A 72,089-nucleotide genomic window follows, 5' to 3' on the forward strand; every position below is an offset into this window, starting at 1 on the left:
TAACTATTGACTAGGAGTCAATGAATATTGACTAGGAGTCAATGAATATTGACTAGGAGTCAATGACTATTGACTAGGAGTCAATGACTATTGACTAGGAGTCAATGACTATTGACTAGGAGTCAATGACTATTGACTAGGAGTCAATGACTATTGACTAGGAGTCAATGACTATTGACTAGGAGTCAATGACTATTGACTAGGAGTCAATGACTATTGACTAGGTGTTAATGACTATTGACTGGGAGTTAATTACTATGTACTAGGAGTCTGACTGATTGTCAATTCGAATAGACTGGAAATCAATGACTATGTTTTGAATTACAATAACTATTTACCAAGAGTCAATTAGTCAATAGCCTGGCTAGTATTCGTAGTCATTGATCTGAAGTCAATGGCAATTTTTTTAGTCAATAGCATATAAGTGACTATTAAGTAGGACTTAGCCCTCGCCAGTCTTTCCGTCCGCCTATTGGACTCACAATAACGATCTCAATATTTTAGATAGAGCATTGAAATTTTCTACAGACTTTGCTACAACTTCTATGATCATTGAATCATTTATGTCCCGCCCTATTTTGGAATCATCGACATTGGTGTAGTTTGGGATTCAGAGAGAGAGGGAGAGAAACATTCGATATAGTTCCATGTATGACATAGACCACATATAAAAAAACTCGCCAGAATTATTGGTATTTTGAAGGGTTTAGCCGCATTTTCCCAACGAAGTGGCCCCAAAATGGCACTCCGGGCTCATTGAGGTTGAAAAACAGAACATTTTCCATATATCGACATAGTCCCACAGAAAGATCCGCCACTATTTCTGTATTTTGAAGGCTTAGCCGCATTTTCCAACCCAAGTGTCTGTAGTTCGATATTCAGGAGCCCTGAACGAGGGAGAAAAACATGTTTGCAGACAATTTTTAATATATGTAGATCCATGTTTGACAAATCCCCCAAAAAAAATTCCGCCTCTAATCGACATTTTTATCGTCTTAGCCGCCTTATTCCAACGAAGTGGCTGTAGTTTGGCTTTCAGAGTTCCAGTAGGGAGGAAAACATCTTTGTAGAAAATTTAACAGATTTGTCCCGTCCAATTTTTCCACTGATGTGGCTGTACTTTGCAACTAAGGACTCGTGGAGGGAGAAAAACATATATGCAGGACATTTTCGATACAGGTCCATTTTGGAGGCTATTGAAACCATACAAAGGGTCTGACCCATTTTTGGAGTTTTTAAAGTTTTAGCCGAATATCAACACCAAAGTGGTTGTATTTTAGCATTCCAGGTTTATGGAGAGCGAATTAAGTCCTTTGCCGAACATTTTCGATGAATGTCCACGTTTTGACATAATCTCCTTATAATGGATCCAACTCCATTCCATTCGATCTTTTGAAGGTTTGAAACGCCTTTGAATGTACACATCATAGCGGAAGGTATTGAAGTTCGGTCAGATCGAACTTAACGTTTAAATTGCCTATTTTTGGGATTCAGGGTTCGTGGAAAGATATAGGTCCATTATTTGACATAGACCTTGCCTTTTGTATTATCCGTCTGTCCGATCCTAATTACATTTTCCCTTTCTTTAATTTCCTTTTCATTCCACTGTCCCCAAACATAAAATGGCTCAATGCCCTCCTGGATAGTTAATTCTGCCAACAAAAAAAAAATAGGAAAACAAATTAACGTTTTGTTTATGAATGGAATTGAAATTGAAATCGGAATTATGCAAGAGGATGCCGCGATGCCTAGCCGCCACCATCACCAGTCAACCGACAACATTGATTGTCGGAGACAAAGAAAAGAAAATCTATTCCGCAAAAAATAAAACTCTCTTAAGCATTTTGTCTCTCGGACGGCTGCCCGATAGGCCGGTCGGTCCGTCTGTCTTGTTTCTTGGCGTAATTGCTGGTACTTCATCTAAATGTCAGGCCGTAATTCACAACTAATTTGATACCAACAAATGGCAATGTGAAATCCCATGGACCAACAAAAAAAACAGAAAATCCCTCCTCTGGCAATGGCTTGCTTAGCTAACAACAAATTTAGTTAAATCTTCGGCGATCTCTTCCCTTCACTTCGTTTTCACATCTTCGTGGTTGCTTTAAATGCGTCGTCACAGTGTGTAATTTGAATCTTAATGCGATGATAGGCATGCGCAGACTCCATTTCATTTGGATAATGGCCAGTTAGTTGGGGTATTTGAAGACGAGGGATGCTGTTCGCTTTTTCAAATAAAATGAAGAGGATCTGGAACTCTTTTAGATCATTTTTAGATTGGTGGTGTCTATTAGGACCATATTTTTGGGCGTAAGTTCCAATAGAGATTCCTAAAAAGTACAAAGTTCTGATATCTGCAAACCCAATCCTCTTTTCCCTTTTAAAAAATGAACCCAGTATCTATATCTTCCCCTAATCTAATATAGGTTCTATCGATTCGTGTTAGCCTCCTATTTAACCTTACAAGTCATTACAACAAAAACCATCCTGCAATACATTTCCAACAACAAGAGTTTTTGCATGTCCAATACTTAGTGTCATGTCGCTCAACACAGCACACATGGACAGGCGATTTTTTCATCTTCTTCACATCTTTCTCTAGCACAGCTCACACGCAGTCTAAAGACTTTAAATTTCATCGCTTCTTCTTCCACTTCCTCCTCCTTCTCATCATCGATGGCACTGAAACTTGTTAACTGTTGTGGTCAGTCTGTCCAGTCCTGTCTGGCGGTTTCGCTTGGCTTTCTTCGCTTAATAGCATATGAAGTGATTATGCCACGTCCCATCCCATTCCAAGCTGGATAATTTGTTTCAGAATTTATGCCTCTCTTAAAGATTGATGACATTCGAATGATTCGGTTTTTTTTCTTGTAGAACAAGATCATGGGTAATTGGTCCGAAACATATTATGTAACACATATGGGTAATTTTTTTGTTTGTAAATGATGGGAAAATAAATAGAACATTTTAAAGAATTATTCAAATAATGAGAGAAATATTTTTCAGAAATTATTTAAAAGCTATTCAGCAAGGCTGAATAGAAGTATTGATATAGAAAAATCTATTTAGCCAGGCTGCATTGAAGTTTTCCTACAGAATATTCTATTCAGCCAGGCTGAAATGAAGTTTTCCTATAGAAAACTCTATTCAGCCAGGCTGAATTTTCCAATAGAAAACACCTATTCAGCCAGGCTGAATTGAAGTTTTCCTATAGAAAACACCTATCCAGCCCGGCTGAATTGAAGTTTTCCTATAGAAAACACCTATTCAGCCAGGCTGAATTGAAGTTTTCCTATAGAAAACACCTATTCAGCCAGGCTGAATTGAAGTTTTCCTATAGAAAACACCTATTCAGCCAGGCTGAATTGAAGTTTTCCTATAGAAAACACCTATTCAGCCAGGCTGAATTGAAGTTTTCCTATAGAAAACACCTATTCAGCCAGGCTGAATTGAAGTTTTCCTATAGAAAACACCTATTCTGCCACCTGAATTGAAGTTTTCCTATAGAAAACACCTATTCAGCCAGGCTGAATTGAAGTTTTCCTATAGTAAACTCTGTTCAGTTTTCCTATAGGAAACTCTATTCAGCCAGGCTGAATAACAGTTTTCCTATAGGAAACTCTATTCAGCCAGGCTGAATAACAGTTTTCCTATAGGAAACTCTATTCAGCCAGGCTGAATAACAGTTTTCCTATAGGAAACTCTATTCAGCCAGGCTGAATTGAAATTTTCCTATAGAAAACTCTATTCAGCCAGGCTGAATTGAAGTTTTCCTATAGAAAACTCTGTTCAGCCAGGCTGAATTGAAGTTTTCCTATAGAAAACTCTATTCAGCCAGGCTGAATTGAAGTTTTCCTATAGAAAACTCTATTCAGCCAGGCTGAATTGAGAAACCTTATTCAGCAGCGCCTGCTGAATTTATTTTGGTTTCCCCTTGAACTCCATTACATAAATTTTGATTCTCAGGCGATCGACAACAATAGACTGACACACGAAGACACTGGAGACATAACGACGGACATTTCGAATATTATTGTCAACAAAATGTATTTTGTTGTTGTTGTTGTGATAAAATGTAAAATCGAATTGTTTTACGTCTCTTTTGTTGTTGTTGCTATTACAGCATTCATATCCAGTTTCTGCTGCATATTCATAAACAAAAACAATAATAAGAAAAACATCGGTAAAAGGATAACAATGCTTCCTCTCACAGCCACAATTGGTTGGGGGTGTACCACCATGGAGGACCTCTTCATCAGGAGCGGAGGCGGGGAGGTGGATGGTAACAACAAAACATTTTGATTTCATATTTGCTCTGATTTATTTGGCGTCAATTGTTAGGCATTACGACGACGACTGTTCGGCTTGTCATCTTTCCATTGTTCCCCAAGCAATGCGGAGCTGCACCGCAGAACTGCATTGAATCTCAAAACCGAGATTAAAGCCACAGGGAAATGTTTCGCTTTTTGCGGTTACAACAATTCCTGGCCTCCACCAATAGGCCGCCAGCAGACATTCGAATTTCTAGACAATAATGCCTGTCGCGAAAAAAGAATTGAAACCAAAAAAAGCAACCACAACAAAAATCAGCTCACTGTAATGTGTGGTTGCTGAGGATTCCAAGGCAGCCAGAAAGTCAACTCCAACAACAACAGAAAAGTAAGCGAACGAGTGCATTAATAGGCATCATTATTATTTTCATTGCACAAATCGTGCACAGAATTCCCACGGACTGTAGGCCGCGAGAGAGAATCCCTTAGCCAAAAAATCTGAGGCAGCCTCTTTCCGCCGCTGCCTTCTTAGGTCTATTCCTGCTATCATATCTTTGAAAGATTCATTGTTACATTTATAGACGAAAGGAAGAAGTCTGTCTGGTTGGATGTGTAATGGATTTTGGGGGAAGAAAGCGATTCAAAATCAATCATTAGGCAAGGCCCATTCATAGGTGGGCCCGAGGAATATTTTTTATAGGCAACATATTCCTTTAAAAACCTCTGTTTTCTATAGGAAAACTTCAATTCAGCCTGGCTGAATAGGTGTTTTCTACAGGAAAACTTCAATTCAGCCTGGCTGAATAGGTGTTTTCTATAGGAAAACTTCAATTCAGCCTGGCTGAATAGGTGTCAGCCTGCCTGAATAGGTGTTTTCTGTAGGAAAACTTCAATTCAGCCTGGCTGAATAGGTGTTTTCTACAGGAAAACTTTAATTCAGCCTGTCTAAATAAAGTTTTCTATAGGAAAACTTCAATTCAGCCAAGCTGAATAGAGTTTTCCATATGAAAACTTCAATTCAGCCTGGCTGAATAGGTGTTTTCTATAGGAAAACTTCAATTCAACCTGGCTGAATAGGTGTTTTCTATAGGAAAACTTCAATTCAACCTGGCTGAATAGGTGTTTTCTATAGGAAAACTTCTATTCAGCCTGGCTGAATAGGTGTTTTCTATAGGAAAACTTCTATTCAGCCTGGCTGAATAGGTGTTTTCTATAGAAAAACTTCAATTCAGCCTGGCTGAATGTGTTTTCTATAGGAAAACTTCAATTCAGCCTGGCTGAACAGTGTTATCTGTAAGAAAACTTCAATTTAGCCTGGCTGAGTAGTGTTTTCTATAGGAAAACTTCAATTCAGCCTGGCTGAACAGAGTTTTCTATAGGAAAACTTCAATTCAGCCTGGCTGAATAGGTGTTTTCTATAGGAAAACTTCAATTCAGCCTGGCTGAATAGGTGTTTTCTATAGGAAAACTTCAATTCAGCCTGGCTGAATAGGTGTTTTCTATAGGAAAACTTCAATTCAGCCTGGCTGACTAGGTGTTTTCTATAGGAAAACTTCAATTCAGCCTAGCTGAATAGAGATTTTAATTGAAAAATGTCCATGACAGAGGCCCCTAACTTGTCTGGCCATGATTTCTGACCACCCTTGTAAATATTTTAAATACAAAAGTAACTTATTTTTTGGCAAGTCTTCTCGTATTCCATTTTGGTCTTGGTGCCACTAAGAATCCAATGAAAATATTTCGAGGACAATTCCAAAATTGTTTATGGCATTTTATGTGAATTTTTTTGTTTGCATCTTCCTGCCTTCCTTGGGTTCGCCATGGTGAGGGTTGTGGCACATTTGACTGCCTTTTGGGTTGACCAATTGTAATTAATTGCCCGGGCCAGAATCTAGAACAAATGTAGTACAATAGCATCTTATTAAGCAGAATGCAGTTCCCCAACCCCTCTCCCGCATCCCCACCTCCGCACACACATTGTCTTCCTTTGTATGGACAATGGCATTAAATCATTCCACTGATGCTGCCGATCGATGGATGCATTGGCAATGCGAATGGTTACGAGTTCCACCTTTCGCGCCAAAAAAAAAAGTGCATTCTTTCGGCATAGAGGTACGCCCCTCTTTAGAATAAAATAACAACGCCTACAAACCATAAATTGAACTGTTAATCAGCTTAAATATAATTTAAAGTATTTTTCGTCTGATTTCGGATTTTTTTTCTTGTTCACACAAATCCGCCACAAGATCAATAATAACATTAAGAAGAAGATGAAGAACAACAAGGCTGTAAAGAATTATTATTATTATTTGGCAATAGGTGTGTGTGTGGGAGAAGGTGTTTGCCACATTTTCTGCAGTTCTACAGTTGTGATGGGCTCAAAAAGGTAAAAGTGTTAAACGAAAGACATTCACCGCTTATGACCAATGCTGCCGCTGCTGATGATGGCAATGCCGATGATGGCCAATTGTTAAGCCCAAAAAACACCTTAAGGGGAGAGAGAGGCTGAGGCAAAGGAATATCGATACAATTGTTGATAATAGCCCGGACAATGGTGTTGTCTGGCTGGCAGGCAGGCTGGACGCCCAGCCGGCTGTTTGGTTTAAATGCAAGGCAACAAGTGGCGTGTTAATCACTTCACGCAGAAACAAAACACCCAACTGCAGTGCCATGCCATCAATGCTCCTGCTGTTGTGTTAATGATATTTTTACCAGCAATTCCTCTTTTTTTACGACCGAGCCTCTAACGAAACTGTGCAGCAATTCCCTTCATGGAGTCTTCAAACTGAACAAATTTCGCTACAAATCATTGATGATTTGTCTATGATAATTTTTTGGCAATAAATTCTCATTTAAATCATAACAGCAACAACAACAAGACAAACCATAAAAAAATGCAACATCTGGCAGGGTATTTAAGGGAATAATTTCAAGATTTTTTGTATAAGAAATATTTTGTATTTTAGGTCCAGAATTGATTTATAAGCTCACTCTTATTGGTCATTAGGTTACATTAAAAATCTGCTAAAAAATCCAAGTCTATTTCGTAAATCGCCTTTAATAAATCACCATAGCCATTTAAAATCGGCTTAAATAATCCAGACTTATTGGTCATCAAGTTCTTCTAGAAATCTGTTTTTAAAACTCCACGCTTATTGGTCATGAAGTTCTTCTAAAAATTTGCTTTTAAAAATCCACGCGCGCGCGCGCGCGCGCGCGCGCGCGCGCGCGCGCGCGCGCGCGCGCGCGCGCGCGCGCGCGCGCGCGCGCGCGCGCGCGCGCGCGCGCGCGCGCGCGCGCGCGCGCGCGCGCGCGCGCGCGCGCGCGCGCGCGCGCGCGCGCGCGCGCGCGCGCGCGCTTATTGGTCATGAAGTTCTTCTAAAAATCTGCTTTTAAAAATCCACGCTTATTGGTCATGAAGTTCTTCTAAAAATCTGCTTTTAAAAATCCACGCTTATTGATCATCAAGTTCTTCTAAAAATCTGCTTTTAAAAATACACGCTTATTGGTCATGAAGTTCTTCTAAAAATCCGCTTTTAAAAATCCACGCTTATTGGTCATCAAGTTCTTCTAAAAATCTGCTTTTAAAAATCCACGTTTATTGGTATCATGGTCCATGAAAAAAATCTGCTTTAAAAATCCAAGTAGGGCGAATATGAGATAGCGTTAAAAATCGTATCAAATTAAATATCGCTGCTGTGTTGTAGTACCATAAACACAAACCATGTATGAAGAAGTACAGCTATTACCCTGTGTGTGTGATCGCAAACACAGGGCGACTCTCTCATATTCTCTCTACTCACTCTTATTGTTCTGCTGGTGCTTGAAAAGATCTGCTTTTAAAATACACGCTTATTGTTCTGCTGTAAATTTAAAACAAATCTGCTTTTAAAATCCACGCTAGTAGGGAAAATATGAGAGAGCGTTAAAAATCGTATCATTGCGTTTCAGGCAATTACCAACAGTTGGCGCTGCTGTGTAGTAGCATAGACACAAACCATGTATGGTGAAGTACAGATGTCATCCTGTGTGTGTTATTGCAGACACAGGGTGACTCTCTCATATTCTCCCTACTCACGCTTATTGTTCTGCTGATCCTTAAAAAAAGACTTTAAAAATTTAGACTTATTTAGACTTATATCTTAAAAATCCGCATTAAAACTCCCTCTTGAGAAAACCTTCCACTCTGTTAAAAAATCCACGATTATTGTTCCACTGGCCCTTAAAAACTAGCTTAAAAAATTCAAACTTATTGGTCAATATCTTAAAAATCCGCATTAAATCTCCCTCTTGAGAAAACCTTCCACTCATATTATCCGGTTGGTCCTTGAAAAAATCTGTTTTAAAAATCCGCGATTATTGTTCGAATTGTCCTTAAAAATCTGCTTGAAAAATCCACGCTTATCCACATTACATAACCCATCATTCGCACTTTCTCAGCACATACACTAATAAAATCTCCCACAACGCATTTCTCATGTATCATTTTGGACAAAATTAAATATCTTCTGATGTTAGGGAATGACCGAACATATCAGTCTCTATTATTTACTGGTAAAATAAATTAAAACTAAAAATTGCATTCCATCATTGGGGACAAGTCAACCCCGGCCAACAAATCACCAACATGATCCGAGTATCCAATAATCAAACATGCGAAGCAACAACAACACACATATCATCAGGAGCAGCCGCCGCGGAAGCTGAGACAAACAAGCGGACCGAGAAGACAATGTGTGTAAGTAATGAACAGTGACATCAGCAGCATTTCGCAAATAAACAGACTTGACGACAGACAGGCAGGCAGGCCGGATGACTGGTAGGTTGGCTAGTTGGTAGACATTGAGGCAGGCGTTTTGTGAAACGCAACGCTGAAGGAGAAATCAACAACTGAACTCGCTGGACAGATGGACAAAGAGCGTACAACTAAAAGTGGATACTCACCATAAAGTACCACTTAACATCAATCAGGCAAATGAACACCAAAACTACAGGACAGTTGACATGTGAGTAAACACAGTCAGTTAACCAGGCAGCCAACCAAGCAGGCGATTTCAACTTGGTGGTGGGGAATCGCCTTCGATATGTTCGCATGCTATTCGCAATTGTCTGTCTGTCTTCAATGACGACGAGTTGTTTCAGATGACCTGCCGCCGCTCCTTTTGGCCATAAAAGAATATTTGCCGCCGTTTGTTGGCTGTTATTTTTTGATATTCTGCGCATCGTCACATTTGCTGAAACGTCGTCATCAAACTCATAGCTATCGTCATCATCATCATTCCATGGAGATGGATCAGTCAATGGCAGACAATAACGCGCCAAAGGAAAATTGCGAACAAGGGGAGGCAAGGATTTGTTTGTTTTGCGTTATAGTGGGTATATGGGAAATAGGGATTACGGTCTAAAATAGGCAATATTATTTTTCAGCACCAGGAAAGACCCATTTTATTAGATTTTAATGCGATTTTTTAAAGGGCAAACTTCTGTGGATGGATGCACGGATTATTGAATTGGATTTTTCAAGGACCAGCAGAAAAATAAGCATGAACTTTAAAAGCAGATTTTTTAAGAACTGCATGACCAATAAACCTGGTTTATGAAAGCGGATTTTTTCAGGGACATGATGTCCAGTATTAGTGGATTTTCGAAGCTGATTTTGTTTAAGGACCAGCAGAACAATAAATTAGGATTTTAATACTTATTTTTCAAAGTTCCAGCAAAACAATTATTGTGGATTTTTAAAGCAGATTTATTCAAAGACCAGTAGAACACCCTGTGTCCCTGATATAACACACACAGGGTAACATCTGTACTTCGCCATACACGGTTTGTGTCTATGCTACTACAAGCAATGCCATCTATTGGCAATTGCCTCAAAACGCTATGTAATTTGACCTGCTTTTTAACACTCTCTCATATTCTCCCTACTAGTGTGGATTTTAAAAGGAGATTTTTTTAATGGACCATGTAAGAAATAAACTTCGAATTTTAAAGCAGATTTTTTTAAGGACCAGCAAAACAATAAACGTCGAATTTTTACAGTAGATTTTTCATGGACCAGCAAAGCAACAAGCGTGGATTTTCAGCAGATTTCTTCAAGGACAATGTTACCAATTTTTAAAGGAGATGTTTTCAAATGCCATGTTACCAATACACGTGGATTTTTAAAGCAGATTTTTTCAATGGCCATCAGAACAATAAGCGTAGATTTTAAAAACAGTTTTTTTAAGCACCAGTAGAACAATAAGCGTGGATATTTAAAGGAGATTTTTTCAAGGGCTTTGGGACTAAAAAGCATGGATTTATTCAAGGATTCTATGACCCATAAGTGTGGATTTTAAAGCAGATTTTTTAAAGAACTTGATGGCGAATAATCGTATAAATTTTTTAAGCAAATTTTTTGAAGAACTTTATCATCAACAAGATTTGATTTTTCCAGGTACTACTTGGTCAATAAGCATGGATTTTCAAGGAAAGCTTATTTTCAAGGACTAGCAAAAACAAATAAGCGTGAATTTTAAAGCAGATTAGTTGAAGGACTTGATGACCAATAAACGTAGATTTTATAAGCAGCAGTTTTTCAAGGACCAGTAGAAAAATAAGCGTGTATTTTTAAAGAAGATGTTTTCAAGGAATTGATGATCAATTAGCGTGATTTTTAAATCATATTATTTTAAGAACAATAAGCTGGGATTTTCAAAGCAGATTTATTCAAGGAATTGATGACCAATTAGCGTGGATTTTTAAAGCAGATTTATTCAAGGACCTGAAGAAAAATAATCGTGGATTTTTAAAGCAGATTTATTCAAGGACTTGATGACCAAGAAGCCTGGATTTCTAAGGCAGATTTTTTCAAGGACCAGTAGAACAATAAACGTGGATTTTAAAAGCCGATTTTTTCAAGGACTAGATTTGCAATAAGCGAGGATTTTTAAAGCCGATTTTTTCAAGGACTTCATGACCAAAAGCCTGGATTTTTTAAACAGATTTTTTCAAGAACCAGTAGAGCGTGGATTTTTAAAGAAGATGTTTTGAAGGACTTGATGACCAATAAGCGAGAATTTTTAAAGAAGATGTTTTCAAGGACTTGATGACCAATAAGCGAGGATTTTTAAAGAAGATGTTTTCAAGGACTTGATGACCAATAAGCGAGGATTTTTAAAGCAGATTTTTTCAAGGATTTCATAACCAATAAACGTAGTTTTTTAAAGGCAGATTTTTTCAAGGTCTTCATGACCAATAAGCCTGGATTTTGAAGGCAGATTTATTCAAGGACTTGATGACCAAGAAGCCCGGATTTTTCGGGGACCAGTAGAACAATAATCATGGATTGTTAAAACAGATCTTTTCAAGGACTTGATGAGCAATAAGCTTGGATTTTTTAAACAGATTTTTTCAAGGACATCATGACCAATAAGTGTGGATTTTTTAAACAGATTTTTTCAAGGACTTCATGACCAATAAGTGTGGATGTTTAAGGCAGATTTTTTCAAGATCAAACAAAAAGCTTTGATTTTTAAAGCAGATTTTTCTAAGGGCCTGATGACCAATAAGCATGGTTTTTTAAAACAGATTTTTTCAAAGATTTCATAACCAATAAGCGTGTTTTTTTAAGGCAAATTTATTCAAGGACTTGATGACCAAAAACCTGAATTTTTAAGGCAGATTTTTTCAAGGGCGTTATGACCATTAAGCACAGATTTTTAAGGCAGATTTTTTCAAGGGCGTTATGACCATTAAACACAGATTTTTAAGGCAGATTTTTTCAAGGGCGATTTTTAAGGTACATTTTTTCAAAGACCAATAGAACAATAAGTTGGAATTTTTAAACCAGAGAAGAATAAAAATCCAATAAGTGTGGATTTTTTTCAAAATATTCCAGCAGAATTCACGCCTTTTAAGTCTGAATTTTTAACCCAGAGAATAATAAAAAATTCAGAATTTTTGACCTGAAGACATTATTCAAAAATTTTTTTAAAATTCACGTCTTTTGAACTGAATATATTCTTCAAAATATTCTCAAAACCCTTCAAAATATTCTCTAAAAAATCCAGAATTTTTGAGCTGAGACTGGCATTCAAAAAAATTTTTTTTTTTAAATTTACGTCTTTTGAACTGAAGATATTCTTCAAAATATTTTTTAAAACCCACGCCTTTTTATCTGAAGATTTTCTTTAAAATATTCTTTAACATAACAAAATTCTCCCCAAAAATGCTACGATTTTTTTTAAGAAATCCCAAATCTTCATTGAAATCCCTAAATTGTGAAGTGTATTTACCATTGTCAAGACCTACATACTATATATGATTGTGCGGTAGTGTCACTTAAATGTTTAACAATTATTTGTAATACATCTGGACGACAATTTGTGGAAGGAAGGCATTAACAAAACAAAAAAAACCTAAAGATAACAACAACAACTTATTATTGAAATTAAATATTTGATAGGCAAATTAGGATTTGAATTTTAAAAAGTATTCGACCGGAATAAACCGAGGCCTATAAAAATAATATTTTTTGAAAATTTTTTTTTATACTAAAATTTATGAATTCAACTGGATATTCCAACAATTTTGAAAAAAAAAATAATTTTCAAACCTAATTCTAGCATTTAAATAATTTTGAAATAATAATGTAAGACTAAAAGGAAACCCCCACTCCTTTCTGTTTTACAAATGCCCTTTAATTCTTTACCTCTCACCTTGGCAATGGTATTTCGTATGCTTGCAATTCAGCAACAACCAAAAACAAAAAAAAAACAGCAATCCGAACATTACATTATATGGACAACATTATGTTAATGTAAAACACTCTCTCCCGCTAATAGACCAATGTTATATTTCTAAGAATAATGTTGGCTAAAAGAATGGCTGGAAGGCTGACTTGGCTGGCTGGCTGGCTAGATGGCCCACAAACAAAAACATGAACAACAAAATCAAGAACAAAACAGAAAACTTGGAACAACAACTACAAGCCAACAAAAACAAAAAACTTTTGGAAAAAAGTCATTCTTCTTTTGTTTTCTAGGAATTGTCTTTATCACGTCTTAAAAGTGCTGTGAATATTTGTATCCTGAGAACAAACAAAAAAGTGGATGGTAAACAAGAGCAGACGGAAGGTTACAAAAATTGGGGAAATTTTGTAGTGTCAAAATCCAAGCCTTGAAAAAATTTCTTTTTAAATACTCACATCCTCTTGACCTTTGAAAAAATTCTTTAAAAATCCACTCTTTTGGTAGGCCTTGAAAAATATTCTTTAAAAATGCAAGCCTTTGGAAGGCTCTGGACAAATATTCTTTAAAAAATCAACGCCATAAATAGGCCTTGGCCCCGAGAAAAATATTAAAAAAATCTCCAACGTATGATAGGCCTATTTTAAATATCCACCTCATGGAGTGGATTCGACCGAATTTTATGATATTTTTACTTACCATTAAAGAATCCATCTACCGAATTTCTATACCCCTCCCCGTTATTCCAATTCGAAAACAAAAATGCTACTGCATTTGTTTTCTTTTTGAAATAACTTTTTTCTCCTGGGCTTGTTGGGCTTCTGAAAAGGGCACAATAGGCGATGATGATACTGGATTGATACTAGAATTCAAGTAGCCGAAAAAACAACAAACAATCAGACATACATACATCCATACACAAGAACAACATTTGCCAAAATCCCAGCCAGACCAATTGTACAACTTTGTCACATGTTTCTATTATATGTAAGTATGTAATATTGTGTGTAAATATACATCTGGACAAACAAACAATGTATTTTATTAAGAAGAAGAGCTTGGAATATTTTATTAAGCAACCTTCCAGCTTAAAAACAAAAATATACTCCAAGTTCTTCTCCCTGTAAATTTTGAATGCCCTTAATGTCATACTACAGCCTCATTGGTAATAAAAAAATATTAAAATAAAACTTTCTAAATACTAGTAATGGGTGGGATCTTTATATAGGGGTTAAGTCAGCACATGAATCTACATTGAAAATTGTCTCCAGGGATGTTTTTCACCCTCCAAGAAACTGGAAACACAAAATAAAGCCATGAATCTAAAATGAATTTTGAATTGAAAAAGCTCTGATAATATTTTTTAAAACTCCACGCCTTTTCAATTGAAAATAGTCTTCAAAATATTCTTTAAAAATCCACGCCTTTTCAATTGAAGATAGCTCTGAAAATATTCTTTAAAAATCCACGCCTTTTCAATTGAAGATAGTCTTCAAAATATTCTTTAAAAATCCACGCCTTTTCAATTGAAGATAGTCTTCAAAATATTCTTTAAAAATCCACGCCTTTTCAATTGAAGATAGTCTTCAAAATATTCTTTAAAAATCCACGCCTTTTGAGCTGAACCGAGACTTCAAAATATTCTTTTAAAATCGCCTTTTAATCCACGCCTATCCTTGAAATGCTCTCTAAAATTCCACGCCTTTTTTTGGAAAGACGGGCCTTCACAATTTTCTTTTTTATCAAACTTTCACTCTCCTCCTCTATGACATTTCCATAATTACACATTTTATTTCAATTTTTTTATAAAATTATAATTTCTTTTACATCCATTTCAAATTTCAAAATGGATGTGCGATTTTTATCGCATTCTTTATCGCTGCTAGTATTTCCAAAAGTTTTTTAAAGTTATTCCTCTTCTTCATTTTCCTAAGAAATGTGTGCTATCTATGCACCCTCCACCCCCTTCTTTATAAATTGTTGTTGCATTTATATTTCCTTTCGCATTTTTTTTATGGATAACATTTTTGTCTGCAGAGAAGTGAATGTGAATTTGAATATATTCTAGACTAAAGAAAACCCCCAAAAACAATTCCAGACAAGCTAACAGGCCAGGGAGGCAGTCATCCAACCAGGCAGCCAAACAACAAACCAACCAACCAGGCTAACATCATAAAACGTGAGGTTAAAGTTAATTGTTATTGTTGGAGACCCAACAAAACCCTTTTGTCGAAGGAAAAACTAGAAAAAAATGGAATAGCTACTGTGCGAAGCTAATGTAAGAATAATCCTTGGGAGTTAAAGAGCTCACACAGATACTCTCACACACACATATACTCATAAATATTTTGAATCATAAAACTTATTCACATATAGCAAAAAAATTATACTTGGAAGTTTACTATTCAAAATGCATTGAATATGAATTAATGAAAGGTCACAAGTATGGGAAGTTACATTTTTGTAATCACAATACTGCAAGTGAATGTTTTTAAATTGACTTTTAGGCTAAGACTAACCTTGAAAATATTCTTTAATAGAAAGCGCCTTATAAGCCACAGCTAACTTTGAAAATATTCTTTAAAAATCCACACCTTATAGGCTCAATATAATCTTGAAAATATTCTTTACAAATCCCCTCATTATAGGCTCCTAAAAAAATATTCTTAAAAAAAAATAAAAAAAATATATCAAAAAAATATTCTTAAAAAAGGCACGCATTTTTTACACATTTACATTTATATTGAAAAAGTTCTTTAAAAACCACGCATTATTTGGTCAAGGTAACATTGAAAAAATTCTTTAAAAACCACGCCTTATTTGAAAAAATTCTTTAAAAACCACGCCTTATTTGAAAAAATTCTTTAAAAACCACGCCTTATTTGAAAAAATTCTTTAAAAACCACGCCTTATTTGAAAAAATTCTTTAAAAACCACGCCTTATTTGAAAAAATTCTTTAAAAACCACGCCTTATTAAAAAAAATTCTTTAAAAACCACGCCTTATTTGAAAAAAATCTTTAAAAACCACGCCTTATTTGAAAAAAATTCTTTAAAAACCACGCCTTATTTGAAAAAATTCTTTAAAAACCACGCCTTATTTGAAAAAATTCTTTAAAAACCACGCCTTGTTTGAAAAAATTCTTTAAAAACCACGCCTTATTTGAAAAAATTCTTTAAAAACCACGCCTTATTCGGTCAAGCTAACATTGAAAAAATTCTTTAAAAACCACGCCTTATTCGGTCAAGCTAACATTGAAAAAATTCTTTAAAAATCCACGCCTTATTCGGTCAAGCTAACATTGAAAAAATTCTTTAAAAATCCACGCCTTATTCGGTCAAGCTAACATTGAAAAAATTCTTTAAAAATCCACGCCTTATTCGGTCAAGCTAACATTGAAAAAATTCTTTAAAAATCCACGCCTTATTCGGTCAAGCTAACATTGAAAAAATTCTTTAAAAATCCACGCCTTATTCGGTCAAGCTAACATTGAAAAAATTCTTTAAAAATCCACGCCTTATTCGGTCAAGCTAACATTGAAAAAATTCTTTAAAAATCCACGCCTTATTCGGTCAAGCTAACATTGAAAAAATTCTTTAAAAATCCACGCCTTATTCGGTCAAGCTAACATTGAAAAAATTCTTTAAAAATCCACGCCTTATTCGGTCAAGCTAACATTGAAAAAATTCTTTAAAAATCCACGCCTTATTCGGTCAAGCTAACATTGAAAAAATTCTTTAAAAATCCACGCCTTATTCGGTCAAGCTAACATTGAAAAAATTCTTTAAAAATCCACGCCTTATTCGGTCAAGCTAACATTGAAAAAATTCTTTAAAAATCCACGCCTTATTCGGTCAAGCTAACATTGAAAAAATTCTTTAAAAATCCACGCCTTATTTGGTCAAGCTAACATTGAAAAAATTCTTTAAAAATCCACGCCTTATTTCTTTAAAAATCCACGCCTTATTCGGTCAAGCTAACATTGAAAAAATTCTTTAAAAATCCACGCCTTATTCGGTCAAGCTAACATTGAAAAAATTCTTTAAAAATCCTCGCCTTATTTGGTCATGCTAACATTGAAAAAATTCTTTAAAAATCCACGCCTTATTTGGTCAAGCTAACATTGAAAAAATTCTTTAAAAATCCACGCCTTATTCGGTCAAGCTAACATTGAAAAAATTCTTTAAAAATCCACGCCTTATTTGGTCAAGCTAACATTGAAAAAATTCTTTAAAAATCCACGCCTTATTCGGTCAAGCTAACATTGAAAAAATTCTTTAAAAATCCACGCCTTATTCGGTCAAGCTAACATTGAAAAAATTCTTTAAAAATCCACGCCTTATTCGGTCAAGCTAACATTGAAAAAATTCTTTAAAAATCCACGCCTTATTTGGTCAAGCTAACATTGAAAAAATTCTTTAAAAATCCACGCCTTATTTCTTTAAAAATCCACGCCTTATTCGGTCAAGCTAACATTGAAAAAATTCTTTAAAAATCCACGCCTTATTCGGTCAAGCTAACATTGAAAAAATTCTTTAAAAATCCACGCCTTATTCGGTCAAGCTAACATTGAAAAAATTCTTTAAAAATCCACGCCTTATTCGGTCAAGCTAACATTGAAAAAATTCTTTAAAAATCCACGCCTTATTCGGTCAAGCTAACATTGAAAAAATTCTTTAAAAATCCACGCCTTATTCGGTCAAGCTAACATTGAAAAAATTCTTTAAAAATCCACGCCTTATTCGGTCAAGCTAACATTGAAAAAATTCTTTAAAAATCCACGCCTTATTCGGTCAAGCTAACATTGAAAAAATTCTTTAAAAATCCACGCCTTATTCGGTCAAGCTAACATTGAAAAAATTCTTTAAAAATCCACGCCTTATTCGGTCAAGCTAACATTGAAAAAATTCTTTAAAAATCCACGCCTTATTCGGTCAAGCTAACATTGACAAAATTCTTTAAAAATCCACGCCTTATTCGGTCAAGCTAACATTGAAAAAATTCTTTAAAAATCCACGCCTTATTCGGTCAAGCTAACATTGAAAAAATTCTTTAAAAATCCACGCCTTATTCGGTCAAGCTAACATTGAAAAAATTCTTTAAAAATCCACGCCTTATTCGGTCAAGCTAACATTGACAAAATTCTTTAAAAATCCACGCCTTATTCGGTCAAGCTAACATTGAAAAAATTCTTTAAAAATCCACGCCTTATTCGGTCAAGCTAACATTGAAAAAATTCTTTAAAAATCCACGCCTTATTCGGTCAAGCTAACATTGAAAAAATTCTTTAAAAATCCACGCCTTATTCGGTCAAGCTAACATTGAAAAAATTCTTTAAAAATCCACGCCTTATTCGGTCAAGCTAACATTGAAAAAATTCTTTAAAAATCCACGCCTTATTCGGTCAAGCTAACATTGAAAAAATTCTTTAAAAATCCACGCCTTATTCGGTCAAGCTAACATTGAAAAAATTCTTTAAAAATCCACGCCTTATTCGGTCAAGCTAACATTGAAAAAATTCTTTAAAAATCCACGCCTTATTCGGTCAAGCTAAATTGAAAAAATTCTTTAAAAATCCACGCCTTATTTCAAGGAAAAAATTCTTTAAAAATCCACGCCTTATTTGGTCAAGCTAACATTGAAAAAATTCTTTAAAAATCCACGCCTTATTTCTTTAAAAATCCACGCCTTATTCGGTCAAGCTAACATTGAAAAAATTCTTTAAAAATCCACGCCTTATTCGGTCAAGCTAACATTGAAAAAATTCTTTAAAAATCCTCGCCTTATTTGGTCATGCTAACATTGAAAAAATTCTTTAAAAATCCACGCCTTATTTGGTCAAGCTAACATTGAAAAAATTCTTTAAAAATCCACGCCTTATTCGGTCAAGCTAACATTGAAAAAAATCTTTAAAAATCCACGCCTTATTTGGTCAAGCTAACATTCAACATATTCTTTTAAAATCCACGCCTTATTTGGTCAAGCTAACATTCAACATATTCTTTTAAAATCCACGCCTTTTGAGCTAAGGCTGACCTACAAAATATTCTTTAAAAATCCACGCCTTTTGAGCTAAGGCTGACCTACAAAATATTCTTTTATAATCCACGCCTTGTAATCTAAGCCTGGCCTTCATAATATTTATTATTTCACATTTTTTGTGCCTAGGCTGGCCTTTAAAATATTCTTTAAAAATCCACGCTTTAAAGGTCTTCTTTAAACATAAGAGTATTGATATAAATATTCGTTAAAAATCTACGCCTTTTGAGCCGAAGACAGCCTTGAAAGTGTTCGTTAAAAACCTATGCCTTTTGAGCCGAAGATAGCATTGAAAGTGTTCGTTAAAAATCTACGGCTTTTTAAGCTGAAGACAAACTTCAAAATATTCTTTAAAAATTTAAGCCTTTTGAACCGAAGATAGTTTTAAAAACATTCTTTAAGGATCCATGCCTTTTGAACCGAAGATAGTCTTCAAAATAATCTTTTAGAATCCACGTCTTTTGAGCTGAAGCTGGCCTTTAAATTGTTCTTTTAGAATCCACATCTTTTGAGCTGAAGACAGCCTTGAAAATATTCGTTAAAAATCCACGCCTTTTGAGCCTAGGCTGGCCTTGGAAATATTCTTTAAAAATTCATGCCTTTTAAGCCTATGCTGGCCTTTAAAATATTCTTTCAAAATCTACACATTTTGTATCATATCTTTACACCTCCTTTTCATCATTCCTTCATTTATTTATCAGACCTCCTGTTTTACACGCATTCCACGCAGTAATTATTCCAAGGTGATGATATCATCATCATCACCATGGCTGTGATTTATATAACATTTATATAACAAACGTTTGTTTACAACTTACCTTGGCCACCATGGCAAAAACACTACCACAGCAACAACGTCAAGGTTAGACTAATATTAAAAAAAAAGAGAATTATATTAGTCCTCCATCAATTGCATTGCGAAAGTCGTAACGATGATATCGCGTAGAGATAAACTTTTAAATTATCCCTGGGAACAGAGACGCTATGAACAGCATAGAGAAAAAGTTAAGTCCGCCAAGGCAGCCATAGATCGTTCACCGCCTATTTTCTATCCCCATATTGTACAAAAAGCCAAGAAGCAACAATCCGAACGGGAACGTATTCTTCATGTGGAGGCGGAAAATGTACGTTTGCTACAAAGTCTAGCGGATATTATGCGTAGCAAACGAATGGCGGATTTTTGGAGAGAACCACGGCCAAAGTAAGTCTGAAATTTGAGAGAAGAATAAGAATAATAATTAGAATTAGGTGGAAATCGAGATTCGAATAAGAATTATGACATTTAAAGACATAGATAGACACAAACATGGAAAGAGACTTTTTGTTTAGCTCCAGGATTTTGGTTCTTGTCCTCAAAGGCAACATTTGTGCTAGGACTATAATAAAACACTATCTGCTTTATGGAAAAGGCACATTTGTCTTTCACATACAAGTCGATTAACTGACTGGAATCGACTTTAAGTTAATAATTCAAATTCATAGGAATCCTATTCTGTTCTCTAACAACATTAATTAACAATTTTTCAAAAAAATGTATCTTTATATATTCCCCCGTTTTTCATTACAGTTTTTTAAATCGTGAAAAATTATTTGAAATACGTCCAAAAACCACTCAGACCAATTGGTCACCCATGGAAAGTCTAAGGGAGAGTGTTAATACTACGGCGTCGACAAAACGCAATGCCCGCTGTCCAACCTGTAATGGCCGTCCCGAGAAGCCATTGACGGTAAGTATTTCATCTTCTTATTATTTAGATAAAATTGCAAAATAATTTCTATTTTATATGCAGATAATTCCCGAAGCTCGCATACCATGGCAACCGCCACGCATAACCTTTAATAAACGACTAATGAACAGCTGCTATTTGCCTAGTAAAATGAATTTGGGCCAGAAAAAATAATATTGGAAAACATTCGCAATAAACCTGTGCTATAATTTTGCAAAATTTGTTTAATATTTCCATTTACGGGCATTTCGAAAACTTCTAGAATGTTCATAATAGACGCCTTAGAGGTCGTCTTAAAGATCTGGTTTTAACATAAGATTATTGATATCAATCTACACTTATTGAATTGATGATAGCACTGAAAATATTCGTAAAAAATCTACGCCTTTTGAGCCGAAGACAGCCTTGAAAGTGTTCGTTAAAAATCTACGCCTTATAAGCTGAAGACAACCTTCAAAATATGCTTTAAAAATTCACGCCTTTTGAACCGAAGATAGTCTTTAAAATATTCTCATGGAATCCAAATTTTTTGAACCGAAGATAGTCTTCAAATATTCTTTTAGAATCCAAGCCTTTTGAGCTGAAGCTGGCCTTTAAAATATTCTTTAAAAATTTACACCATTCGAGCTGAAGACAACCTTAAAAATATTCGTTAAAAATCTACTCCTTTTGAGCTGAAGATGGCCTTTAAGTATTCTTAAAAAACGCCATTCGAGCTGAAGACAGCCTCCGTTAAAAATTTACCCCTTTAAGCTGAAAATATGATTTAAAATATTACTTAAAATTCCAAGCGATTTGTACTGAAAATATTCTTAAAAATAGTCTTTAAAAATCCACGCCTTTTGGACTGAAGATATTCTTCAAAATAGTCTTTAAAAATCCACTCATTTTCAATTGAAGGAAGTCTTCAAAATATTCTTTTAAACCCAAGATAGTCTTGAGCTGATGCTGGCATTCAAAATATTCATTAAAAATCGACACCATTTGAGCTGGTGCTGACCTTCAAAATATTCTTTAAAAATCAACGCCATTTGAGCTAATGCTGACGCCAAATTCACGTTGATGCTGGCATTCAAAATATTCTTTAAAAACCCACGCCATTTGTGCTGATGCTGGCCTTCAAAATATTCTTTAAAAATCCACGCCATTTGAGCTGATGCTGACGCCAAATCCACGCTGATGCTGGCATTCAAAATATTCTTTAAAAATCCACGCCTTTCGAGCTGAAAATATTCGTTTAAAATCCACGTCATTTGAGTTGATGCTGGCCTTCGAAATATTCTTTAAAAATCCACTACATTTGAGCTGAGGCTGGACTTCAAAATTTACTTTAACATTCCCGCCTCTCGAACTGAAAATACGCCTCTGAGCTGAAAATTATCGGGTACTTTAAAAATACACACCTATTGAGCTGAATATAGCCTTCAACATTTTCAGAAAATATCCACACCTTTTGAACTGAATAAAGCCTCCGGAATATTCTTCTTTCAACAGTAAGCTTTCAAAATTAACAAACAAAATTATACATCATACCATGGTACAATTATAAAAGGTAACAGCAAATCCCAGCTGATTTGATTCCAACGTAATACTAGTGTCAATATGAATTTGACAAATTATGTTTTTAAAAATCACCCAACAGGAAAATTGGGAACGCATACAATTTGAAATTGTTCTTTATTAATGTGCTCCCGTATTCAATTTAAATCTGCCTGCAGGGAAATTTGAGGAAGCAAATCTTTCTTGAATATATACATTAAAAATGTGTTACATATATACACCTATTGAAGCTAGAAATATAAATTTATAGATTTTCCATGTTTTTCAATTTTTATTTTGAGGATTCGAAAATATACATTTTCAAAATAAAAATAATTTGATGACAATTTGTTTGCTTGTTTACATTTTTCTGTCAAATGAGTTCTTTTTACAACAACAAATTTCCAGTAAGCTTTCAAAATTAACAAAATTATACATCATACAAATCATACAACAAACACCAAAAAGAGTTGGCAACACATTGGTAATGTAATTGGTAACACTTCAAAACAGCTGTTTATAGATGAAAATTAATTTTCGAATCCCTATAATGGGCGTTTTTTTACAATCTTTTCATGTTTTCATTTTAATCTTTATCACAATATTCCTCTTCATTTTATTTTTCCTCATTCTACGGCGAAGCAACTTCGAAGTTCGCAATTTTTAGAAAGTCTTGATTTCCTCAAAGATAAAAAGTCGACTTCGACTTTTTGAATTTTCAATACAAAAAATCGATTAATCGATTAGTCGAAAGTCGATTTACTTATCCCTAATCATAATTTGCCTAAACCTCATTCGTAAACAACACGGTTTCCATTTAGTCTCTATCCCACCTCATTCGTAAACTTTCGGTTATACCATTTTGAGTTCATCTTTATCGGCCATTTTGTCTTCTCTTCCCATTCGTTAGCAGGTGGAACGTTTTTAATTTTTTTCAGTCGTCGTTTTTATTTTAGCTCCGTTCCAATAAAAGAATCTACTAATTTTACAACTTTTTACTCGAAAACCGTTCCTGAACCCATAAAACTGTTAAAGCATTGAATCAAATTTAAGAGAGCACAAAACAAAATGGCTTTCTCTTTGTAAACTTTTTGTTATGTTGATTTTGAAGTATTGCCATCTAATTTTGGCATATTTACTAGATTTGCGTTTCCGAACTTTTCAAATTATTTTGTACTCTGAGACTTGAAATGTTTCCCTTTTACTAGCTTTACTATTAAACAAGTGAAAAAGCGTTAAGTTCGGCCGGGCCGAACTTTGGATACCCTCACCCACAGCTATACTGACAGGTATTTGAAATGAAAAAGTGGACCGATATTTATAATTTTAAATAGAGATATTTGGTACCCAATATGAACCCACTGTACCAAATTTCAGCGAATTCGGTTGAAAATCGCGCTTAAGAACCTCAAAATACCGAAAATTTAGGGTACTCTTATATGGGGGCTATCCGAAAAAATGTACCTTTATTTATAATTTTTGGTAGAGAGATTTGCTACCCAATAAGAACTCAAAGTACCAAATTTCAGCGAATTCAGTTGAAAAACACGCTCAAGAACCCCAAAATACCGAAATTGGGGGGTACCCTTATATGGGGGATATCCGAAAAAATTGACCTATATTTAAATTTTTTTGTGGAGAGATTTGGTGCTAAGAACTCAAAATACTAAATTACAGCCAATTCGGTGAAAAATACGATAAAAACCCCAAAAATACTGAAAATTAGGAGGTACCGTTATATGGGGGCTACAAGAAAAAGTGGACCTATATTTATAATTTTTTGTGGATACATTTACTACAAATTCGCTTGAAAAAAGCGCTCAAGAACCCCAAAATACCGAAAATTGGGGGGTACCCTTATATGGGAGCTATGCCTAAACGTGGACCGATATATCCCATCTTCGAACTTGACCTGCCTACAGACAAAAGACAACCCTATGCAAAATTTCAGCACCCTATCTCAATTCCTTCAGAAGATAGCGTGATTACAACAGACGGACGGACATGGCTAGATCGTCTTAGAATTTTACCCTGATCAAGAATATATATACTTTATAGGGTCGGAAATGAATATTTCGATGAGTTACAAACGGAATGACAAAATTAATATACCCTCCATACTATGGTGGAGGGTATAAAAAGTACTGGAACAGACCATTTGTTGGCGAAGGTTTGCGTACGACGTCGCTTGAGTCTTGGCAGAACGACGATTAACAAGCGAATTTTATGAAGGCTGGAGTCTTGGAGGCTTCCCACTGTTCTTTTGAATCTCTCTCTCTCTCTCTCTCTCTCTCTCTCTTTTATTATTTTTTTTTTTTTGTTTTTCCATATATAGTTCCTTTGCTCCAAATAGTTCCTTTGCTCCATATAGTTCCTTTGCTCCATACAGTTCCTTTGCTTCAAATAGTTCAAAAAAGGAACTGGATCAGAGAAAGGAATTATATTAATTAAAGAACTGGAACTAGTTCCGTTCGTTCCTTTCTCGGAATAGTTCCAATGAACTAGTTCGTTCCGGAACTACCAAACTGCAGTTGCAATTTCGCTTTGTTTTGCCGATATAGAAAAATAAATAATTAACTTGCAAAACTTTCATTTTAAATCTATTGGGAATACAACAACAAGTGGATTTAGTGGAGGATTCTTTAAAGATCCCGAAAAAATGAATAACATAATTGTTTTATTATTTCTAATATCCAGTACTTGCAATACGCTGCTAATCAAGTTAGTATTGAGTTCTTTTGTTTTTGCGAACGAAATACATTCCTTATTCTTATTTTGTTTTTGTTGTTTTTCGTTTGCCCTGCTTGGCTTTAATTGCATTACAATGGACAAAATAATCCAATCCCTTTCCATGTTCGGAAACGCTAATACTGATAAAGATGGACGAATACATTAAAGGGTGAATGTTCCGATGGCAAATGGCGTTATTTTCAGCATCCTGTAAGTGTATCTCAGTTGTTATCGCGCTGTATATAGTTTGTGTTGACAATATATACTACATAATATATATGATGTGTATATATGTATATATTCTAAATAATTTCCATTTGTTTGCTGTTTCCATCCAACAGGTCGCCCTAACCTTTTTAATGTTCTTGGGTGAATGCATCTGTTTTCTTATCTACAAAACTATCTTTGCTTTATTGCGTCGACGGAATGTAAGTAGTAGTGATAGCCACCGGAAAATGTGACCTATTTGTTAATTATATATTTAATTGCTGTTGTTGTTTTTTATAGGATGGCTCTGAAGATAATAATCTGTTGACAAGCGGTGACCGTGAATTTCGACCAATGGCAATGTTATTACCGGCATTTTTAAATACCATAACAACGATCCTATTATTAACTGGTCTATATTTGACATATGCATCCAGTTTTCAGGCTATTCGATGTAAGTTTGGAATATTAAGGAAATGAATTACATAGAGAAGTTAAACTAACACGTAGATGTTCTGCATATAAAAAATAGCCTTTGGATGTGTAGAAGAGAGGCTTCAATATATTCTTTAAAAACCAACGAATTGTGAGCAGAAACGAGGCTTCGAAATATTCCTTTAAAATCCCCGTCTATTGATCTGTACCAAGGGTTTAAAATATCCCTTAAAATCCACACCTTTTGAGCTGAATCGAGGCTTCAAAATATTCCTTTAAATTCCACGCCTTTTGAGCTAAACAAAGCCTTTTGAGCAGAACCGAATCTTCAAAATATTCCTTTAAAATCCCCACCTTTTGAGCTGAAGCGGGGCTCCAAAATATTCCTTCAAAATCCACGCCTTTTGAACCGAACCGAAGCTTCAAAATATTCCTTTTTTTTATTTGAATTTTGCCTTGTAAGGGCAGTGATCATTTGAAAGTATTTTTAAGTGATTATTTAAACTTTTCATTGCAAAACGAGCCATCAAAATATTTTGTTAAAATTGACGTCTTTTGAGCTGAACCGAAGCTTAAAATATTTCTTTAAAATCCACGCCTTTTGAGCTGAACCGAAGCTTCAAAATATTCCTTAAAAATCTCTACCTTTTGAGCTGAAGCGGGGTTCCAAAATATTCCTTAAAAATCCACGCCTTTTGAGCTGAACCAAAGCTTAAAAATATTTCTTTAAAATCCACGCCTTTTGAGCTGAAACGAGCCTTAAAAATATTTTATTAAAATTGACGCCTTTTGAGCTGAACCGAAGCTTCAACATATTCCTTTAAAGTCCACGCCTTTTGAGCTGAACTGAAGCTTAAAAATATTCCTTTAAAATCCACGTCTTTTGAGCTGAACCTAGGTTTCAATATATTCCTTCAAAATCCACGCCTTTTGAGCTGAAACGAGCCTTCAAAATATTTTGTTCAAATTCACGCCTTTTGAGCTGAACAAAGGCTTGAAAATAATCATTAAAAATACACATTTTTAGAGCTTAACCGGGGCCTCTTCTCCTAATAGAATTAATGTAGGTGTCCTACAAACATTTTCGATTCCATATAATACCTTTTTTCAATTCTAATTCCCCTTACATTTGTTTTCCTTTTTTACTTTCAGGTTCCACCATAATATTTGTCGGCCTCTTTGGCTCGATCTACTTAAATCAACACCTCATCGGACGTCATTGGTCGGCAATAATTATTATTGCATGCGGTCTTACAATTATCATATCCAAAGATATGCTGCGAGTAGAATACGAACAGACCTCATTGGCTCATCCCAATTCCAATGCTGTACTTTCCGGTGATTTACTTATCATTTGTGCCTCTATATTCCAGGCGGCTAAAATGACATTTGAAGAGAAATATGTCAAGGCGTGTAATGTACCAATTTTACAGGCTCTCGGATGGCAGGGAATATGGGGTGTTGTGATAACCTCCCTGCTAGCTATCTGTATGAATTATTTACCCACCCCCATATCACCGTTCAATGATAGTACCCGTGAGGTATTCGATGACCTACAGGATATTTTCAGTCAATTGCAAAGTAATCCTTGGCTTTTGGTTGCCGTTTGCATTTTTGCTGTTACCACCGCCATACATGGTTTCACCAGTCTAGCCATTATCCGTTTCTCGTCGTCGGCAAATCTCGTTCTGGCCGATAGTATTCGTTTCTATTTCGTGTGGTTGATGGCATGTCTCTTGGAATGGGAGTACATTAATTTGGTCACAATCATTGGCTATTGCATTTTACAATTGGGTTTGATTACCTATCGTCGTGCCACCATTTTGGAATGGTATCGTTCGATATTGTTGCGTATTGCGCGCAATCGTTATGCGGAAATGACTGCAGATCCGGCAACGGGAGTTGGTGGTGCTGGCATACCAACAAATCGACCAGCTGATATAATTTAATTTTTAATCGAGGGAAGTGATTGGTGCTTAAGAAGTAATCTATCATTTAGATGTTATTTGTGATAAAAAAGGAAAGGAAATAAGAAATTTATTAAAAAAAAAATAATAATAAAAAACAATACGAATATCTAGAGCCTAGCTATAGAATTGATTGATATACGATATGGTGTCGCATATTAAGAAGGAGAAGAAAATATTGAAGAATTATAAGACTTGTTTGTATAAGTTGGCAAAATAATTTAAATAAGAAAAGAATAATAAATTAAGTAGAATATATAAAGAACATAACTGCATTTCATATTTTAAAGTGGTTATAAAAAGACTTCAGTGAAATATTTTTGGTGTCCATAAGAAGAAATTCTATGAAGAAAAAGACCTTCAGCTCTTCTATGAAGAGGAAGACCTTCTGCTATTAGGAAATGACATTCTGGTATTCTATGAGATTACCTTTATATCTTCTGAGGGAATACCTTCTTTTTTGAGAATACCTTCCCGTTTTTTATGAGACGATATTCTGGTCTTCTATTACAGGATTCACTGAGAAGAGTATCTCCTATTCTATGAGAATTATGTGAGAATACCTTTGGACTTCATTAAAAATGCATTACCTTTGGTATGAATACCTTCTATCAGGATTTTTAAAAAGTATTTTCAAGGTATGTTAAAATCAAATCATATGCTATGATCTGCTCAATATGCGTGGATTTTGAACGAATATTTTGAAGCCCTTGTTCATTTCAAGGGGTGTATATTTTTAAGGAATATTTTAAAGCCTCGTTTCAGCCTAAAAAGCGTTGATTTTTAAAGAATATTTTTAAGCCTCGGTTCAGTTTAAAAAGCGTGAATTCATAAGGGATATTTTGAAGCCTCGGTTTAGCTTAAAAATTGTGGATGTTTAAGGAATATTTTTAAGCCTCGGCTCAGCTCAAAAGACGTGGATTTTTAAGGAATATTTTTAAGCCTTGGTTCAGCCCAAAAGACGTGGATTTTTAACCGCTTTCCAATTTCAAGTACAAAACAACTGTGCATTTAATGACACTTTTTTTTTAAATTTGGTGAATTTTTTATAATAAACGTAATTCAAAGAGCTCAAAAGGCGTGGATTTTTTAAAGATTTTTAGTAGCACGCATCGAGCTCAAAAGGCGTGGATTTTTTGAAGATTTTTACAAGTACGTCTCAGCTCAAAAGGCGTGGATTTTTAAGGAATATTTTAAGGTCTCGGTTCAGCTCAAAAGGTGTGGATTTTCAAGGAACATTTTTAAGCCTCGGTTCAGCTCAAAAGGCGTAGATTTTTTAGGAATATTTTTAAGCCTCGCTTCAGCTCAAAAGGTGTGGATTTTTAAGAAATATTTAGAAGCCCAAATTCAGCTCAAAAAGTGTGGATTTTTAAGAAATATTTAGAAGCCCAAATTCAGCTCAAAAGCCGTAGAATTTTAAGAAATATTTTGAAGCCCAGCTTCAGCTCAAAAGCCGTAGAATTTTAAGAAATATTTTGAAGCCCAGCTTCAGCTCAAAAGCCGTAGAATTTTAAGAAATATTTTGAAGCACAGGTTCAGCTCAAAAGCCGTAGATTTTTATAGAATAAAAATAAGAAGACCTTCAGCACTTCTATGCGAAGACACTCTACACTTTCATAAAGAATTCCTGCTGTTGTCCCTTGTTTGCTCTCCTATTAGCTGACCTTTGAGGTTATTTTATAAATAAAAATGCATTTTATTTTTAATTTTTTTAATATCTTTATTTACTTAAATGTATACATTATAATTGGCATTATTTACTAAATTTATTTATGTATATATATCTCATCATATTATGCTCACAAAACAAATTAAATTATATTGAACATCTATGGAACTAAAATTTAAACAAAAAAAAAAAAGAAATTGGCAAATTAATTTAATACGATGTAATAGCCTAACTATGCGTTTTAATGTATATATAGGAAACAACACGAACACACATACATATTTAATATAAATTGTAAAAACTTTTATTTTATAATAGCAACTATATTTTGTTGGTTTTTTAATGATATGGCAATTAAGAGTAAAACATTGAACATTCAGAACAGAGACACAAAAAATACGACAAAGAAGAAAAATGCAAAATCTAAAACTGTTTTGGTATGCTTGTCTTTTGCTGTTGTTGTTATTGGAAAACATGTAGACATAAAACAACACACAAAGAAGAACAAATATTTAAATATTACAATGATTATATTGGACACCATCTTATTATCTTCAATAAACATTTTCATTTGTTTCCTTTCAAATTTTCAAACTTTTAGCAGGTATTTGTGGTTATACACATAACATTGTAAATTCAACAAGATCGCATACAAAACAATTCGTTTATAAGGATCTCATTTTTTGTAATGTGTTTTCGTTCAATTCCAAAAAATTATTCAAACATTTAATGGATTTTTCCAAAGGTATATTGTTAATAGATTTGGTTTATTAAAAAAATTCACTTAAAAGGAATTCTTTATAAACAAAATAGAGTACCTATTTATGTATTAATCGTGTATTCCTTCAAGTTCTCTTTAATAAAGGTATCTGTTTTTTTCCTACGAGTCTCCATATTAACGAACTATTTGGTATGCGTTTTTTTAATAATTATTTTTTATGGAGTTATAACTGTTTGTATATATGTATGTAACGTCTGCGTATATGTTAAAATATAATTATGCAACAATTTATTATCATTATTATATATGGCAAAACAAATATCTATGGAGATGGTGGAGTAAAATCGTGGAAGTGTTGAATGATTTCGTTTAGAATTTCTGCATTATTTATTGTCTTGTTAATTAGTTAATTACATTTTGAGTGAGTGTGTGTGTTTTTTTGTTAACTTTTTATATGTGGATTTTTGAAATATGGGGGACTTTTAAAACAAAATTCATTTTCAGGCATTTTTTATTTACATTTATGTTAAAAAAATATATATTTTCTGGGAGAAGCTTGTGTTAGGTATGGGTAGACGGTCACTTCATTGGCAGGCGTTTAGGGTTATAATAAAATCAATTTACCGAAAAAAGTTAATCATAACCTCATTTTCTTTTCCTTCTTGTTATTTGAATGGTTTGTAACACATAATTATTTAAAAGAAAAATAAACTTTTTTCAAGCTATAACATTTTTGCACTATACACAACACATAACTTTTACATGGACATATTATTATATATTTCATTGTTGTTGGTTTTGTTACGAGAGGACGACTGTTCATCACTGGAAATGCTATAGTTTCCTTAACTGGCTTTTTTCTTCGGGTTTGTTTTGTTTGTTTTATTGGTGACTTTGTGTGTGTGTTTTTTGTTCATTTAAGATGATTTCTTAACACCCAGCAATCCCTCGGCTACACCCAAAAAGTATACAGTTTGGGCAATACCAAACAGTGGAGCAATCACAATCATACGGCAAAGGCCACCCTTGAAGAAGGCTGTGGGTCCTTCATATTTCATGGTTTTGCTATAATAAAACAAAGAGAAAAAAATTATTAGATATACAAATAATACAATAAAATATTACAGAAGAAGGTCTTCTCATTGAATAGGAAAAGGCCATGAGAATCAAAAAAGGACATGAGGCTTTTTTCTTAAGGCCTTTTTCTGAGGGACTTCTTAGGAAAGTTGAGAGCTTCTTCTTTATAGAAGTGTTGAAGGTCTTCTTCATAGAAGAGCTGAAGGTCTTCTTCTTCATAGAAGAGCTGAAGGTCTTCTTCTTCAGAGAAGAGTTGAAGGTCTTCTTCTTCAGAGAAGAGTTGAAGATCTTCTTCTTCGTAGAAGAGCTAAAGGTCTTCTTCACAGAAGAGCTAAATGTCTTCTTCAGAGAAGAGCTGAAGGTCTTCTTCACAGAAGAGCTGAAGGTCTTCTTCACAGAAGAGCTGAAGGTCTTCTTCTTCATAGAAGAGCTGAAGGTCTTCTTCTTCATAGAAGAGCTGAAGGTATTCTTCTTCACAGAAGAGCTGAAGGTCTTCTTCTTCATAGAAGAGCTGAAGGTCTTCTTCACAGAAGAGCTGAAGAAGGCCTTCTTCATGGAAGAGTTGAAAGAGCTGAAGACCAGAAGGTATTCTCTCAGTAGATAAAAAAATGTATTTTTGTAGATCCTCTCCATAGAAAGTAAAAAGGTTTCCTCATGGAAGACCAGAAGATATATGATGATGATGATTAGAAGCTTTCCTCATACAAGACCGGAAGCCTTTCCCATAAAACATCAAACGATATTTTCTTGGGAGACAATATTTTATCTCATAGAAAGTCAAATGGTATTCTTATAGAAGATAAAAAGATCTTCCCATTAGAATATCAAAGTAATTCTCACGAGAAGACAAAAGGGTCTGCGCTTTAAAAGACTGGAAAGTCTTCTCATGAAAGGCAAAAATTCTTCAGATAAAAGAACAGAGAACAATGCGTTCCTTCTTACAGAAGACAAAAAATTTTCCCATTGAAGACAAGAAATTCTTCAGAATAGGTTGGTTTAAAATACCGCCTATTTGTCTGGCCAATACTTACGTTATACAATCCATAATGCCCTTAAATTCCTTTTCACCATCAGCCTTCTTAATGGCCTGCAGACGAGTTTTCACCACATCGAAGGGATTAACAAAGAGGGCAGCAAATGAACCGGCAGCCAAACCAGATAAGAATGAAACCCTATAAAAAGAAAAGCGACAACAACAAATTTATAATTTTCTACAAAACAAAATATTTCTTTTCTTACCAGAAAACAGCTTCACCAGAACCATCATTGCGGCGTGGACCGAATTTATTAAGTGTTGCAAACAATGGGAAATACACAATCGAAAAGGTAACATCACGCAGGCCGGTAGCACCAATACCCTTGTACAGGCCGAAAATACCTTTTCTTTTAACAGTAATTGACTAGCCAATTTGGTGGCGGAAATTTTCTCCACAACTTTACCAGCCTCCTTCGCCTGGGCAGCAACACGACCAGCGTCTTGCATTTGAATTTTCAACAGTTCCATAGGGGTGGTAACAATAATTTGGAATGCACCCGCCAAACCGCCAGCAATCATTTGACTAGTCATTGGCAGTTGACCATCTTTGGTGGTCAATTTATGGCGGAAATAATCATTAGCCGTTAGTTTAATGGCTTTTTCAGGAGTGATGAGCAGGATGTTGACACCGGAACCACGATACATGCCAAAGTAACCTTCGGCACGATATGTTTTGCGGAAACAGTCGAACCTAAGGATGTGAAAATTAAATATTGGATTACAGGAAGTTTCGTTTTTTAGTTGCATTTGTATTTTTATTACTTACATATTTTTGTACATTTTCTCGCCATTTGGACCCACCTGTTGATTCTGCAGGCGAGTTTTGACCAAATCCAGCGGGAATACACATGATACACCAATGATGCCGGCAATACCGCCGTTGATGATTTTTGGTAGCAAACTGTAATAGTGGGGTTAAGGGAAATCGGTTACAAATGAATGGAAAATTCTGTTTATTTTGAAAATTATAAAATATTTTCAATGCCTTTGATTAAGGCCATACAAAATTGTAAGGAATATTCCATGAAGTCGGTTTGGGACTCATCTGCCTCTTTAGATTTTCCTCTTACTGGTTTTTAGCTTTATCAATAATTAACTTCAATTACATTTTTCGTATGTCCAACAACAAGTCCCCATCCTCCAGTCCCATTCAATATTTGACACAATCATAAATATTAATAATGCAAATATAAAATGTCAACAACATCAGTACCTGTATTTGTAATATTAATACAATACACAATAACTATTATTATTGACTTATTTATCGCTAAATTCCATACAAACAAACAAAATCGAACTAATTCTTATCGACAACCAACTATCAATATAATTTATTGATGTCCATAGATGTCCACGGCAACGTTAAATGTTTATTAAATTTTCATAATCAATATGAGCCAAAATAATAATCGTTTGGAAAAAAATATCAATCACACGCGACATCTAATTAGCACACACATAAAACGCTTTCTATGTGGGTCTGTTTTTTATTTATAAAAAAAAATTATTTGCCTTGTTAAACAAATGATTGATCAATAATGAAAACAGCAAAAGCAAGCAAACCAAAACAAGCATTAATTAATCCCACCCCTCAGCCATCATAGAAAAAAAAAACAATTACAATTTAATGTTTATTTATCTTTCTATTGTGGTCTTTTGTTTGTTGCTGCTTGGTTTCATTCAAATTTATTTATTTATTTTCTTTGTTGCTGCTGCTGTTTGTTGATTGATAAAATGCCATAGAAAATAGGTACAATGTTAACTTTTCCGTTGTCAAGTTTAATGGGCGCCAAAATAATTAGTGACAGCTACTAAAATTGTTGCTGCTCACATACATATGTCTCTCACTCAATTGAGTTGGCGGCAGTGATGCCAACTTGGTGATTTTTTTTTACAGCACATATGTTTGGTGTGTTGTCTTCTATAAGAACAGCAAATGGGATTTGAAGAGAGTAAAGAACATTTGGACATATAAAATGATTCGACGGCATATTGTTTGTCTACGGTATATTCCTTTTTATATTTTTTCTCAATAGTCTTTATGTTTTCTAAATTTAGAAGTAACAAAGTAAAGGTTTTATTTATATTAAGATGTTGACAACACTGCAAGCTGTTGTGTGTGAGACATCAGGTTAGATAAAGAAACGTTAATCACAATCACTCGCTCTCTTATTGCTATTCTCTGAAAATACATCAACGTCACTATTCAAGTGTTTAAATGTCAGAAAATAATATGCAATGCACTAGACAGACAAATCACTGGCGGGAAGCATGATAAGTTTCCTGTTTTTAAAGAAATATATGTTAAACAAAACTAAATAGTATAAATATAGTAAAACTGGAAGAGTGAAGGTTAAACAGGACAGAGAACTGGTGTTTCATTGAATGGGCATATGAAGCGTTTTCTAGATAATGAATTCTTTGACAAAACAGTAAGCATGATTCGATTTGATTCAGCGTAATTAAATGTATTTTAATTCTAGTGAAGAAGAGAACGAACTCCAAATTGTCCAAATCAGATATGGAACGAAAACATTTTATTAAAACGTTGTAGGTGGAATTTGGTATAATATGCCTCATCAGAGGAGTTCTCCAGGAGGAGGAGTTCTTCCTTTTTCTTAACTTAAAAATTCTGGGCGAAATAAATACAAGCTATCAACATACGACTTTTGTAAGGCCACATAGCCCAATATGCCTGATGAGCCGCATAACCAACGGCGACAAGCGTGGCATAATGGTGGGTACGTAGGTTCTTCTCCTGGCTTTCCTTTTCATTGCAAAGCTCGATTTGAAAGAGTATAAATAATCACTTAAAAATTACTTTCAAATGATCACTGCTCTTACAAGGCAAAATTCAAATAACAAAAATTCTGCTCCCACTATGCGACGAAATGTGTCTTTGGAAAGCAAGCATATAATTCTGTATTTAAACATCTTTCAACATAACAGGATTCCTTCAACAGAGGATTTCCCCATATCTCTACGGGGAATCAACACAAATTTATTTTTCCTGTTTTCTTCACATACAAATTCTATTCCCACTATGAATTTAGCAATGAGACGGCACGTGTTTTTAAAAATCAAACATAGGTATAAATCTGTATTGAAAAATCCTTCAACATAACCTCAATTATAATATATCTTCTCCCGAAAACTTATGACCATACCCCACGTAATTTAATAAATTTTGCATTTGAAAGTGACATTCATTGGCCTTGTGCGGTGATACATATTGGGTGGCAACAAATACAATTTGACACACACACAAGCTCACGCAGAGGGACAACAATGTATAAAAAAAACAGAAAATGCGCAAAATAGACAGAATTTAATTTACATATTTTCCCTATGCATCATTTAATAGCGTTGAAATATTTTTAGAATTTCTATTTATATTTTTTTTTTTTTTTTTTTTGGTTTCAGTGAAAGTAAGAATATAAATGGTGGGTGGGGATAGTAAACAAAAAATCGAAACCTGTATAACCTGTGAAATAAAGACAGATATATGAGCGAAGTGATAAAATGTAGACCCACCTCCAAAGTTAATCGTTTATATTGGCTTCTTTATATATTTTTATTTTAATTCAATTACCGTTATTTGTTTTTTTTTTAACCACCCTAATAAACAACACAACAATATAGTCTGGGATTCGGAGAATGTGAATCACGTGCATATTTTTCTGATAACCTTTCAATAAAATAAAAAAAAAAATATCAACAACAAAAAAACAAGACTTACGCAAATTGCTGTTGTTGCTGCTGATCTTGTTGTGGGGCCATTCTGCAAAAGAAACAAAATAAAGAAAAAAACAATCAATACAGGTTTAAAGACCTTTAAGGAAATTGTTAAAAAAAAACAAACAAATTAAAATATTTATGAAATGCAAAGTAGAATTTTTAGGAAACCCATTAAACGAAATTAGACAAATTTGATTAACAAATAGGTATAAGTTTTAAAAATCATTCACATTTCATTTCTAAATTTAAATCTTTTTTTTTTTGAAATCTCGTCCATTAAATACTCTTTTATGATTTCTCTGTGTATTATATTTACAATATGTCATAATGAAGGCGATAGGAAATTACAATATTACAACAAACATAAATACTGCCCTTGTCTCAAGTATTATATGTTGATGTGTATGTACATATGTATGTCAATTTATGAGTATAAACATATTTATTTTAGAGATTATAGTATTTAAAAAAATTATCTGAATATACCAACCATTTGCAGTGTAAATATGTTAATGCACTTGCCATTTATTGTTAATTATTTAAAATTAATAAAGAATACATATATGTGTAATTTTTTTTTTTTTTTGACATATTTGAGAAGAGCGTAATTTTGTTAAATTATAAATCAACATAGTAAACCAGTAAAGAAGTCAAATGTCGGACGGGGACCAACTATATGGGGTGGCATGAATCCACAAAATGTGCTCCCAAGATTCTTATTTATAATATTCTTTGTGTATAATATCATATCGATTGGACCACGTATCATCTCTGCTGGGCCATCGACATGAAATCCTATTGATAGGATATTATTCTCGAAAATAGAGCATCCAAAATTATTTTCAAATTAAATTTAATTTGATTATGTTGGGTGTTTGTTGATGAAATAGATAAATAAAATAATAACATTAATTTATAACAATTTATTTTAGAAGAAAATATGGGTCTGCTCACTTTGCCAAATTGCTGGCTTTGCCAAATTGCTGTCTGTGTGGGGAAAATAACAAAATTGAAAACGATTTTAAACAGACAGACGTTTGGTTTATTGTGATTCAATTCATCACTTGAATTTACGCTGTTAAACAAAACTGCTTAGTACGTTGCAATTAATTGATTACGTCGTCGTAAGTCAGCCAGTCAGTCATTCACTTCAGTGTAGATTTCGATGAGTATTTGACACATTTATGTGATGTTGTTGTTATTGTTTTGTTACAAAAACGCAAACAAATCATTGATAATGCTTGTCTGTGCAAATACAATATATATAGTATATGACCTAGTAGCTATACTAAACATATTGAACATAAAAAACACGACAGGGATTGGTGAAAAAAAAAAAAAATTTAAATCAATTTACAAATACTGCCACGAAACGTTTTAAAACTTCAGAGAATTCACTCATTTTCAAAAAATTCTCTCATCTAATAAGGTCCACCTGTATTTAAATTTTCTGTTCTTGTAGATTTCCAATTTTGCAATATACAATTAATTATTGCAACGCAAACGGCAATGGCATCAATAAATATTGCATGTAATCATATTCGTTAAGATTTATGGTTCACAGACCTAATGAATTATAGATAATTTTTTAATTAAAAAATATTTTTGCGATATTGAATTTTGGAAAATGTGATTTTTTTATTGGTTCATTTTGATTTCAGTTATTCGTTGTTGCTAGGCTTTCTTCGTTTAAGCATTTTGAAAAGCTTTAAAACTAATTTTCACTATAAAAATGTGTGATAGGTGTTAATAGTTTTAATCAATATCAGGCTGACTAGACACAGGCAGACCAGTTTTGCTATAGCAACTGAAAATAAAGTAAACAAATCTGAGAAAAAAAACGTGGATTTTATAATCGATAACTTTGTTTAAGACAATGTTTAAAATTGCGGTAATTTTGGTGGAATTTTAGAATTATAGACGATTATTTCTTCAATATTCATCATCGATCTATTGAATGTTTAAAAAAGGTGTATAAATATTATAGTAAGATTTGTAAACAATTGTTTTTCAAAATTCACCAGACCAATAAGCCCGTTTTTTTATGGAAAATTTTCCAGCGACCATTTAAAGCGTGAATTTTTACAAGATTATTTTTAGAGGGGACTTTCTTGCGTGAATTTTTAAAGAATACTTTTTTCGACGACCATTTAGATGACCGTTTTCAAATTTAAAAACACTTTCTCATTTTCCAAACACCTTCTAAAAATCAGGCTGAATTTTTAAAAATTTTTTCAGATACCTTGTGATTTTTCAAACTCCTTCTGACCAATAAACTGATTTTTTTTAATTTCTTTCAAGTACATTCCAATCGGAATAAATTTTGCAAATAACTTCTGATTTTTTAAACACTATTCAGGTAGATTTTTTTCATGATTTTTTTAAATAACTTCAAACTGATTTCAACCAACAATCAGGTTGAACAAAAACATTATACAATGTACTACAGTGTGGTTAAGGGTATAAAAACTCGTAGACCATCAGAACAATTAATAAAAATAAAAAACAGTAAAGAATGTAGTAAAGTCGGACCTAATTCAGTACCCTATACCAAATTTCGTGCAAATCAAAAGATATATAGGGATTTTGGCACACCATTTACATTAAATCGGACGAAATTATATATGAGGGAGCTATATCTAAATCTGACCCGATTTTCTCGAAACTTTCACACATCATTCCAGACTTAATTCAGTACGATATGCCAAATTTCGTGCAAATCGAAAGATATATGTGGATTTTGTTACACCATTTACATTAAATCGGACGAAATTATATATGAGGAAGCTATATCTAAATCTGACCCGATTTTCAGGAAACCTAACACACATCATTCTATACATAAATCATTACGCTGTGCCAAATTTCGTACAAATCGAAAAGTATATAGGTACTTTGGTGCCCCTTTTACCTTAAATCGGAAGAAACTATATTCGGGAGCTATATCTAAATCTGAAGCGATGTTCCCCAATTTCAATAAGATTTGTCCTTGGGCCAAATAAGTCACTTGTGCCAAATTTCATCCAAATCGGATTATAAATGCGACCTGTACTTTGTTTACAATTTAACATCTAAATCAACTCAGAAAGTGATTCTCTGCATATTCCATGTGTCTATCTCGTTTTCTTTTGTCTGTTACAAACATATGCACAAGACATAATACCCTGTAACACAGTGTGGTGAAGGCTATAAAAAACAAAAAAGGATACATTTTCAATTAAAAAAATCAAACCAGTCCAGGAAGGCTGAATTTTTTTAAGGATTTGCAAACCAATTAGCCTTGATTTTTTTTTTCAAGAATATTGGCAATTAAATGAGCCAGGATTTTTATTTATTTATTTTTTAAATTGAATTTATAGTAATAGTAATTTTCTTATCAAGAACCTTCGGATCGATAAGCCTAAATATATATATATATATATATAATATAATCATAAATTCTTAAAGATTTTTTCAGGACCACCTTGCCCTTGTTGTTAAATGAAACAAAAAACAAAATTGTTACAACACCTGTCAATAGTTTGAATATCAAATATGTATCAGAAACAAAAACAACAAGTATTGATTTGACTACATAATGAATTAAATATAGTTTTATAATCTTTATAGCCGCAATTAAGGTACCAAACAAACATGTGGTCTATATTTCAGATAAGATGTAGGGAATTTACTAATTAATAGTGGTTGGTGTAGTTTTTGTAGGACTTCAAATATTTTATTCGACATTCAATGTCTGAAAATTTTGCAGGCAGTGGATTTTTGTCTTAAATTGGCTTTACGGGCCATGTTTACCATTGACAATTCTTTTGATACTGATAAAAAAAATCAAATTTTTATTAAGAAAACAATATTTCCTGATCCTTCCTATTTTCCTCTTTTACTATATTTATTTCTTCCTAAAAAGAAGTCGATTTTGATGGACCTTTCTGAAATGAGTTCTGGAACTGTCATATCAAATATATTGGCTGCATAGACTTTGAATGGATTTGAAATATTGAAAATGTATGGAAGTCTTGTGGACAACAACTGACTGACGTCTCTCTAAGATAAATTTAGTGGGTTTTTATTTTCTAAAAATAAATAAAAAAATATAAAAATGCATGACCGTATATTAAAAAATGTTAATAAAAACATAACGAACCCAATCATTGCCTAATTTTGTTTTTTTTTATGACCTTCATAGAACACCAACCAACCACACAGACATTTCGAAGGCAAAATGCTATATAAAAAAGTGTAATCAATATTCAGCGGCATTTTGCCATCCAGCCAAAAGAATATATTATGGGGTTTTTTATCGCAACAAAATAACAATAATATTGTTGTTTCTCTTTTTTTTGTTTTTCCATTTGCTTTAATAAAAACATAAAGATATAAACAAACTGAACAAAAATCAAAAAGAACTTTGCTCCTGACAACATGATCTAGTGTATAGACTGGAGTTGGCGTTATTTGATTAGAAATGTTGGAATGAACCAGTTTCGTTGAATAGTAACGACTTCTTCAAACCAATGGATGAATGCGTCGTCAGCAGAGCTCACAATAAAAAAAATCAAAGTGAGCAATCGCACTACTAGCCAAAAAGATTGTGGACTTAATGAAGCAAAAAAAGCAACAAGCTCTGATTACAGCAACTGCATGACAGGCAGGCAGGGAGGCACACATTCAAGCTCCTCATGTTAACTACCCCCAAAAATGGGGAGGCCATTAGCTCTTTTCCCATACTTTGTATTTTACGTAATTTAATTCACACATCATTTTTGATACAATATATTATTCAAAAAAATGTATTCTATATCTTCCTCTATATATGCAGCTATTTCAACAAATATACATATATTCATTTTGTCAATAAATACACAGCTAAATTTTTGCAAACTTCCAATAAACAATGTCATTTATCAACAAGAATCAACATGACATATCTTTTCTCTCGTTCTCTTTATGGTTGTATTAACTTACTTTGTTTATTTGTTTTTTTTTTCTGTGATTTAATTATTAATTGACTTGAGAATTTAAATTTGTTTTTGTTGTTTATTTAATAAATATTTAATTTTTTAAACACACACACTTAATTCTAATGCAACCCCGTGCAAAAAAAACCAGCAGCCGACAGAAAATCAGCCGTTCGACTGAATTTGAAGGTTGATGGTCATGTTGCCACCTATACTAATGAGAATTAGTAGATGACAATGTCAGTTAGTCAGTAACGTAACGTATAAAAGTGTACGTGAGTACAAGAAGGGAATTAGTGGCGAATGTTGTGAACGTAAGGAAAACGTAAATATTTATAAATGGTTGCTTTTATTTTATTCAAAGGATTAAGGTGCGTTTAGACTATGCATTCCAAATCGACTAAATTTGTAAATCGAGGAACTAAATAATAGCTGTTTAGATTGGTATAAAAATTATATAAAGTTAACTTCAGTTGTGATCATAAACTCAGAGCGTTACATCAATACATGGTACAATTAATGGCATAATTACACAAGGTAGTCTTATGCAGACATATGATTCCATTTTTTTTTTTCATATTTTTTACTTTTGACAACATTCAGCTTTTTAAAATTTTAATGAAAATGGCAATAATTTTAAAATGTTTATTATCTTGAAGTTTCAAGCCTCTATAATCTGTAAATATATTTTGTAACATCTATGTTATATCTTAAGAGCAATATTAATAAAAAAAAGGAAGATATTTCTTTACAGAAAGTATACATTTTTAATTTCTTTTTTTATATATGCCATTGGACATGCGTAAAATTTTATAGAATTTATTTTTCAATTTGAAATTATGGCATAACCTTACAAGTTAGTCTCATGACGTCATGACAACATTGAACTTTCAAAATTTAAACAAAAATTTCTTCTTACGAAATGTACGCAAATCTTGTGTCCAATGGCCAACATTTAAAAATAAGCTATTTTAGGAATCTCGCCTAAAATTATTTTTATGTTTTATCTATCTCTCCACCCATAAGGCCACTCGGCTAGCAAAAGTCAGTTTTTTTTCAAGTCTAATGTCAAAAATTTGTGCTTTTTTACGTTTTCATAATGGAAATCAGTTCATTCAAATATTTTGTCAGCTAACTTGAGAGACAGCTGATATCCAGCTGTTCTCCCTGTATGACCTTATTAATATGCCTTGCTCCTTAATATGCCCAGGGAGACCAGCTGTATATCTGCGCCACTCCAGTTTGCTGTCAAAATGCATTATTGGGAATTGACTTCCATTATGAAAACGTAAACAAAGTTGAAATATTTGAAATATTTGTTTTCTGATTTCGATTGCTACCTGGGTGACCTTATTAGTATATCTTGTATTATACGTTTCAAGGTGTATTTATATAAGGTGTTTTTGTAAAATAAATTATCAGAATATGTTAGGGTCTTCACCATAAATACTATTTTCAATAAACCTATTCTAAAATAAGCTCGTCTCAAAACGTGTCAGAAAAAATAAGAGGTGAATTTTTTAATAGTGCCATTTTACCGCAATAATACAAGAGTATGTTTATTTAGGAGATTTGTTTAAATAAATTTTACGAAAAAAAATGATTACCAACCCTAATATTCAATTTCCTTGGCAATTTAGATTAGGCTAGTTTGCTTGCGGTAAGTCTTTGTTTGTCGGAGAGAGGGGCAAGGGGAAAATAAATTGAAAAAAAAATGTTATAATGTCTTGATTTAGATTAGGCGAGTTTACTTTCAGCAATTCTTGTCGTTCTATTTTGAACTTGCTTCATGCGTCTATACAAGGCAATTCGGCTTCCAAAATATTTTTCTATTTGTTGTTTTTTCACATTTAAATATATATAAAATGTCAACAAATACGAAATACACAAAACGAATTGCCAGAAAATTGTCGGTACAAGCAATTTTTTTCATTTCTATTCCCCTTGCCCCTCTCTCCTACAAACAAAGACTTGCCGCAAGTAAACTCGCCTAATCTAAATCATGACAATCTCCCAATACATGTATAATTGGCCTTATAGTACGTTTACATTTAACCGGATTAGGTTAACCCAGTGGGTTTCAATTGTCAATTCCTTTGCATATACGTCAAATAAATCCTCATAAAGTAGGTTAACCCGGTAAAAAGTTCTAATCAAGGTGTATTTAATAAGGTGTATGCATCAGATACAACAACAAATATTTTACAAAAACAACATTGTTGTTATAGAAATTAAATTGTCATGCTGACAATAAGTTTTTGACAAAAATAAACAAAAACAATTATTAATTTATGTTTGTCAAGAACTATTCTTTGAGGAATAAATAATCAATTTGTGTATTCTTGGGTTATTGGAAGTTTTAGGTCAGTGATAAATAAAGTTTAAGACCTGGTCGCGATTAATGTTAAGTTTCCCACATGTAGCCCATGGCTCCTTGTGATGTTGTTTATATTGTGGATTATAATCTATGTTTTCTATGTAGTGGCTTCAAATCTTGCCTTCTTAAAGAAAATTGAAGGACATAAATCCACGGCCAAACACTTAATCATGGAAATTCTGCTAACCCCCGCGAGAATTGTGACAAACACCAAGGGGCCGATTCCAATATAGGCTAACATAATCTGCTCTATTTTATGAGTAGCTGGGATTTCTGGACAGATTTCCACATATAACATAATATATGTGGACCAATCGGTGAACGGGGTTATAACTGAGCCTAGGTTTCCTTTCTGTCCCCCTCTTTGGATGTAGTTTTCTTGACTTTTTATTGTTTAAAAAGCCTAAATTTAAACACCATTTTTGAAATCGAAATATACTATTGAAAATGTTTTTGGCAATTTAGTTTACAAACAATAAAGAAAAAAGTTTGAAACCATATGATTGTCACTTACACCTTATTAAATACACCTTGGTTCTAATGTACAAGGAGTTTTAAATGACTTTCTTTGTATTGAAAGCAAATAAATGGAATTTGAAAATTGAAAATAATGTTGTTTTTGTAATATAATTCATTATCTTAATGAACTTAGTAGACTAGTGTAACCTAGTTCATTTGTCCTTCCAGTGAATCTTTGATTGAACCACATCGGCACAGAAAAAGAACAACAACAAAAAGAACTGTTGGTTGGTGCTCGCTTCATTTGTTTTCACCTCATTCGTAAACACGCAAATCGTCCTCGCCTCGTTCGCTTTCAACCACATTCGCCACGGTTGGTCATCGGCTCGTTTGCTTTCACCTTCAGTTTACAGGGTTGTAATTTGTAATTTGCAAACTTTCCGTCTTCTTTTTTGACTTCTTCTTTACCGGGCATTTTGACTTTCCCATCCCATTCGTAACAGGTGGAACGTTTTTCAATATTTCTGTCGGTGAAAAAGGCGTTCGCTTATTACGACTATTGTAAAGCATCTGGGTGACTTGCTCGCTGGACTGGACAAAGATAAGATCCAGGAGTAGAAGATAAATCGAAACTCTGCAAAATAATATAGAAAACTTTCCAACTGGCAATTTCGGAGTTTGTGAAACTGGATAAACGCAAGATGAGTGGTACACGTTTCGCCCGTACGGGGCGATGTCGTTTCTTGGTTTGTTTTGCCATACTCGTTCTGATGGTGGGTATGGTGGTCATATTCCATAGCTCTCAAATACAATTGGATGAGACAAGGGAACAACGTCTGCACTGTGAACAACAGCAAGAGGCGCTAAATGAGCGGTTGACATGTAAGTGGGAAGGGGATTTGGAAACACAACAGCATAAGGTTGGACTTCTTACAAAAATTGGATAAATCTATATTGGTGACGGTCATACATATGTTGATATAGAGTAATGGCTTTGAAAAAACTGTGGAATATGGTATAAAAAATTTGATTTTACTAAATTTATTAAGGCATCCATAATGCAATTCGATATATTCGGTTGAAGGTCATTGACCCATTACCCATATTGTGATTGTTTACGATTAACACTCGTTACATGGAATCTGTAATATTATTTTAAAAATCATTATCTATGATTAATGGCCTACAACTAACCACTAGATAAACATGCCCATATTTAGTATGACAGGCAATCATTACTCTTTAGTTATGGAACATAGAATAGAATCTTGTCTTTCTATATTTCCCCCATTTTTTTTAGCTTTGGTCGAACAAAAATTCCACTTGGAAAAAAGTCAGGAACGTGAACGTACCGAATTTATGGAAACCAAACGTAATCTGGAACAAAAACTGAAAAATCTTGATGAAAAATATCAAAAGGAACAGGTGGAGGCACAAATGCGTTATGACAAACTGGAACAGGCCCATAAGCTACTGCAAAGTAAACACAAGGATCTTAAGGATGAAAGTGCCAAGGCAAATAAACAACATTTGGAAAATATAAATGGTTTGGAAAAGAAGGTGCAATCACTGAAATCCGAATTGAATAAAGAAAAATCAAATAAATCCGGGGAGGTGTATATGTGGAAGGTGAGTACAAACATATATATTATTAATATGTTAATTACAATTTAATTTAATTTCCAGGAAAAATACAATACAGCTGAACAGGAAAAACAACGTTTGGAAAATCTCTTCTCTGCCACAGAGACCCAACAACAAATGGATCGCCTAAAAGAGCTGGAAACACAACTAAAAGAATATCAAAGCCATTGTGATTATAAATCACGAAATCCCCTATTTCCCCAATCCATAAACCCAGACAACATTCCCAGTACCGCCGCCAGTCCGAAGACATTCAACGTACAGGAGCCAGTGAGTGATGGCGTTTACCGTATCTCGGTAAACACAACTAGAAATAATACATTAAACGATATAAAAAATAATAAAAATAAGGCAGGCGATTTTGGTGTTGGTGATGAAATAGGACCTCGCAATACAAAACAAACTAAAACAACAACTACTACTCCTACTACTACTAAACAAGATACACAATTCAATACTAATCCAGTGTTTAAGCCTCTGATAAACAAACATTATAATGGTAGTTTAATACTAAATTCCGTTGAAAATTTTCAGATTGTTCCCAAGCCCATGAAAAGAATAGCCGACGATCAGCAGCAGCCGGAAGAGGAACAACAACAACGACGAGAGGAACATAAACAAGCAGCACCCTTGGGAGCACCCAAACATAATAAATCAGCCGCATCGTCTTCGTCACCAGCAGGAAAATCCGAACCTCAAATGGCAGCCGCTGCAATAAATAATGCCACATCGGCCAATACCAGGACAGCTCGCGATAATGCCCTTAGCAGCAGTACAAGTAGCAACTCACCACCCCTAGCTCTACCACCCAATCAAAAGAAATTACCCGAAAATGTTGCACCATATCCAGAACATTTCGAAGATTTATTACAGAAATCAAATAATGAACAATCGAAAAATGCCGAAGAAGAGGCCAATAATAAAAATGAAGAAAATCTTGCCAAAGCAGCTGCCGCTGGCAGCTTAAAGTCTTCTCACAACAATAATGACAACAACAATAATAATAATAATTATGATTTTGGTGCCGATGATCCCAACAATGATGATGATCTCATGGGTGGCCCTGGTGGTCTCATGGCTGCTGATAATGAAATGATGGATGGTGGTGGTGGTGCTGCTGCTGCCGGTGATATTGCCGTCAAAAACAATCAACAATTGTTGGATGATAATTTAAAGAATGAAGTTGCCGAAGATCAGGGTAAAGAATTTGATGGTTTACGCTTGGATGAAGGTGAAGGTGGTGCTATGGAAGAAGATGATGATGGTATTTATAAATAAAATATATATTTTTAAATTTTTATTATGAAAGTGTGGGGTATCTTTGTTGAAAACTAGGGATCTTTGTTTTATAAAAAAAATTATAATTTTCAGAAGCCTTATTTTTATAAAATTTTAAAATAGCGGATTTTTAAACAATATCTTCAAAATATTTCGAAAGCGTAGATTTTTAGAAAATATGATTTTTAATATATTTATATTTTAAAAAAAAAAAAAAAAATTTTTTTAAGAATTTTCACTTTTTAGAAGTATGTTTATAAATAATTATGGGCTTCTTATTTTTTTTGAAGAATTGTGACTGTTCCAAAAAATAGTAATATGGCTGTATTTGGAAATTAAATATCCTGACAAGGACTACCCCACCCGCCTTATTTAGTGTATATATTTTTTATTTATATACATTTCATAACTTTTTTTCTTAATTTCCAGATGATTATTCAAATCCATCAGCTAAAAGGAAAGCTGATAAAGCTATACGCCATTAAATCGAGCTATGATCGATCGCGAGTATACACATTGAAAACAAAAACACTATTATCGAATATTATAACTATTATTATTATTTATAAATTAAGTATAGAATATATATTTATTATTAAGCTTTCTATTTTGGCAAATTTAAGTACTATGTTAAGTGTGTGATCCATTGCAAAAGAAAATCATTTTTTAAATGGTGTTAAATTTTCTTTAAACAAATTTAATATTTATATCATTGATATAATGCATGAAAAGCTAAAGAATATATTGCGGGACTAATTTATTGATTAATGGATTGCATAGTTTTAAGAAAATTAAAATGTTTAATATTTATAGATTTCATTTCATATGTGTTCAAGGTTTCTAAAGAAATTTTATTGCATTTTTGGTGAGCAGCCATAATTTTAATGGATGTCAAATACAGACAAATTGTTACCAAAAACAGAATTGAGTTTAGGGCGGCAAAGTTGTATGAAAGAAGTCTTGCCTCTTTCAAAATCCAAAAAATCAATATCTAGCAATTTTCTGTGATTGACTCTGTTATAGTTTCTTGTCAGAAATCTATTCCATTTTTGTTGCTCCTTTTTCGAACAAATTTTCATGACAATTTATTTCGGTATTATATTTCACATCCATTTGTCGAAATTAACTATTTGTTAAACTCAAATCACTCAGCCATGCCTACATAAATTTTCGTTAATGTTGTATTTTTTTTTTACTGTGATAATGTTAAAATATTGATAACAAAAAATTGTAATTAAAAAAATTAAATTTCATATTAAAATAAAAGTTTTAGGCCTTTAAAAAACCACTCTCACACATGCATATATTCAAGATTTCGTCTCAAAACTTGTTTTCTTTTTCCACAACGAAAAACTCAAATGTGTAGTAATTAAAAAAAAAACAAACATGTATTTATGTTAAATTGTTTTTCATTTATTTTTTGTATTTTTTTTTATTTTGTTTGGAAACACTAATTAATAATAAATATAAAAAACTTACAATTATTAAGAACAAATATCGTTTTTTCACACTCATTTCCTCTCGCTCTTTTTTTAAATGTGGGTTTTCATAAAAAATCAAATCTAAAATACATTTCCCCAACTATGGCTGGCAATGAAATGGATTTGTTTTTCTTACCACAAGGGTTTCAAACATTTAAACATACTAAAATAAAATCCTTGTAGTACAGAAAGAAAAAACATAAAAATTAGTAAATATTACATAAAATAAATTTAATAAAAAAAACATAAATATTCAAATGACAATTGGCATCACTTTCTGCTCCTCCTCCATCCCCTGCTGCTCACTGGGTATGAGCCAAAATCCATGGATGTATTAATACCTGATCCAATGGCAAACGTTGTTGCGGATTCAATACCAACAGTTTCGATATGAAATGGGCCGCTGCCTTTGTCACATGATCGGGTAGCTTATAATCGACTTTTATAATCTTCTTATATGTATCATCATATTCGGTGGCCAAAAAGGGAGCCCTTCCCACCAACAACTCATAGCACAACACACCCAAACTCCAGAGATCAACATTTTTGGTGTGCGGTTTACCCTGGACCATTTCGGGTGGCAAATAATCCAGTGTACCGCACAAGGTGGTTCGCATTGAATTCGGCTCATGCACAGACCAACCAAAATCGGCAATTTTCAAATCGCCCTTATGTCCGAGCAATAAATTTTCCGGTTTAATATCACGATGTATGACATCACGTTCGTGTAGATATTGCAATGCCGATGCCAGGGACTTGATATAAATTGCCGATTGTCTCTCCTCAAAACGTTTCAGCGGTTGAGCTTGCAGCTCCTTGAACAAGGTACCCTTTGGGGCATATTCCAATATCAAGTAAATACGCGCCTCATCATGAAAATACCCGTACAAACGTAATATGTGAGGATGTCTTAGATGAGATTGTATCTCAATCTCTCGTCTAACTTGATGTTCGACATTGGATTCGTGTATTTGCTGTTTGAACAACACCTTAAGGGCCACCACAAATTTGGATTCTTTTTCTCTGGCCAAATATACATTGCCAAATTTGCCACGACCCAAAGGGCGTCCAATATCGAAATTAGATAGAGACCAGACTTTTTTACTATCCTTTTTCATTTCTAAAAGAAAATGAAGGAAAAATACAAATGTCTCAACGTCTCTGAAAAAGGTTATCTCACAATAAACTTACCAGTCTTTTGTTGATCCTCCGCCGAGGATGATGTTGAACTGGATGCCACCACATCTTGTTCTTTGTTTAATTGTGGTTTATTTGATTTACCATTTTCCTGTTTCATCTCCCCTCCGGCCAAATTCTCCTTGTTTTGTAACTTAGATCCAGCAGTGTTAACAGGATTGGTGGGTTTCTTCCATGTTTCACCCACCACCTTTGGAGCAGAAGAAGCAGTTGAACACATTTTCGATGTTGTGGCAGCAGCCACATTATTCCTTGACACGGTGCTGGTACTTTTGGGTGGTGGCATAACATTATTTGTCATGCCCTTGGCATTCATTTCGGGTAGCTAAATAAAATAATTCTTATTATTATAATTTTTATGAAAATCATTCTTTCTTACCTTTTTATTCATATTACGCTGCTGCTGTTGCAGATTTGTCGTCGTCGCCATACTCCCGCCAATATGATTTTTGCTCGATTGTCCAGCATTTTGTTGTGAATACTCAGCAACATTATTTGCGGTGTTGGTTTTCGTTTTTATTTGTTCCCTCAGTCCAGTGGCTGATGTTTTATACATTTCTATTGGCTTTTTTGTTTACGATTTATTCAGAAAATTCTTTTTTTCGAATTAAATGTGTAATCTTGCAAATTCTTTTTAGTTTAGTTATAGGCAACACACACAGAAAATGAACCGTTTGAATTGATATTTGAACAGAAATGCAATAGTGTGTGTGTGTATGTGCAATATCAGAATTACTGTCAAATGTAAACTGTAATTAGTGAACAACGTAACGTAAGATGGTATATCATAATGAAAACAGCTGATGCGAATAGAAAGCAATGGGAAAATGTGTTTACACAGGACGTTTTTAACAATTACCTATCTGATATATATTATTTAAGTTATTAATCACAAAATTCGTTTATTTTCTAATTTAATTTATTAATCTTGAATTGATATTTGGGAAACACACACAGAAAATGAATCGTTTGAATTGATATTTGAACAGAAATGCAATATTCTCTGTGAGCGCCTGTGTGCAAGGAATATCTGAATTGCTGTCAAATATAAACTGTAATTAGTTCAAAACGTAACGTAAGATGATATGTCATAATGAAAACAGCTGATGCGAATAGAATGGAATGGAAAAAATGTGTTTACACAGGGCATTTTCAGCAATTGCTAAACTGAGATATATATATATATATATATATTTAGAAATTTGGGCAAATTCTAGAAAACATGAAGACTAATTCAAAACAAAAAGCAGAATTAAATTAATCATGTAAGGGAATATTTACACCAAACTTGTTATCTTAATTATTTGACAATTATTGCACGAGCTTAACTGTCGTGTCGTTTGCATAATGCGGAATAAAAAAAAACATAAAATAAGAAATGTGTTATCTTTAAATTACACTGTTTAACAAGTAAAAATTACGTCACTAGTAAATTGAAAAGCATAGAACTTTTTTACATTCAAAGTTTAAAAATATTCTAGATTTGTAGTACGTTTACATTGTACCGGATTTCGTTAACACAGTGGGTTCAAATTCCTTTGCATATATGTCAAATAAATCATCATAAGGTAAGTTAACCCGGTGAAAAGTTCAAAAGTAAAGGCCTTTTTATGACCCTAACCAAAATCTGCATGTACTGAATTTAATAAATTGGGTGCAATGTAAACGTTCTATAACTTTAACTTTTTGCCGTAGGATTGTTTTTACATATATGTAATGCATTTGACATTTCCAGTACAATGTAAATGTTCTATGAGTCTTTGTAATCTTCCTTTCTCAGTGGATATAAACCTGCAGCGTGACATTTACCAAAATTTGATTTATTTGTCTATATAGTGTCCTTAATATAAGGAAATTTTGCCCGACGAAAAATTTTGATAGTATAGGATACTTGTAAAAGAGTGATACAGAAAATTTAGAGTTGTATTTTTATGATGCAAATGGGACAACTGCTTTATTTCTGTTCTCAAAAAGTGTCAAAATATTTAAAATTTATAAACGGGAGAATTGAAAAGCAATTTTCAATAGAATATTCCTGCCCTTTGTGGAGCAGAGCTCATATTTTAATTCATTGTCTTCATTAATTTATATATCCTGTAAATTTGGACTGTATGTTTTTTTTTATCAATTATTGATTTCCAGAAACAATGTATATTTTCGTGATTGCCTAATGAATGACAGACATGAATGGCCACATGATTATACAAGAAAAATTTGGATGAAACACTCTTTAAAATTGGATCGTGTGCAAAATGCTTTAATAAACAATGGACATGTAATTTTTATATATAAATATGAGACGATTATTTATATTATTTTCTCTTCTCTATCTTTTTTTGTTTTTTTTTCATTCCTTAATTAACATAACTACCATTTTTCACATATTAAAAATAAATCTCAAATTGGCATTTTTTTTACAAATAAAACATATTTTATCTGGTCCCCGAATGACGATATTCTGGCGTACACAGCCATACGTCAACATTACGTTACGTATCCAACATTAATTTAGTACAGCAACTTCGCCCAAAATCCCCCAAACTTGGTTGCACTGTTATACGAATGGCAGTTGTTTGGCAGCATTGGCGAAGTCTTGCGGAGAAAAATTGTACATTTTTTGGTCTTTAAAGACCGGAAAAATCATAAAAACATTTATATAAAATGGTAATTAAAATAAATTGTGTAAAAATCACTAAACAATTTGGTGTAAATAAATAAATTGTAAAGTTTAAGAAAATCCCACTTCTGTGTGCATAAAAAAGAAGAAACGAAAAAAAAAAGAATTCACATTTTCTGGTTGGTTGTCTGTGGCTAAGAAAAACGAAGAAGAAGAAGAAAAAACGAAAAAAGAATTTGTCTTCACAAAGAGAGAGAGAAGTGCAAAAGCAAAATAGAAATACGAAAAAAATACATATATGAAATTTGTTATATTCGCCATAGCGTGTGCCAGAAAGAGATAGATGGCTAATGACCGAAACTTGTGTGTGCGTGTGAATGAAAAAGTGTTGTACATACAGAAAAATTAATACACACAGTGTAAAATATGATTGTGAGTGATGATTTTATTCATCAAATTTCTTTTGTGTGTGGATAAATAGAAAAAAAATTTATTTAAAATAATGAAATTTTGAACAAAATGTTCAATGAAATTGTTTTTTTTCGTTGTAAAACAACAAATGATGTTCTCAAAAGAAAAGAAGCTGTCATATATATGTATGACAAAGTGTACACTTTTTAAATGGGTACATTGCTACCGGCATTAGTGAAGTATGATAATGGTAACTATATCCATACTAGTCTATTTCGATATTAAATGAAATGTACCCTGTAGGAAATGTTTTTAGATTTTGATACTAAAAATAAATAAAAGAATATTAGAATGAAAATGTCCCCCAAGAAAAAAAAAGATATCCCCTTGATTAGGGTAAAAATAACTACCTCTGGAAAAAATTTCAGAAAAATCTGATCGTTTTTACTAAACTAGAGTTAAGCCTCGAAAATTTCAATTCTGAGTTTTTGAAGAATGAAAAACTTTGTTATAGTTTTATTTTTCATATTAGGTTTCCAAACAATTTTGTGGCATTTCGAAGAACATTGCCCCATTTTCAATCTAATTTTACTGTATTTTTGAATTTCACATGTTTTTTTTTATATTGACACCTTAAAATTTAGAAAAAAATCGATGAAATAAATTTATCTATCCAATAGAACACATATATTTCTTATTGGATTTGAAAATTAATACCAATTAAATTTTTAGCTAGCCGAAAACGCCATTAAACTACATAAACATTTAGTGCATTTAGTAACGTTTCCAACAGGGTCATTACACAATAAACATATGATTTGACTTGACTGACATTTCATGTCTACCACAACAATATAAGTTTGAAAGAGAACTATAAAAATGTTCTTTCGGTGTTTTTGTTTCTATTTTTTAAATAGAATGCATAGTATTTTCTTTAAATTCAAATAAATATTAAATAAAATACTTAGTTATTTTTCTTCCTCTTTGTTATGCTTTACGTCTACATTTTTTGCAACACTGATGATTGTTGCTGTTTTTATTTTTTGCCCATAGAGTGGCAACACTAACCCCACTACATTTGTCAAAAGCTGCTATATGTGAGAGCGAACCATAGCGCCGTCATCAGAGTAGTAATATTCAAGAGAGTTTAGCATAATAGGAGGAAAACGAATGAAAGAAAAAAATAATAATCGGAAAAAGAATAAATGCAGAAAAGAAAATAAACTACACCCCGACGACGACAAAAGTCTCTGACTGACTACTGTCTGCTGTGTGTTTTACAAAAAGGAATATCATTTTGTGTTGTATATATAGTGAAGAGAGCAAACAAAAAATAAAGAAAAATATATTCCAAAATACATACTTGCAAAAAATGTAGTAATATTAGCAAAATAATAATAAAGGTGATTATAATTTGCCAAAATAAAAAAAAATGGCAAACAAATGCAAAACTTTTTTTCTCCAACTCTGACGGTGGTGGCCTAAATTTTGTGTCAACGCAAAGGACGACAGACAGACAGCTTGGACCACCAACAAGCTGCTGCAAGTTTTTTTTGAAACTACTCTACACAATTTCTGATGGCCAATAAACAAATGGTGGCATATTGAATGAACAAAATAGTGCACGTTTCTGTTATAAAATAAAAGAAAATTAACCAAAAAAAAAAGAAAACTCAAGCAGTCACAATCATTTTTTTATGTGAAAATCAATGAGCAATCATTATACTTTCATAAGTGGTGTATCGTGTGTGCACAAACACACAAATCATGGATTTCTTCATACATACATATATACACAGTGATATCTATATTTAGTGTCATATAGTGTTATCTCTTTCGTTTGTGTGTTACCATACATAGCGGGTTATGCGATAATGTGTGTATTAAAGTCACGCCTGTCTCGTTTGTTTTTCTTTGCCACCAAAAAGAAATGTCAAAATATACAAAAAAGTGAGAAGAACGATAGAGAGATGATGAGAGATATTCAACGATTTTTTTTGTTTTTAATAATACCAAAAGAAAATTTCCAATGAGTGTAGAAAATTGTGAAAGAAGAAGAAAAAGAAAAACCCCAACATCAATGGGAGAGTAATTGAGACTTATGACAGAGAGTGAAGGGGAACATGGATTAAATAAATACTTCAGGTGTTTTATTAAAGTGTTTTTTTTTTTGGTTCTTCTGACGTTATGAATTAAATGACATAAGTGATTAATTGATATAATCAAATATTATAAAAAAACCAAAACAAAAACTAAAAATAAATGTTCATGTGTGTGTAAACGATATCTTTAAATAAATTTGATTTGCTCTATATGTGATTGTATATAATAAAAGAGATAGATGATGGTAGGTTGTGGGAGTTTTGACGTGAACGATTTTGCAAAAGCAATTTGTCATATTCACCCTCACCCTACCCCAAGCCAAACAACCTACATATTAATCCCAAGAAGTAGGAATAAAAAAATGAACACAAGGAAAATGGGGGAATAAGAAAAGCAGGAAAAAACGGAACAAACGAACAACCCAATACGTTCATGCTTATTAGAATCTGACCTCTTTTGGGACTTGTTGTTCTATTAAATGTACTTGTTGTTGTTGTTCTTGCAATTTTCTTTTGCAAATCAACAGAGTTTTAGTTTTAAATTTAAATCCAAGGGCATTGGAGTATATCATCTCGAGCAACATATATAAAATGAAATGCAGAAATTGTTGTTGTAAAGTAATTGTGAATTTCCTTACACCTTTAAAAGGAAATCATTGAAATTTGGTCTAGGGAGCGGCAGGCAAATGATAAAATACATTTTGCATAGCAATACCAATATTCTGCAATTTTTAATTGTAATCCAATAAAAATCAGCTGAAGGGGAGATGTATAAACGCAAAAAAAAACGTTACAGGAAGAAAGTCTATACACGAGTTAATGAGGGTCTTTCGACGAGCTGAAGTAAGTCTTTAGTCGAGCTAAGGAGAGTAGTTTAGAGAAGTCTTTAGACGAGCTATAGGTAGTATTTAGATGAGCTCAAGGTGTCTATTTACAAGCTAGAGGAGTTCTATAGACGATAGGGAGTCTCACAAGCCAGCTGGAGGTATTTATTATCGGTCCGAAGTTGGAAATCTCACTTTAGATCGACAAGACGGTACAAAAGAAACCTTTATGGACAAGTTAAAGAGATTAAATTCAGGCGAGCCTTTAGCTGAAGGAGGTCAATATAAATCTGAAGAGAGAGTCCCAATTCCCAATCTAGATGCCAGAGAGTTCGTAGACGACCCAGAAGTCTGGCAGTCTCTATAGAAACTTTAATGACGACTTGAAATACAGAGCTTCTATTGGTCTGGAGCAAAGCAATTATATATTATCGGGCTGAAGCAGAATATCTTACTTAAGAAATAGCTGAATCACATGAAGCATCTATAGACGGGCCAAAGAAAATCTTTGTGGGCGAGTTGAAGAATTTATCTTCGGACAAGCCAAATTTTCATAGCTTAGGGGGAATTTGCAGAATACATTCTGTATTGGTGATCTTGATAGTGTCGAATTGCAGTAAGGAGTCTCTACAAAAAATCGAATGGTATCTTCATAATTTACCTCGGTGTCTTTTCTACTAAAAACCAACCGAATTCTGGTTTTTCATAGGTTTTTCTGTATAGCGAAGATTTGTATACCCTCAGCCATATGGCTATTGAGGCTATATAGACGGCAAAAACTTGCCTATTCGAAATATTGGTTTTAAGAACCATGTTCCTTTGGCCAAATCCGTTTCAGACAATTTTAATTCGATTAACAAATGTCCGCCCGTCGGCCCGGCTGTTGTGCACGACAACTCTCGAAGGCAGTAAACGATGTCATCCAAACATTGCATATCGTAATATTTCCTCCAAACTTAGTTTATGTTTTAAGATTTTGAAAAACGGTTCACTCCTTTTGGTACCTTCCCCACAAAATGGTCACAATTTTGCTGCACAATTTTTTTATGATATCATGCGAACCGACTATTCGATTTGAATTAAACTTTGTTAAACCTATTATCCATACCAAGCGAAAATCAATTCCGAAGATGGGATCCATACATACATCTCCCTGAAATGGTCAAAATTTTTAATATTTATAAATCCAATATCAGGCGAATGGAATGTCCAATTTGAACTAAACTTCGTACAAGATCAAGACCGAAGATGAAGCCCATTGGACCACTCCTCCTAGTTCCTCCCCCATAAAGGGTCAACATTTTCAATATTTAAAAAGTCGTCAATATCAGGCGAATGGAATGTCCCATTTAAGCCAAACTTTAAATTACCGATTATCTTTAGCTAACCTTGATCAAGTTTGAAGATGGAACCCATTGGTCCACTTCTTCTCGTACCTCCCCCAATAATGGTCAATTTTTTATAAATTAAAAAAAAAAATAATTTGAAACGAAATTAAATCCGAAACCTCTTGGATAAAAACATATAGCTTATATAAAGTGAATATAATATTGTGTAATTCCGAAGACCTCCGCAAACTATGTTCGATGGATGAATATTTTTTATTCAAAGTCATGGGAGGATGGATAAATAAAATTCTTCCAATCCTCCGGTCAATCTTATAACATTTTTTGCCCTTTCTGCGTGAACCACCACTTGGCTCGATTTTATATGCCTTTTGAGCTGGGGCATCTTTATCCATTCTCACAAGACGGCCTAGCCATTGTAGTCGCTACAGCTCGATCCGTCTGAGAATATATTGTATAGCTCATGGTTCCTATAGATCCTCCGGAGAATTTTTTCTCCCAAACACTAAAAGATCTGCCTCATCTGCTTGCACAAGCACCCATGATTCAGATCCATACAACAGCACGGGTAATATCAGCGTCTTGTAGAGTGTGAGTTTGGTCTAGCGAGAGGTGGCCTTGCTTTTGAGTTGCTTACTCAGACCATAGTAGCATCTGTTGGCCAACAATATTCTCCTCCGGATTTCAAAGCTGATGTTATTAGCGTCTTGCTCGTTGATACCATCAGCTTGGTGTCTTGCTCGTTGATACCATCAGCTTGGTCCTTTCGCCATTTACTGTCACTCCTTCTCAATTCGTTCAAAGGTGGCTGTTACCGCTTGCAATGTTCGACCCATTATGTCGATGTCGTCGGCGTAGGCTCGTAGCGTATGCTGTTTGGTGTACAGAGTGTCATTTCTGTTCACATTTGCATCTCGTATGGCCTTTTCCAGCATGATGTTGAACAGGTCACACAACAAACTGCCACCTTGTCTAAATCCTCGTTCGGTATTGAAGGACACCGAGAGCTCCTTACCTCCGTTAACTGCTTTTCTATAGGTTTTTTACTATACATATAGCTAAATTATGGACGATCTCTTAATAAGAAACTCTCTTGCCCTTCTTGTCAAGATATTCCAGATATTCTGTGTAAAATAATGGATCTTTCCATTCGAAATATTATTTCATTGACACTTTTCTGTAACTTTTGTGAAGAAAATAATTTTTATTTATCTTCCAGATAACTAACATATTCCCTTTTTTTCTTTATTTACAGCATTTATGAAACAACTTTACAAAAATAAATGGAAATACTTTACTCATCACACACCTTTTTGTAAAAGAAGAGGGCCCAAGTGCAATTAACTCCTTAAGCAAAAAAGAAAAACCAAACAACAACAACAGCAGCCGCAACAACAACAACAAATCCGCAATTACACATACACACACAAATCGATTTAACGCGCCGCCTAAAACAAAAAGCAAATCATTTTTAAATTCAACAAAAATTTGAAAAAAAAAAAACAAAATATATCGAGACGTAATTTAAAAAAAAAATTGACATTATTTCTCAACATTCAGCAGTAACTAAATAACAACAACAAGAAAATTCCTTAACAAATTCAAAAAAGTAAATTAAAAAAAATAAAAAAACTCCGCAACATCACAATCCATATTTAAAAATAAAGTATATAAAGTAATTATCGTGCAAATACAAAAATAACACACAAATGCAATTGATAAGCGACAAAGGGCAGTAGCAACAGCAACAACGGACAACACAAATTAGATTAATTTATTTTCAAATGTGTGTTTAAAATCAATACCGAGTTTGGAAATAAAAAAAAATTCAGATTTTTTATTAATATAATGGGGTATTGATCCATTTAAGGAAACAAGTAGTTAGTAAAACAAACAACAAAGTGCAAGAAAAAGAAGAAGAGCTTTGAAAATTAAAATAAAAAAACAACCTACCGAAATCATCCCTGCAAGCAAATTTTGTTTTGTTTTTTTTCTGATGTGTAAATATTTTATCTTTTTTTATAAAAACAAAACATTAACATTAATATTAAAAATTAAAAATTATTGGACAAAATAAATCAATGACCACCGCCGCCATCATCATTAACAACAATTTTCTTCGACAAGCTGCCTGCAGCAACAATGTCATCAAAAATCCAGCTTGAAAATAATCGTCGTCGCCATTGTTGTTGTCATTTTCTGATTAAATGTGCATAAACATTTTTCGTTAATTTCCACACAACAAAAAAACAAGGGCTTTCTTGTTTGTTTTCCTCGTCGTCGTCGTCGTTGTCGTCATTGTTATTATTGTTGTTGTTGTCGTGCGTCACATTTCCAAATGGTATTTCTTTATTTGTTGAGCCTTCTTTAAAAGTTGCATTTCAACGTTTTCCCCCGCGGCCTTATCCAATATAAGCCAATTTTGTTTGAGACAACTTACCACCAACAACACAAGAACAACAGCAGCAGTGCTAAATTACAACAAAATAACATTTTCATCATCGTCGTCATCATGATTACCATAAAACGAGAATACTAACCATTTTCCATTTAACACAACTCATCTTTACCAAGTCGTGCTGCAGCATCAAACTTTTACCGCACCAACAAGCACAAGTCAGACCAGTTCATGATCATCATTGTCATCATCAATAATAAATATCACACATTACTGTAATCCAACACACACACACACTCAACACACGCGCCAAAAAAGAAGAAGCAGCAACAGCTGATTAGACATTGGACGACGACAGTCATCTTCAAATAACTGAGTTTTTCTTTAAGCAAGAAGAAAATAAAACAAATAATATTAAAGAAAAATAGAACTAGAAAAAAAAAAAAATCAAAACGTGACGCGGCCAATAGTGACACAAACAATTACTTTTGTACATTACCAATTCCGGACTTTGCTGCTGCCAACAACCAATCAACCAGTCCGTCAGCCAGCCAACAAAGTTTTAAGACATTGGACACAACAAACGGCAACGACAGGCTGTTATTTTACAAATCGCGTATTTTCCAATAACCAACATTGTGTACAGTACATCAACAGCATCCCAACAGCCATCATTTTGTTGTTGTGTTCCGCCCCTTGTTATTTTTGTGTTGTATATTTTTCGCATAATAACGCCACCAGCAGCATCAACAACAACACCACAGCAAACAACAAATTTTCCTTGGTTCCTTAGTTATTGTTTTTTTAGATTTTAGTGTTGTGCATTTAAAATAAAACAAAAAGAAATTTCCATTAAAATATCAAGTAATAACCGAAAAGTAAGAAGAAGAAGAAGCAAAGTGCTATCATCTCTCATTACCAAGTAAATGTTGACAAGAACATAACAGTGTGTGTCAGTCATTGCTCTCCTAATCATCTCTCTCAATGTTAGCAAAACGTTATCGTAACGTCAACGTTACAACACGCAGTGGTTTGAGTGTGCAAACGGGGAGTGGTGATAACTAAACGATTTGTTGCATTTTTTTTTTTCATTGAAAAGAAAACAAAAAAATTATACAAAATAAGTGTAAAAAATTAAAAAAAGAAGAAGCAGCAGCAGTGTACAACAGTTACGCACATTAAACAATTCAACAACATATATAGAAGAAGAAGAAGCAACAACTCTCCATAACGAAAAAAAACATTGACATTTCTCTGTTTTATTTTACTTTCTTCGTTTCGTTATCACACATCTCGTCTACTGAAACATCCGTTGCATATTATCATCGTTAAATCGGTGAATTATCATCGTTGCCGGTCGTCGGTGTGTACGAAATGCAGCGACGTGAACCACGACAATCAGGGTAAGTAATGTTTCTTTTCATTTTTTTCCGTTTTCTACTTTATTCGTATATGTATATTTGTTTCCTTATCTTTGAGAAATAGCAGTCAGGTCTATGCATGAAGTGTAAGGAAAATCTTGGTATATACATGTGTATGTATTATTATTTATGATCGTTAATGGTCTTATCTATTTGGTGTTTAACATTAGGTGTGTCGCTTTAGAAAATATATTTATTTGTAGCAAAGTGTAACTGTCCTTAAATTCTAATATAAAAACATTAAAAAAATTCTACATAGACAAGTGGACAAATTTGTAGTAGAAAGGAAGGGAATGTTTAGAGAAGAGATGAGGGCAGAGAGTCTGTATAGAGGAACCGAAGGGAGAGTCTCTGTACACGTGCCGAAGGCAGGGAGAATCCTTCCCCTTAGATGTGCTGTAGGCAGGAAGTCTATATAGAAGAGCTGCAGGCAGGAAGTCTATATAGAAGAGTTAAAGGCAGGTGTAATGTGTATGGAGGAGCCGAAAGTAGAAAGTCTATATATACGAGACGAGGGGAAGAGTCTATATAAACGAGTTGAAGGCAGGTTGAACAGAAGATCAGGTAGTCTATATAGACGAGTTGAAGTTCAGAGAGCCTCTATAGACAAGTTTTTCGATTAGTATATAAAAATGTCCCTAAATGCTTGAATAATGGGAATATTTTTTTTTTTTTTCATTGGAGACCTTTGTCATATCGTCTATTGAAATTATAAAAACTCTTTTTTAACAGAACAACCTATTATATTAGCAAAGTTATAACTGAGCTGTCAAATCGAATGAAAAATTATAAATTTACCATACATTGATTATCTCGAAAATTGAATCGAAAGAAGATGTATAAAAAGATGAATTAGAAATGGTCAAATGCTCTAGGCAGACTCGTGTTACAGGTTTTTCTTTTAGTTACAGTTAATAAATCTAAGCTATGGAGAAAAGAGGTTCTTTTTTCTTTTACTATATATGAACGAGCAGCTAAAAAATATGTTGAAATTAGAAAAATAAAAACACAATATATTTTTTCGATTGTGTGTATTAAGAGAAGGCTTCTTAATAAGGTCATCAACGGAGACCAGTTGGATATCACCTGCCTGTATAGTTTGCTGTCAAAAGGCATTATTGTGAATTGGCTTCCATTATGAAAACGTAAACGAAGTCCAAATTTTTGACATTAGACTTGAGAAAAAACAGCTGACTTCACTGGGTGACCTTATTTCATAGATCTTGGATCAGCTGATGTATGATTGGACCAATTAGGGCGGGATTTGTTGTAGCAGCTTGTACTGCTGTGTATTTCTCCTTAATCTGGTTCTGCTTTTAACTTCAAGTTCAAAAAGGCTGGGGTTAGATGAGTGAGTTTGGCTGGGCAATTGAAAAGGTGTAGCGTGTCACGTGCACCGAGGATAGTATTCACATGATATTCTCCAATTGCTCCTGCAACTGCATCCGTGTGAATACGACTTAATCCTGCTTGATAGGCCTATTGATCTAAAGGCTGCCTATTGTACCTTTCTCTCCAGATCATGAATATCCTTCCTGACATGCCTTGGTGGTGGGTGTTTATCCATTAGGTAATGATTTGAATGGTTACTTCTTTAACATCTTGTTGTGTTGACGAATAAGAAGGATATTCGGAAGGATATTGGTCTATTGAAGTCATGAGAAGACATCCTGTTGCAGTCCTCAGGGCGGAATTCTGGCAGGATTGAAGACTTTTCCACTGCGTTGCACTAACGTTAGCGGACCACACTGGTGCCGGATAGTTTACCACAAACCGGTCTATTGCTGTGTATGTCGTTAACAAGGTTTCTTTGTCAGATCCTCAAGTGCTGTCTGCTAGCGACTTGAGAACTTCGTTTCTGTTCCTGATCTTATCGCAAATAGCTTTGGCATACATGGACGACTTATATATGCTATCAAATGTGACCCCTAGAACCTTGGGTTGTAGGAGGTCGGAATTGTGGACCAATCGACCTGCACATTCAAAGGTAGCCGCATCTCCGCTTTTCATGTGGTAAACTGTGTGGCCGTTGATTTAGTTGCGGCTATTTTCATATTACTCGCACGAGATAGTGGTTCAGCCTCTTGCAAATGTCATCAATTTTTGGTATTGACGCAATGATCGTACAATCATCCGCGTATGTTACGATCATTATGCCGCCCGGTGGACGTGGAATTCCAGAAAGGTAGAAGATAAACAGTCCCGGAGATATCACCCCTCCTGTTTAACTCTACAGGCCTTCGACTTCCTGTGTCTGAATTCCAGATATAATTCACGATCCAACGTTTCAAACTTTGCTGGATGGTTGTTCTCTCGACGTCCACGAGGCGTGACTGGTATCAAATTCCTTTGATAGGTCCAGCACCACCATAACTGTCCTGTTACACAGCTGTTCTGGTTGAGTTCTTTTGTTATATGCGTGGAAATGGCGTGCAAAGCTGTTGTTGTACTGTGCTGCTTCCGAAACCCATGTTGATGAGCAGCAACTGAGTAGCATTCACAAATGCTGGAGAGTAGAATTGTTTCAAGTGTCTTAGCTACTGGCGAAAAAAAAAATGAGATTGGCATGTATGACTTACCTTTGCCTGGCTTCAGTAGCGGGACCACCCTGCCCATTTTCCAGGCATCGGGAACTATTAGGGTGGCTGACGACAAGTTGAGGACTTTTGTTAGGTACTCTACTCCTGGCTCATCAAGCTGCTTCACCATTGAGATTCCATCTGAAATTACTTTTGCTATTCTTTGTGTTTCATAACCATGCTCAGTTGACTATGCTCCAATGCTTCTTCTTCTCCTTTCTAAATGATTTGTAAATAAGTTGTTTGAAAAAGGGTGGCTTATGGTCCACTAGTTCTCCTATTAGCTTTAATCACTTTAAATTTGCATTTGTAATCGTTCTGAACAAAATGTGTGTGTCCTCCAACCGCCAAAATTACTTGCAATGAGAGAAAATTAAGAATAATAAGAAGAAGCATAACCATGCTCAGTTGACTGTTAACATAACCCCAATGCTTATTCTTCTTCTTCTTCTTACATGATATATAGACAAGACTTATGGCGGCACAAGTCTTGTTTACAAAATTTATACAACACCCCACATTTCCTTCAGGGTAGCTCAGACTATAAGTATACAAAGGTCAACAACCAACCTATATATGCTATATATGTATGTACGAGTGTGTGTGTGTGTGTGGATCAACTTTCTTTATGAGTTCAAAAGCTAATATTTTGACACCTACACTTTGTGTTTTTGTTACACTTTAGTAGTTACTTTTGGAAGAGATGGCGAAGGCACAGGGTCGCCTTCGCAAAAAATTAGACAGAAAAGCAACAACAAAACAACATATAAGAAGAATAGACAACAAAATCGACTTTTCATGACGCCATACATCAGTTTTTTTTTCTTTGGTCTGGTCTGGATAAATATATTCCATTTTGATTTTGTTTATTGGATTTGTGTTGTTGCTGTTGTTTATTTTATTGTTGTTTAACTATACAATGTTTTGTTAAGGCTTTTGTATTTTTTTTTTTTTGGTATTATTATTGAAAATCTATAGTTTTTGTGAACATAAAAAAAGCAAAGGTCCACCTCGGGTCGTACATGTACATGACCGTTGAAGATATTAAAGTTTTATTTTCCACACAAACACACACTAAATGAATAAATAATGCGAAAAAAAAAACAAAAGAAAAAAGTTCTTGCAGTTTCACGCAATGGGGTCATAACATATAACATTTCAACCCCCCTGGCCCTTTCAGAAAAGTTTTTCCTTTTAGTTTAATATTTGTTTATTTGCAGAATTTTGTATTGAGGCGTTAGTTTGGGCCAAAAGGCAAGTCATACCACCACCAACACCACAAATAAAAAGTCATAAAAAATGAATAGCGAGTTTCAGTGAATTCAATATTGTTGCCAAGTGCTTTATTGAAATACAATTGAAATGTTAAGGTTGAATGGAAAATAAATGCCTCGTAGGGGAAGTGGGTTTTCCCCCCTTTATTTATTTTTTGTTTTTTTTTATGAAATTTATTTACACCCGGGAAAAAAGAAGAAAGTTTTATCAAGGGGTGTTAAAGTTGTCTTATTTGCAAAACAAAAATCCTTGAATGTTTAAATAGATGAATAATACCATTCAAAAAAATCTCCTTGCAAATTGTTCAATTTTCAATACTCCCCGTTTTTTTCTTTTGGGGAATTGAAATCATCACAGGAATGGTTTTCTAAATATTCGTTCTAGCTATTCTCGGGTCTTTCATATGCATTTTTTGTACTCTTTTTCTTTCAAAGTTTATGACACAATTTTATTTTTCTTTTTTTTTCTTGCTTTTCATTTATGAATAGCATTTATGATAGATGTCTTCATACATTTTCTTTCTTAATTCGCCATAAAAAAAGAGGTCATCTCTACTTGGATTCCCCATCATTTCATGTTTTTGGTTTTTTATTCTTTATCCCCTATTCTATTTTGAACTACTTTCAGTCCGTCAAATTCAATTCTTGAAACAAGAATAAAAAAAGTTATTAGATTTTGTGCTTGCAGTTTTTTTGTTGTTGTTCCAGTTGTTCTATTTGTTTTGTTGTTGTTGCTATTTCTCTTCTATCCTTTGGAGGTGATGCTTGTTAATCAATTTATTTTTCTTCTTCTTCTTATTTCTCATTTGTCCTAATTAAATTAAATACAACAAATTGTTCTATTTGTATGGACATGCCAGCCAGTAAGTCAGTCAGTCTGTCGAACAGTCGTCCATTGGGTGAAGCGAAGCTATTCCACCAATGGAATTTTGTGTAATGTTTTTGTTATTTGATTCTCTGTTTTTCTCTTCTTAATTATTTGCACTTTGGTTTTTTCAGTGGTGTATGAATATAAAATACAAATATAAAGGATTATTAAGCACAACAAATTAATATATAAAGCAATTTGTTGCTAAATTACCTTCCTTTCAATTTATAATAGTTATTTAGAACTTTTTACACCTACTCTATAAGGATTTATTTGACATGTATACAATGGAATTGACAATTGAAACGTGGGTTAACGAAATCCGGTATAATGCACTAGTATATAATGCACTATACGGCAATAGTTCATTTTTCGATTGTGTGAACCCTATTTGCCAAAGGCGCGCTGTCAAAACGTTGTGTATTATTCCTTTTCCTTGATTCTTTATACAATTTTCTCCTCTTAATTGCTTCAGTGGTGGATGAAGTTAAAATACAAATATAAAGGATTATTAAGCACAGAAAATAAATTTATTTAGTAATTTCTTGATAAATTACCTTTTATTTTATAATAGTTATTTTGTTTACAAATTATCACACTAGTTCATTTTTCGATTGTGTGAACCCTTATTGCAAAACGCGCGCTGTCAATATGTTGTGTATTTTTTCTTTTCTTTGTTATTTGATTCTTTGTACAATTTTCTCCTCTTAATTGCTTCAGTGGTGGATGAATTTAAAATACAAATATAAAGAATTATTAAGCACAACGATTAAAAATATATTTATTATCTTTTGCTAAATTAATTTCTTTTTAATTTATAATAGTTGTTTTAGTTTACAAATTATTGCACTAGTTCATTTTTCGATTGTGTGAACCCTATTTGCCAAAGGCGCGCTGTCGATATGATGTGCAAAGTCGATTGAATACTACACCCCTACTAAAGCGGGCCACACACGTTAAACATGTACGTTCGATCTGTGTGTATTGAAGAAATGTTTGGCGGTTTTCACACCGATTAAAAAGAAATTAAACGTTTTTTGTTTTGTTTTTTGTTGTGCGACGCACACTTGTTTGACGTCTGAGGCGTATTGTGTAGATATTTTTTCATTTTTTTGTGCATTTTTGTGGCAGACAATGTCAAGCGTATGGAAAAACATTTTTTTATGGGTATCAGCCTTCAAGTTTGCTATCAAAATCCATTATTGCAAATTGAGTTCCATTATGAAAACATAATGTCCAAATTTTTCACATTAAGAGTTAAAAATTAACAGCTGACTTTTTCTAGCTGGATAGTGAATTTGAAAAGAGTAAAAAGTAATGTCAAAATAGGTGGTGATACATCAAATATAATTCATAGGTGATACGTCAAAATATAATCCACTTTAAAAAAAAATTATAGTTTTTGTAATTATCTTGATTTAGAGCGCTTTTAGACTACTAAATCCAATCGATCTCAAATGTCAATTCCGTAAGTGATACGTCAAACATAATCCACTGCATTCGTGAACATGGTTAAGGTGACGACGTATTCTCTATGGAATTGACATTTGAGATCGAGTGGATTTTCTAAATCTAAACGTACCTTTATTCTATTTATACGTCAACAGCTGATTGTAAACATTATGTCATTAAGTACTAGTCTATGCAGATTGGATTTAGTACGTGTGTAGAATCTTATAAACATTAGACGACAAAGTGTCAGTGATGCTTATTTGGCGTTTTTAATTATCGTACAATATTACGAGTTGTATTTTAACTGAAATGTTGGTGTTGCCAACTTAGCGTTTTATTTACTATTTTTGTTTTTGGTTTTTATATTGTCAAAATCAAAGTTACATTTTTATTGGAAATATATAAATTACCAGAAATTTTGGTGTTGCAACTTAGCTTTTTTTACTACTTTTCTTAATTTTTATATTACTACCTCTAAATTAAACATAATTTAAAAAAATAATAGAATTTTTTTGTGTTTTTTTGTAAATTATTTTCTTTAAAAAAATCTCAAAAGTTTAGTTTAAGGTTAAACATTTTCATACAAAAAGCTATCAATCGAATTCCACAAACACTCAAGTGCTGCTAAAAAAAAACGAAGAAAAACAAAAGCCAATTTGCAAAAAAAAAAATGTTCGACATTATTTTTTTTTCTTTTCTTATCTGTCCACTTCATTATCTTTGAAAATTAAACTGGCTGTGCAACTATAACTGTTCGATTTCAATAACACACAATTTCGAAAATGCATTACTACAAACATACACATCTCTCACCTCGCGCCAATGGTTGACAAGACAAAACAAAAATAACCAAACGGAAGATATCCGCAAATCGATGAAATTGTGTCGCTTTTCAAACACACACACACACACAAAAACAAAACACTTTTCCTGACAGTTGGTTTGACGGCTGAGTGTGACAACCAACGTTAACATTAACTGTGAAAATGTGCCAATAAATTGAATAAGTTTTCGAACCAAAAAAATACCCACAACCAAAACACCCTCTTGCTGAAAATGTGAACATTTTTAAAAATACCTTTAATTTGATTTCAATATGTAAAATTAGATTTACTACACAAACAACACACCTCACGTTGGAAAGAGGGAAATAAGTAATCGCAAAAAACACATGTGGGGTGGTCGAACACCAAACCCCAACCTTCACTCATCATTATGTCTGGGTATTAGCCACTTTTTTGTTTCCCCCACCCTTCTTTTTATATTTGGTTGCTAAATGTAAATGCTTAGTTTCGTAGAATTTTTGGTTTTTTTTTAAGAAAAAATAAAATGGGAAGTATGACGTTTAGTTTATTTGTCTTAATTGTTTATATACGCACACATTTTATGAGGCGTTTGGTGTCTGCAGCCTCTTTGCTGACAGGTGGTCGCTTTGCTGCTGACAATAAACACTCGTTTTTTTTAGCCATAGGAAATTTTCCTAGTATATATATATTCGTTTCATAGGTAAATGAAATCTCAAGTATTTTTAGACGTTTTTAAATAAAAAAAAAAAACAATAAAATATTTAAATAAATATCAGCTGACAGACAAATTTATATCTCTTTTAATACTCGTCTAAACAGTTTGGATTTAGTTAATCAATTTTTAAATCATTTCAATTTAGAAGACACAATGTAAATGTACTTTTAGATATCAATACAGTAAATTTGTATCGTTTTTATTTTCACATGAAAAATGATTCCAAAATTTATTAATGGAAAGAGAGAAACATAATTTTTTTACTGAATTTCTTTCCACATGGATTTTTATATACCATTTTGCCTCATAATTATATTTTCAATAAATTGCTTTGACCAAATGAGGTTATGTTAGAATCGTACACAGTGTATCCTACTTCTTACGCACTTTCTTTTTTTCGATTGTGTGCACCCTACCAAACAATAGCAGTCATCTGATATGGTTGGCACAATTCGATTGAGTGAACCCTAAAAGTATTTTATTTAAGAGATGTGCCATCAAATATGTACTAAACGTGCGTTTACATATGACATTATAAATCGAGAGCATTTATGCGAACGTAAAATTTCTATTTTGGAGTTTAGTCTTCACGATTTTTTGCAAAAGCAGAGATATAGAAACTGTAAAGAGTTGACAAATTTAATTTTTACAAATTAGTTTATGAAAACGCATTGTAGGAGGACTCATGCATAACTTTAGACATGTTAAGAATAAAAACGCCAATAAGCTATGACTTTGGCAAAAGTTTACTAAAGTCAGCGCCATAGTTCTATTTCTCCTCTATAGAGGAGTGTAATTACCCGCATGGATTTTATCTTCAATTTTGATAATTTTGCTTTCATAATTATATTTTAAATAATATTTGCCGAATAATTGAGGTTATGTTAGAATCATACTAAGTGTACCCTATTTGTTTTGCTAGCAGCCATGGCACAATGAATAGGTAGTCCATTTAGCGCAGCTGATGTCTCGATGTCAAACTGGGTTACTTCTACTTGAATTCGATGTGCAGTGTTGCCAACCATTGGAAATATTATAAGGAACAATTTGATAGATGATTGAGACAAAATGAAAGGTTTTTGTTTTGATATATCACCTTATTATTGCATCATGCTAGCAGCCATCTGATATGATTGCAAAATTCGAGTGAACCCTGCAGGTCTTATATTTCTGATTTAGGTCATCAAATATATCATACACGTGGGTTTACAAATGTCATTATAAATCGAGAGTAATTTTTGTTTACATTTATTTTCATGTGAACGTAAAATGTTCATTTTGACATTTAGTGTTTACTATTAATTATAAAAGTAAGAACCATAGTTATATTTCTTCTCTAGAGGGGAGCGTATTTGATTGTTGTATTTCTTTTCACGTCGATTTTATATAAAATTTTGTCTCATAATTTTATTTTAAATAAAATTTGTTGAATAAATGAGATTATAATACAATCGTACTTAGTGTACCCTATATTATCGCACTTTCTTTTTTCGATTGTGTGCACCCTACCAAACAATGACATCATTTGATATGATTGGCAAAATTCGATTGGGTGAACCCTACAAATCTTTTATTGAAGACCTGTGTCTAATTAAATCTATACTAAAACTACATAACACGCGTTCAGATTATGTGTTTTATTGGTATAAAATGTGCAGTATCACGATTTGATTTGCTAAAAAATTTTATGTTAAATTGAGATAATTTCAAATACAACCCTGCTATGAACTGACAAAGAAAAAATCATCACTTCTCTTTACGCCAAAAATGAAAATAAATGCCAAAAATAGCAGCAACTGAAAAATTTAAATGTTTTTTATTAAAAAATTGCAACAGAAAGAAAAGAAAAAAAAACTGGAAAATGTAAACAATAAACAGCTGACTGGTCTACGTTACATACATTTAATACTAATCTAAACAGCTAGGATTTTGTAGAACGATTAAAAAGGCATAGTCTAAACACGTATCTTATCGATTCGATTTGATTTTTTGTTATTAATTTATTTATTCCAGTTCATTTATTTAGTCCATATGTACTTAAAAAATCAATGGAAATTATTCTTTCTAAACATATTTAAATGTACAAGGCGAATAAATGAATTCAATTGAAATGTTTTTGTGTATTATTTATTTATTTTTTTTTTGTGTGGCAACCTGTATGATTCGCTTCGTTTGCTATTGTGGTTGTTGTCAATATTGCATTATATATTTTTGTACTTATTTGACATTCTAATTATGATGATGACGCGTTTATGCTGACGAAATAAAGTCTTATCAAAATATAAAACACTACAATATTTTCCCCTTAGCCCTCGCTTTCTATCCTCTATCGACCGACACATTTAAACATTGAAGAAATATTTATTTCTCAAGAATCAGCCTAACTACACAACCATTGATTGTTTTATAATTTGTGTGATGTGTGTGACAAATGAATGATAGTTTAGCTCGCTTGACATAATAATTGCAATTAGTTGAACTTTGTTTAAAATATTTTGAATTGTAAGGGGACATTTTGGTGGGTTAATTTCTCACAGGTATTGAATATTTTGATAAGGGAAACGGAATTTCCATACAAAATTGTTAAAAGAAATTGCTTACATATTTCGATCTAGTGTACCCTAAACACTGCTTGCTTTCAGGCATGGCATGTGAAATAATAAAGGAGAACGGCGTACAAAATTAAGTTTGACTCTGATATTCCTTTTTAAATTGACATTTCCTACAATGCCAACTTAATATACCATGCTTGAATCCTCGTATTTCTTTCAGAATATTCTTGTTTTTTTTTATCACTCGATATGTTTAATAGTGTTATAAAAAAAACGCGTTTAGACTATATTTAATGACTTGATTATTATTGTCATTAGCAAATAAATGGATCTAGCTGATTTATCGTTTCAAATGCAACACTTTTCCATAAAGTACCAAAATATCGTTTCTCTGAAAAAAAATACAATTTTCTTTTAAATGATGATGAATTTGTTCATAATTATATTTTAAATAAAATTAGATTATAATACAATAGTACTTAGTGTACCCTATTTTTTCCACTTTCTTTTTTCGATTGTGTACACCCTACCAAACAATAGCAGTCATATGCTATGGTCGGCAAAATTTGATTGAATGAACCCTATACATCTCTTCATTGAAGATTTTTTAGATTATAGGTTTAATTTGGTAAATCGAGCTGAATTTACCTTGACTTACCATACAAAAATTAAATCGACACTCTCTATGTCGATTTGCTGAAAAATCCTTTGCTAAATCGAGATAAATTCGAATACAACTCTGCTATGACCAAGAAAAATCATCACATCTCTTTACGCTAAAAATTAAAATAAACGCCAGAAATATAGCAGCAGCTGAAAAAATTAAGATTTTCTTTTAAATTATGATGATTTTTTTTTCAATTGTAACTCACTTTTAAGAGACGAAAATGAATTTAATCGCACATGGTTTTTCTCGATTTTGTGTAACCTATTTTTATGAAGATGACTCACAGCATTTTTGGAAAAATATCTGTCAAATAACCATTTGTCAAATTTTATCTAGTAATATTTCGCATGTTTGAAAACCTTGGACTTAGAATTCAAATGGAAACGAAATATGGCAAAAACTAAAAAAAAAAAAAAATTCAAATTATTTTTTTAACTGTGATGAATATTTTAATCGTGTCCTTTTAGAAGACATAGTGTAAACATACTTTATGAGACGAAAATGAATTTATTTATGGCCGCAATTGGGTTTTCTCGATTTTGTTTACCCTATTTGCAAATTATTTTTGTTTTCTCTCGTCAGTTGTAATCCAGTGTTCACAGTTATTTCATGATGCAAAAACATCTGGTTTTTATTTGACCATCTGTCAAAATTTATCAAGTAATATTTCTCATGGTTGGCAATATTGCATAATTACAGAAGGTAGTCTCATTAGAGAATTTTATAATGGCAACCCTTTTTAATTTGGAACTCGTCTATCGTCGCTTGACATATT

At 33.3% G+C, this 72,089-nt stretch overlaps 5 protein-coding genes across 5 annotated transcripts; 3 read left to right on the forward strand and 2 right to left on the reverse strand.

Annotated features, from left to right (window-relative positions):
• Positions 1–19,974: 19,974 nt before the first annotated feature.
• LOC133338199 (uncharacterized) lies at positions 19,975–20,943 on the forward strand. Its single transcript, XM_061546382.1, has 3 exons — positions 19,975–20,243; positions 20,610–20,769; positions 20,833–20,943. Exons 1-3 carry the CDS (start codon positions 19,975–19,977, stop codon positions 20,941–20,943), a joined length of 540 nt encoding a protein of 179 aa, XP_061402366.1.
• A 4,024-nt stretch (positions 20,944–24,967) lies between these two features.
• On the forward strand, positions 24,968–27,629 carry LOC133338201 (solute carrier family 35 member F6). Its single transcript, XM_061546385.1, has 5 exons — positions 24,968–25,029; positions 25,188–25,248; positions 25,380–25,466; positions 25,546–25,699; positions 26,833–27,629. Exons 1-5 carry the CDS (start codon positions 24,968–24,970, stop codon positions 27,627–27,629), a joined length of 1,161 nt encoding a protein of 386 aa, XP_061402369.1.
• A 3,325-nt stretch (positions 27,630–30,954) lies between these two features.
• Positions 30,955–35,934, reverse strand: LOC133338202 (mitochondrial glutamate carrier 1-like). Its single transcript, XM_061546386.1, is given in 6 exon segments — positions 30,955–31,102; positions 32,146–32,286; positions 32,354–32,502; positions 32,505–32,841; positions 32,917–33,051; positions 35,893–35,934. Coding segments are annotated over 6 exon segments (951 nt in total). The 5' UTR covers position 35,934.
• An 8,435-nt stretch (positions 35,935–44,369) lies between these two features.
• LOC133338203 (myb-like protein X) lies at positions 44,370–47,105 on the forward strand. Its single transcript, XM_061546387.1, has 4 exons — positions 44,370–44,564; positions 44,983–45,311; positions 45,369–46,590; positions 47,034–47,105. Exons 1-4 carry the CDS (start codon positions 44,384–44,386, stop codon positions 47,087–47,089), a joined length of 1,788 nt encoding a protein of 595 aa, XP_061402371.1. The 5' UTR covers positions 44,370–44,383; the 3' UTR covers positions 47,090–47,105.
• A 1,282-nt stretch (positions 47,106–48,387) lies between these two features.
• On the reverse strand, positions 48,388–49,838 carry LOC133338204 (aurora kinase C). The gene is made up of 3 exons (XM_061546388.1): positions 49,662–49,838; positions 49,277–49,607; positions 48,388–49,205 (listed from the first exon to the last, which is right to left on the reverse strand). Exons 1-3 carry the CDS (start codon positions 49,836–49,838, stop codon positions 48,388–48,390), a joined length of 1,326 nt encoding a protein of 441 aa, XP_061402372.1.
• Positions 49,839–72,089: the final 22,251 nt, after the last annotated feature.

The sequence above is a fragment of the Musca vetustissima genome, unplaced genomic scaffold, assembly GCF_032173495.1.
Source record: "Musca vetustissima isolate MV318-11 ecotype Yass unplaced genomic scaffold, APGP_CSIRO_Mvet_v1 utg13750, whole genome shotgun sequence".
Lineage (NCBI taxonomy): Eukaryota > Metazoa > Arthropoda > Insecta > Diptera > Muscidae > Musca > Musca vetustissima.

What these genes read in the sequence shown, in the direction of transcription:
- LOC133338199 (XM_061546382.1), top strand. Translation starts at nt 19,975, where the DNA reads ATGATATCGCGTAGAGATAAACTTTTAAATTATCCCTGGGAACAGAGA. An exon ending in TGGAGAGAACCACGGCCAAA is followed by an intron (nt 20,244 to 20,609) that starts GTAAGTCTGAAA and finishes TTTTCATTACAG; the next exon opens with TTTTTTAAATCGTGAAAAAT. An exon ending in GTCCCGAGAAGCCATTGACG is followed by an intron (nt 20,770 to 20,832) that starts GTAAGTATTTCA and finishes TTTTATATGCAG; the next exon opens with ATAATTCCCGAAGCTCGCAT.
- LOC133338201 (XM_061546385.1), top strand. Translation starts at nt 24,968, where the DNA reads ATGAATAACATAATTGTTTTATTATTTCTAATATCCAGTACTTGCAAT. An exon ending in CTTTATTGCGTCGACGGAAT is followed by an intron (nt 25,467 to 25,545) that starts GTAAGTAGTAGT and finishes TGTTTTTTATAG; the next exon opens with GATGGCTCTGAAGATAATAA. An exon ending in CAGTTTTCAGGCTATTCGAT is followed by an intron (nt 25,700 to 26,832) that starts GTAAGTTTGGAA and finishes TTTTACTTTCAG; the next exon opens with GTTCCACCATAATATTTGTC.
- LOC133338203 (XM_061546387.1), top strand. Translation starts at nt 44,384, where the DNA reads ATGAGTGGTACACGTTTCGCCCGTACGGGGCGATGTCGTTTCTTGGTT. An exon ending in GCTAAATGAGCGGTTGACAT is followed by an intron (nt 44,565 to 44,982) that starts GTAAGTGGGAAG and finishes CATTTTTTTTAG; the next exon opens with CTTTGGTCGAACAAAAATTC. An exon ending in GGGAGGTGTATATGTGGAAG is followed by an intron (nt 45,312 to 45,368) that starts GTGAGTACAAAC and finishes TTTAATTTCCAG; the next exon opens with GAAAAATACAATACAGCTGA.
- LOC133338204 (XM_061546388.1), bottom strand. Translation starts at nt 49,838, where the DNA reads ATGTATAAAACATCAGCCACTGGACTGAGGGAACAAATAAAAACGAAA. An exon ending in AGCGTAATATGAATAAAAAG is followed by an intron (nt 49,608 to 49,661) that starts GTAAGAAAGAAT and finishes TATTTTATTTAG; the next exon opens with CTACCCGAAATGAATGCCAA. An exon ending in GGAGGATCAACAAAAGACTG is followed by an intron (nt 49,206 to 49,276) that starts GTAAGTTTATTG and finishes ATTTTCTTTTAG; the next exon opens with AAATGAAAAAGGATAGTAAA.